The 57,500-nt window shown below is 46.8% G+C and overlaps 1 protein-coding gene across 1 annotated transcript; it reads right to left on the reverse strand.

The window, feature by feature from the left end:
* Nucleotides 1-201: 201 nt before the first annotated feature.
* Nucleotides 202-50,330, reverse strand: LOC115188678 (sushi, nidogen and EGF-like domain-containing protein 1; the record flags this gene model as incomplete). Its single annotated transcript, XM_029747389.1, is given in 14 exon segments — nt 202-321; nt 1,927-2,064; nt 2,959-3,051; nt 15,998-16,108; nt 16,468-16,524; nt 17,990-18,103; nt 20,613-20,666; nt 21,285-21,398; nt 27,177-27,290; nt 33,741-33,866; nt 36,063-36,225; nt 39,723-39,863; nt 39,978-40,265; nt 50,322-50,330. Coding segments are annotated over 14 exon segments (1,642 nt in total), but the record flags the coding sequence as incomplete, so codon positions are not given.
* Between the last annotated feature and the right edge of the window lie 7,170 nt (nt 50,331-57,500).

Consider the following 57,500-nt stretch of genomic DNA (forward strand, 5'->3'; position numbering starts at 1 on the left):
CCAGGGTAAGGGGTAAATGTTTCCAGGGTAATGGGGTAAATGTTTCCCAGGGTAATGAGGTAAATGTTTCCCAGGGTAATGGGGTAAATGTTTCCCAGGGTAATGGGGTAAATGTTTCCCAGGGTAATGGGGTAAATGTTTCCCAGGGTAATGGGGTAAATGTTTCCCAGGGTAATGAGGTAAAAGCTTTGGTCATACTACCTTTCTCACAGTGCTTCCCTCTGTATCCATGCTTGCATTCGCAGGTGTAGCCTCCATCTCTCTCATAGCAGTGACCTCCGTTCAGACACGGAGACGAATCACAGACCGATCGAGGCTGTACTGGAAAACACACGCAACGACTTGACCGCGTTCCATCACAACACACACACACACACACACACACACACACACCACGCACGCACGCACGCACACACACACACACCGACTTGACCGCATTCCATCACAACACACACACACACACACACACACACACACCACACACACACACACACACACACACACACACACACACACCCGACTTGACCGCATTCCATCACAACACACACACACACACACACACACACACACACACACACACACACACACACACACACACACACACACACACACTCACACACACACACACCCCAGAGGGAGGTTAAACCTCCTAACTTTAATGTGATTGTGTGGGTACGGTTCAGTCATTAGAAACACATTCATGATCTGCCACTTCATGGCAGGCAGGGCTGAAACATTATCTCCACAATTAGTCAACTCCAGAATAAATCCTTTTTCAATTTATCTTTCCCAAACAGTGAATGTGACTCTCACACACACACAGGAGCCACCCGCCTCGACACGATGAGACTGGCCTGGCATAGAGTTTGTTTATCACTATAGTAACAGGCTCTGGTGTACAGCAACACTATAGAACAGAGTCAGAGGGGCCTGTTCCTTGGCCCACATGGTAGGAGAGAAGAAGGAGGAGGAAGATCGGGAGGAAGAGGAGGCGGAGTAGGAAGAGGAGGAGGAGGAAGAGAAGGAGGAAGAGAAGGAGGAGGAAGAGGAGGACGAGAATGAGGAGGAAGAGGAAAAGGAGGAAGATCAGGAGGAAGAGGAGGAGGAAGAGAATGGAGAATGCCTGTTTGGCCGTGTCCGGGGGTATCATCGGATGGGGCCACAGTGTCTTCTGATCCCTCCTGTCTCAGCCTCCAGTATTTATGCTGCAGTAGTTTATGTGCCGGGGGGCTAGGGTCAGTCTGATTCATCTGGAGTATTTCTCTTGTCTTATCTGGTGTCCTGTGTGAATGTAAATATGCTCTCTCTAATTCTCTCTTTTTCTCTTTCTTTCTTTCTCTCGGAGGACCTGAGCCCTAGGACCATGCCTCGGGACTACCTGGCATGATGACTCCTTGCTGTCCCCAGTCCACCTGGCCATGCTGCTGCTCCAGTTTCAACTGTTCTGCCTGCGGCTACGGAACCCTGACCTGTTCACCGGACGTGCTTGTTGCACCCTCGACAACTACAATATTATTATTTGACCATGCTGGTCATTTATGAACATTTTAACATCTTGACCATGTTCTGTTATAATATCCACCCGGCACAGCCAGAAGAGGACTGGCCACCCCTCATAGCCTGGTTCCTCTCTAGGTTTCTTCCTAGGTTTTTGGCCTTTCTAGGGAGTTTTTTCCTAGGGAGTTTTTCCTAGCCACCGTGCCTCTTTCACATGCATTGCTTGCTGTTTGGGGTTTTAGGCTGGGTTTCTGTACAGCACTTTGAGATTTCAGCTGATATACGAAGGGCTATATAAATACATTTGATTGATTTGAGGAGGAAGAGGAGGAGGAGGAAGAGGAAGAGGAGGAAGAGGTGGAGGAGCAGAAGGAGGAAATGGAGGAGGAAGAGAAGGAGGTGAAGAAGAAGAAGACAGTAGGCTCTTACCATAGGGAGGATAGAAGTCCCTGTGATCTACGTCTGCCACACCTGTCTGACAGGTACACAGGTAGGTTCCTCCGTACTCCAGACAGGGTCCTCCGTCAGGACACGGCCTGCTGTTGCTGCATGGGGTCTGGGTCACCTCTGAGGAGGACAGGGGGGTCCGAGAGATAAACAGCATGTTAAACATGACAACACTAAGTGAAGGACAGTCACTATTCAAGCCTAATGTGACTATCTGAAAAGGCATATTTACAGCCTACCTACTCTGGTAATGGTACTGTGTGATGCTAACAAATTGTAAGTAAGGTACATTCTACAGCATGAGATTCACTAGGAGTGCCTCTGTCTGTTTCCAATTACAGTCTAGTGTTTAATATAATATGTATGATATGTACCAAACTGACAGTAGAGTCCAGTATATGATATGATATATACCAAACGGACAGTAGAGTCCAGTATATAATATGATATGTACCAAACTGACAGTAGAGTCCAGTATATGATATGATATGTACCAAACGGACAGTAGAGTCCAGTATATAATATGATACATACCGAACTGACAGTAGAGTCCGGTATATGATATGATATGTACCAAACGGACAGTAGAGTCCAGTATATAATATGATATGTACCAAACGGACAGTAGAGTCCAGTATATGATATGATATGTACCAAACGGACAGTAGAGTCCAGTATATGATATGATATGTACCAAACGGACAGTAGAGTCCAGTATATAATATGATATGTACCAAACGGACAGTAGAGTCCAGTATATGATATGATATGTACCAAACGGACAGTAGAGTCCAGTATATAATATGATATGTACCAAACGGACAGTAGAGTCCAGTATATGATATGATATGTACCAAACGGACAGTAGAGTCCAGTATATGATATGATATGTACCAAACGGACAGTAGAGTCCAGTATATAATATGATATGTACCAAACGGACAGTAGAGTCCAGTATATAATATGATATGTACCAAACTGACAGTAGAGTCCAGTATATAATATGATATGTACCGAACTGACAGTAGAGTCCGGTGAAGCCTGAGGGACAGTCACAGGTCCCATTCACTTCCACACAGACGCCACCATTCTGGCACAGACACTCCTCTGTGGATGACAGACACAGACAGAAGAGAAGAGGTCACAGACACTGACTGAAAAGACACAGAACAGCTCATAGCATGTTGGGTAATTTGCTACAGGATGACAGGGATAGCCTTTGATAAGGTACATGTACAACCTCAGAGGTCTGTAACACGTTTAGAGCGGCAGCTTCAACAGTACCCCAGTCCCAGAGAACATCTACACTACCCCAGTCCCAGAGAACATCTACACTACCCCAGTCCCAGAGAACATCTACACTACCCCAGTCCCAGAGAACATCTACACTACCCCAGTCCCAGAGAACATCAACACTACCCCAGTCCCAGAGAACATCTACACTACCCCAGTCCCAGAGAACATCTACACTACCCCAGTCCCAGAGAACACCTACACTACCCCAGTCCCAGAGAACATCTACACTACCCCAGTCCCAGAGAACATCTACACTACCCCAGTCCCAGAGAACATCTACACTACCCCAGTCCCAGAGAACATACCTACCAACTACCCCAGTCCCAGAGAACATCTACACTACCCCAGTCCCAGAGAACATCGACACTACCCCAGTCCCAGAGAACATCTACAGTATCCCAGTCCCAGAGAACATCTACACTACCCCAGTCCCAGAGAACATCAACACTACCCCAGTCCCAGAGAACATCTACACCACCCCAGTCCCAGAGAACATCTACACTACCCCAGTCCCAGAGAACATCAACACTATCCCAGTCCCAGAGAACATCTACACTACCCCCAGTCCCAGAGAACATTGACACTACCCCAGTCCCAGAGAACATCTACAGTATCCCAGTCCCAGAGAACATCTACACTACCCAGTCCCAGAGAACATCAACACTACCCCAGTCCCAGAGAACATCTACACCACCCCAGTCCCAGAGAACATCTACACTACCCCAGTCCCAGAGAACATCAACACTATCCCAGTCCCAGAGAACATCTACACTACCCCAGTCCCAGAGAACATCTACACTACCCCAGTCCCAGAGAACATCAACACTATCCCAGTCCCAGAGAACATCTACACTACCCAGTCCCAGAGAACATCTACACTACCCCAGTCCCAGAGAACATCTACACTACCCCAGTCCCAGAGAACATCTACACTACCCCAGTCCCAGAGAACATCTACACTACCCCAGTCCCAGAGAACATCAACACTATCCCAGTCCCAGAGAACATCTACACCACCCCAGTCCCAGAGAACATCAACACTACCCCAGTCCCAGAGAACATCAACACTACCCCAGTCCCAGAGAACATCTACACTACCCCAGTCCCAGAGAACATCTACACTACCCCAGTCCCAGAGAACATCTACACTACCCCAGTCCCAGAGAACATCTACACTACCCCAGTCCCAGAGAACATCAACACTACCCCAGTCCCAGAGAACATCAACAGTATCCCAGTCCCAGAGAACATCAACACTATCCCAGTCCCAGAGAACATCAACACTATCCCAGTCCCAGAGAACATCAACACTACCCCAGTCCCAGAGAACATCAACAGTATCCCAGTCCCAGAGAACATCAACACTATCCCAGTCCCAGAGAACATCAACACTATCCCAGTCCCAGAGAACATCAACACTACCCCAGTCCCAGAGAACATCTACACCACCCCAGTCCCAGAGAACATCAACACTACCCCAGTCCCAGAGAACATCAACACTACCCCAGTCCCAGAGAACATCAACACTACCCCAGTCCCAGAGAACATCAACAGTATCCCAGTCCCAGAGAACATCAACACTACCCCAGTCCCAGAGAACATCTACACTACCCCAGTCCCAGAGAACATCTACACTACCCCAGTCCCAGAGAACATCTACACTACCCCAGTCCCAGAGAACATCTACACTACCCCAGTCCCAGAGAACATCTACACTACCCCAGTCCCAGAGAACATCAACAGTATCCCAGTCCCAGAGAACATCAACACTATCCCAGTCCCAGAGAACATCAACACTATCCCAGTCCCAGAGAACATCAACACTACCCCAGTCCCAGAGAACATCAACAGTATCCCAGTCCCAGAGAACATCAACACTATCCCAGTCCCAGAGAACATCAACACTATCCCAGTCCCAGAGAACATCAACACTACCCCAGTCCCAGAGAACATCTACACCACCCCAGTCCCAGAGAACATCAACACTACCCCAGTCCCAGAGAACATCAACACTACCCCAGTCCCAGAGAACATCAACACTACCCCAGTCCCAGAGAACATCAACAGTATCCCAGTCCCAGAGAACATCAACACTATCCCAGTCCCAGAGAACATCAACACTATCCCAGTCCCAGAGAACATCAACACTACCCCAGTCCCAGAGAACATCAACACTACCCCAGTCCCAGAGAACATCAACACTACCCCAGTCCCAGAGAACATCAACACTACCCCAGTCCCAGAGAACATCTACACTACCCCAGTCCCAGAGAACATCAACACTATCCCAGTCCCAGAGAACATCAACACTATCCCAGTCCCAGAGAACATCAACACTATCCCAGTCCCAGAGAACATCAACACTATCCCAGTCCCAGAGAACATCTACACTATCCCAGTCCCAGAGAACATCTACACTACCCCAGTCCCAGAGAACATCGACACTACCCCAGTCCCAGAGAACATCTACACTACCCCAGTCCCAGAGAACATCTACACTACCCCAGTCCCAGAGAACATCGACACTACCCCAGTCCCAGAGAACATCGACACTACCCCAGTCCCAGAGAACATCTACAGTATCCCAGTCCCAGAGAACATCTACACTACCCCAGTCCCAGAGAACATCTACACTACCCCAGTCCCAGAGAACATCTACACTACCCCAGTCCCAGAGAACATCAACACTACCCCAGTCCCAGAGAACATCGACACTACCCCAGTCCCAGAGAACATCAACACTACCCCTTTACTGTAAATGTCCCATTGATTCAGGGCCATTTTCCTACCCTACATCTTTATCTCATAGCTAGCTGTAGTTCACAGGACCAGAACGTTCTCATAGCTAGCTGTAGTTCACAGGACCAGATCGCTCTCAGTCTGTTAGTCAGTCAGCAGGCTCCTTGTCTCCTTCCTTCAGTCCAAACTGGAAGAATTATTTCATTTTCCTCTCTCTGCCTACTTGCAGCAGTGTGGATCAATGGAAGTGTCTGTATCACTGCTAAATAAAGGAAGTGGCTGTATCACTGCTAAATAAAGGAAGTGGCTGTATCACTGCTAAATAAAGGAAGTGGCTGTATCACTGCTAAATAAAGGAAGTGGCTGTATCACTGCTAAATAAAGGAAGTGGCTGCTATCAATGCTAAATAAAGGAAGTGGCTGCTATCAATGCTAACTAAAGGAATATTTATTTTTTTCTCTCCTCTCTCTGCCTTCGAATTGCAGCAGTGAAGAACAAAGGAAGTGGCTATATCAACGCTAAACAACTTCCCTTTGAAGTCAGGGGGTTCGGAGGAAGGACGACGGCTGGGTATTCTTTTTCTCGTGATATGGAACATGTTTTGTGGTCTGTGTCCCGAATATCAGCCTATTCCCTATGTAGTGTACTGCATTCGACCAGAGCCCTATGGGCCCTGGTCAATAGTCGTGCACTATATAGGTAATAGGGTGCCATTTGGGACTCAAGAATTATCAAAATGGAGCTATGCCCCCTGGGGCAAATTAATGGACTGTTTAATTAGCTGGAGAGGTTTTCATTGGCCGTGTGTTTTCTCTTTGATCTACGAGGACCGATTAGGAGGCTCTCCGTCCGTCCTGTGTCCTGTTACCTTCTCTCTCTCCTGCTCTCTCTCTCTCTTTCCCTGTCCTTCTCTCTTCTGCTACTTTCCCTCTCCCGAGGATCCTACTCCTTTTTCCACAGGGCCTTCCAAGTGAGCCAGGCAGGAAAGTATTTGGAAGATTTAGGAGAGTCTATATAAGCCTTGATAGTTACTTCAGTTTAAGGGTGAGGAGTAGCATGAATTTGCAATGGCTCACATACTATTAAAGAGCTTTTTGGAGCTGAGGAATAAATCTGTGTTGACCGTGGCAACAGGACTTCAGCCTCGGTGGGGGAAACCAATGTCTCGCGGGAGAACCTACCCACCGGTTATGAAAACACATTGTCCATTTCCTAACACACACATAGACTGCATCCCAAATGATACCCAATTCCCTATTTAGTGCACTACTTTTCAACAGGGTCTATAGGGAATAGGGTGCCATTTGGGATCTATGGCACAGTATGATATTTCCCTCTAAGGAGGTGAAATAGTACTAGAGGTAGCAGTACAATAACACAGGATGTGTCATGTGGTTTATGCAGCAAGCAGCTGTTCCATAGAGTAGACAGCAGGACCCATAGAGTAGACAGCAGGACCATAGAGTAGACAGCAGGACCATAGAGTAGACAGCTGGACCATAGAGTAGACAGCAGGACCAGAGAGTAGACACCAGGACCGTAGGGTAGACAGCAGGATCGTAGAGTAGACAGCAGGACCAAAGAGTAGACAGCAGGACCATAGAGTAGACAGCAGGACCAGAGAGTAGACAGCAGGACCAGAGAGTAGACAGCAGGACCATAGAGTAGACAGCTGGACCATAGAGTAGACAGCAGGACCAGAGAGTAGACACCAGGACCGTAGGGTAGACAGCAGGATCGTAGAGTAGACAGCAGGACCAAAGAGTAGACAGCAGGACCATAGAGTAGACAGCAGGACCAGAGAGTAGACAGCAGGACCAGAGAGTAGACAGCTGGACCATAGAGTAGACAGCAGGACCATAGAGTAGACAGCAGGACCAGAGAGTAGACAGCTGGACCATAGAGTAGACAGCAGGACCAGAGAGTAGACAGCTGGACCATAGAGTAGACAACAGGACCAGAGAGTAGACAGCTGGACCATAGAGTAGACAGCAGGACCATAGAGTAGACAGCTGGACCATAGAGTAGACAACAGGACCAGAGAGTAGACAGCTGGACCATAGAGTAGACAACAGGACCATAGAGTAGACAGCTGGACCATAGAGTAGACAACAGGACCATAGAGTAGACAGCAGGACCCTAGAGTAGACAGCTGCACCATTTTATTTACATTTTATTTTATTTCACCTTTATTTAACCAGGTAGGCCAGTTGAGAACAAGTTCTCATTTACAACTGTGACCTGGCCAAGATAAAGCAAAGCAGTGCGACACAAACAACAACAACACAATACATGGCATAAACAAACATACAGTCATTAACAAAATAGAAGAAAGTATATATACAGTGTGTGCAAATGAGGTAAGATAAGGGAGGAAAGGCAATAAGTAGGCCATAGTGGCGAAATAATTACAATTTAGCAATTAAACACTGGAGTGATAGATGTGCAGAAGATGAATGTGCAAGTAGAGATGCTGGGGTGCAAAGGAGCAAAAACATAAAATACATAACAGTACGGGGATGCGGTAGTTGGATGGGCTGTTTACAGATGGGCTTTGTACAGGTGCAATGATCTGTGAGCTGCTCTGACAGCTGGTGCTTAAAGTTAATGAGGGAGATATGAGTCTCCAGCTTCAGAGATTTTTGCAGTTCGTTCCAGTCATTGGCAGCAGAGAACTGGAAGGAAAGGCGGCCAAAAGAGGAATTGGATTTGAGGGGAGACCAGTGAAATATACCTGCTGGAGCGCGTGCTACCGGTGTGTGCTGCTATGGTGACCAGTGAGCTGAGATAAGGTGGGGCTTTACCTAGCAAAGACTTATAGATGACCTGGAGCCAGTGGGTTTGGCGACGAATATGTAGCGAGGGCCAGCCGACTAGAGCATACAGGTCGCAGTGGTGGGTAGTATATGGGGCTTTGTTGACAAAACGGATGGCACTGTGATAGACTGCATCCAGTTTGCTGAGTAGAGTGTCGCCGAAGTCGAGGATTGGTAGGATAGTTGGTTTTACGAGGGTATGTTTGGCAGCATGAGTGAAGGAGGCTTTGTTGCGAAATAGGAAGCCGATTCTAGATTTAATTTTGGATTGGTGATGCTTAATTTGAATCTGGAAGGAGAGTTTACAGTCTAACCAGACACCTAGGTATTTGTAGTTGTCCACATATTCTAAGTCAGAACCGTCCAGAGAAGTGATGCTAGATGGGCGGGCAGGTGTGGGCAGCGATCGGTTGAAGAGCATGCATTTAGTTTTACTTGCATTTAAGAGCAGAAGGAGGCCACAATGTATGGCATTGAAGCTCGTAGGGAGGTTAGGTAACACAGTGTCCAAAGAAGGGCCAGAAGTATACAGAATGGCGTCGTCTGCGTAGAGGTGGATCAGAGACTCACCAGCAGCAAGAGCGACATCATTGATATATACAGAGAAAAGAGTCGCCCGAGAATTGAACCCTGTGGCACACCCATAGAGACGGCCTGAGGTCCGGACAACAGGCCCTCCGATTTGACACACTGAATTCTGTCTGAGAAGTAGTTGGTGAACCAGGCGAGGCAGTCATTTGAGAAACCAAGGCTGTTGAGTCTGCCGATAAGAATGTTGTGATTGACACGAGTCGAAAGCCTTGGCCAGGTCGATGAATACAGCTGCACAGTATTGTCTCTTATCGATGGCGGTTATGATAATGTTTAGGGCTGAGGTGCACCCATGACCAGCTCGGAAACCAGATTGCATAGCGGGAAAAGGTACGGTGGGATTCGAAATGGTCGGTGATCTGTTTGTTAACTTGGCTTTCGAAGACTTAGAAAGGCAAGGTAGGATAGATATAGGTCTGTAGCAGTTTGGGTCTAGAGGGTCTCCCATTTTGAAAAGGGGGATGACCGCGGCAGCTTTCCAATCTTTGGGGATCTCAGACGATATGAAAGAGAGGTTGAATAAGCTAGTAATAGGGGTTGCAACAATTTCGGCGGATACTTTTAGAAAGAATGGTCCAGATTGTCTAGCCCGACTGATTTGTAGGGGTCCAGATTTTGCAGCTCTTTCAGAACATCAGCTATCTGGATTTGGCTGAAGGAGAAATGTGGGAGGCTTGGGCAAGTTGCTGTGGGGGTGCAGGGCTGTTGCTTGGGGTAGGGGAAGCCAGGTGTAAAGCATGGCCAGCGGTAGAAAAATGCTTATTGAAATGATCAATTATTGTGGATTTATCGGTGATGACAGGGTTTCAGGTAATAGCCACAGTGCAGTGGGCAGCTGGGAGGAGGTGCTCTTATTCTCCATGGACTTTACAGTGTCCCAGATCTTTTTTGGAGTTTGTGCTACAGGATGCAAATTTCTATTTGAAAAAGCTAGCCTTTGCTTTCCTAACTGCCTGTGTATATTGGTTCCTAACTTCCCTGAAAAGTTGCATATCGCGGGGGCTGTTCGATGCTAATGCAGAACGCCACAGGATGGTTTTGTGTTGGTCAAGGGCAGTCAGGTCTGGAGTGATCCAAGGGCTGTATCTGTTCCTGGTTCTACATTTTTTGAATGGGGCATGCTTATTTAAGATGGTGAGGAAAGCACTTTTAAAGAATAACCAGGCATCTTCTACTGACGGAATGAGGTCAATATCCTTCCAGGATACCCAGGCCAGGTTGATTAGAAAGGCCTGCTCGCTGAAGTGTTTTAGGGAGCGTTTGACAGTGATGAGTGGTGGTCGTTTGACCGCAGACCCTTTACGGATGCAGGCAATGAGGCAGTGATCACTGAGATCCTGGTTGAAGACAGCAGATGTGTATTTGGAGGGCAGGTTGGTTAGGATGATATCTATGAGGGTGCCCGTGTTTACGGATTTCGGGTTGTACCTGGTAGGTTCATTGATAATTTGTGTGAGATTGAGGGCATCACACTTAGATTGTAGGATGGCCGGGGTGTTAAGCATGTCCCAGTTTAGGTCACCTAACAGCACGAGCTCAGAAGATAGATGGGGGGCAATCAATTCACATATGGTGTCCAGGGCACAGCTGGGGGCAGAAGGTGGTCTATAGCAAGCGGCAATGGTGAGAGACTTGTTTCTGGAAAGGTCAATTTTTAAAAGTAGTAGCTCAAATTGTTTGGGCACAGACCTGGATTGTAGGACAGAACTCTGCAGGCTATCTCTGCAGTAGATTGCAACTCCGTCCCCTTTGGCAGTTCTATCTTGTCGGAAAATGTTATAGTTAGGGATGGAAATTTCAGGGTTTTTGGTGGCCTTCCTAAGCCAGGATTCAGACACGGCTAGGCCATCTGGGTTGGCAGAGTGTACTAAAGCAGTGAATAAAACAAACTTAGGGAGGAGGCTTCTAATGTTAACATGCATGAAACCAAGGCTTTTACGGTTACAGAAGTCAACAAATGAGAGTGCCTGGGGAATGGGAGTGGAGCTAGATACTGCAGGGCCTGGGTTAACCTCTACATCACCAGAGGAACAGAGGTGGAGTAGGATAAGGGTACGGCTAAAGGCTATAAGAACTGGTCGTCTAGCGCGTTCGGAACAGAGAGTAAAAGGGAGCAGGTTTCTGGGTGCGGTAGAATAGATTCAAGGCATAATGTACAGACAAAGGTATGGTAGGATGTGAATACAGTGGAGGTAAACCTAGGCATTGAGTGACGATGAGAAAGGTATTGTCTCTAGAGACACCATTTAAACCAGGTGAGGTCACCGCATGTGTGGGAGATGGAACAATTGGGTTAGCTAAGACAATAATCACTAACCAAAACAGCAATGGACAAGGCATATTGACATTAGGGAGAGGCATGCGTAGCCGAGTGATCATAGGGTCCAGTCAGTAGCCAGGTGAGGCGCGGCGATTCAGACAGCTAGCGGGCCGGGGATAGCAGGCTACCAGAAAGGCCTTAGAGTGACGTCGCAATGGGGGAAGTCTGTTGTACCCCCCTTGTGCAGTTACGTCAGCAGACCAGTCGTGCTGGATCAGCAGGGCTCCGTTTAGTAAAAGGGTCCAGGCCAATTGGCAAAATAGGTAGCCCAAGAAATTGGCTGATGGACCTTTTCAGCTAACAGTTCGATATGCTCTAGACAGCTAGCGGCTAGCAGCTAGCAGGCTAGCAGATGGGCATTCAGGGGATGTCGTGACGGAGGAGCCTGTTGAAAAAAACCCTCGGGCGGATTACGTCGGTAGTCCAGTTGTGATGGATCGGCGGGGCTCCGTATCGGCAGTAAACGGGGTCCAGGCCAATTGACAAAATTCTGTAGGTATTGTAGCCCAAGGAGTGGCTGATGGACCTCTTCAGCTAGCCGGGAAATGGGCCTAGCATAGGCTAGCTCCAGGCTAATTGGTGCTTGCTTCGGGACAGAGACGTTAGCCAGGAGTAGCCACTAGGATAGCATCTAGCTAGCTGCGATGATCCAGGTGAAAAGGTTCAGAGCTGCGGTAGGAATCCGGGGATATGGAGAAGTCCGATATGCTCTGGGTTGAATCGCGCTGTGCAGACTGGCAGGAGTTGTCCTGGCTAAAGGTTAGCTGATGACCGCTAGCAGTGGCTAGCTGACTACTAGCTAGTTAGCTAGTTAGCTGGCTAGCTTCTGTTGGAGGTTCCGGTTCTGAAGTAAAGAAAATAGCAGATCCGCACCACATTGGGTGAGGCGGATTGCAAGAGAGTATGTTGAAGTTGAGGTTAAGAAAAATATTTAAAAAATATATGCGAAGAAAAAAATATATAAAAATATATATACACAGGACACGACAAGACGAAGACAAAGACGCCTGACTGCTACGCCATCTTGGATTTAATCATAGAGTAGACAGCAGGACCATAGAGTAGACAGCAGGATCATATAGTAGACAGCAGGACCATAGAGTAGACAGCAGGACCATAGAGTAGACAGGCTGGACCATAGAGTAGACAGCAGGACCATAGAGTAGACAGCAGGACCATAGAGTAGACAGCAGGATCATATAGTAGACAGCAGGACCATAGAGTAGACAGCAGGATCATAGAGTAGACAGCAGGACCATAGAGTAGACAGCAGGACCATAGAGTAGACAGCAGGACCATAGAGTAGACAGCTGGACTATAGAGTAGACAGCTGGACCATAGAGTAGACTGCAGGACCATAGAGTGGCACCATGGACCTCATCCAGAGGAGTAAGTGGCACAGTCAGTGGATTCGTCACAAATGGCACCCTATTCCCTATTTAGGGCACTACTTTTGACTAGCAGTAGTAGGAACTAGTGACTAGGGTGCCATTTGGGATGTAGTTAGAGTCCCCATGGTCAAAAGCAATGCACTATGTAGGGAATAGGGTGCTATTCGGGACGCAGCGTGTCAGAGTTTCCTGGTCAAAAGCAATGCACTATGTAGGGAATAGGGTGCTATTCAGGGACGCAGTAGGTCAGAGTTTCCTGGTCAAAAGTAGTGCACTGTATAGGGAGTAGTTTGCCCCTGCTCTGCGCAACTCTGCTGCCCTGCTGCAAGGCATATTACACCACCCTTGTCTGATGAAACTACCTGAATAAATACCAACCATCAGCTTCAGCCCAGACAGAGGCCCCTGTCCTTTCAAGTCTAGACAAAGCGGCACTTCCCCTTGTAAGTAAACTAATAAAAATGGGCCATAAAGCAATTGTTCCCCAGATCGCCTGTTGTTCCCCAGGATCCCGTAGTAAACTGGGCGTTACAGATGAACATCCTCCATTATCACAGCAGAACAGACTACAGCAGTCCTTTCTTTCTTCCAGGTACTGAGGCACATTCCTGTGGGATCAAGCCAAATCACATTTTGTTTGTCACGTGCTTGGTAAACAACAGGTGTAGACTAACAGTGAAATGCTTACTTGCGGGCCCTTCCTAACAATGCAGAGACAAAAATCTGAAAATATTACAGCTAGATGATAACACAAAGAATATACACGGGGTGCCAGTACCGAGCCAATGTGGAGGCTATATACAGGGTGTTACGGTACAGAGTCGATGTGGAGGCTATATACAGGGTGTACCGGTACAGAGTCAATGTGGAGGCTATATACAGGGTGTTACGGTACAGAGTCAATGTGGAGGCTATATACAGGGGGTACTGGTACAGAGTCAATGTGGAGGCTATATACAGGGGGTACCGGTACAGAGACAATGTGGAGGCTATATACAGGGGGTACCGGTACAGAGTCAATGTGGAGGCTATATACAGGGGGTACCGGTACAGAGTCAATGTGGAGGCTATATACAGGGGGTACCGGTACAGAGTCAATGTGGAGGCTATATACAAGGGGTACCGGTATAGAGTCAATGTGGAGGCTATATACAGGGGGTACTGGTACAGAGTCAATGTGGAGGCTATATACAAGGGGTACCGGTATAGAGTCAATGTGGAGGCTATATACAGGGGGTACCGGTACAGAGTCAATGTGGAGGCTATATACAGGGGGGTACCGGTACAGAGTCAATGTGGAGGCTATATACAGGGTGTTACGGTACAGAGTCAATGTGGAGGCTATATACAGGGTGTTACGGTACAGAGTCAATGTGGAGGCTATATACAGGGGGTACCGGTACAGAGTCAATGTGGAGGCTATATACACGGGGTGCCGGTACCGAGTCGATGTGGTACCATCATTTCACTGTAAGGTCTCCACTTGTTGTATTCGGTGCATGTGACAAATAGTTTGATTTGATTTGAATACCACGTGGCTGCTAAGAAAGGGGGTGTATTCATTCCACCGATTCTGTTGAAAAACTTTTCTTAAAACGGAAGCAAACGGAACAAAACGGGGATAAACATACCTGAATTTGTCCAATAGAAACTCTCGTTTGCAACTGTTGGACTAATGATTACACCCTAGATCAGCTAGATGCAGGTAATAGTGTCCAAGGCAGTATTGAATGTGTCAATGCATTGTCAGCTTGATTACTCTAAATGATCTCGACCTGTGTTCACCGACGTTGTAAACTTTCATTCGTAGGCTAGGTTGTAGTAACCTCATGATGAGTATATGGGAACATTCTAGTATCATGTAGTAGCCTGAACCTATCGATGTTACATTGAACTGGCTGAATGGAATATGAATGACAGTCATCCAATATGTTGCAATAGAAATAAGGCCGTGTTCATGAAAAATAAAACGTCCTCCCTCATCTTAAATGTCACTGACCGCCACTGACATACCTGCTGTCTAACTGTCTCCAACTAGACCCTACTAGAAAAGGCTCTGACCTGTACCTGCTGTCTAACTGTCTCCAACTAGACTCTACTAGAAAAGGCTCTGACCTGTACCTGCTGTCTAACTGTCTCCAACTAGACCCTACTAGAAAAGGCTCTGACCTGTACCTGCTGTCTAACTGTCTCCAACATGACTCTACTAGAAAAGGCTCTGACCTGTACCTGCTGTCTGTCTTCACCTAGACCCTACTAGAAAAGGCTCTGACCTGTACCTGCTGTCTGTCTCCAACTAGACCCTACTAGAAAAGGCTCTGACCTGTACCTGCTGTCTGTCTACAACTAGACTCTACTAGAAAAGGCTCTGACCTGTACCTGCTGTCTAACTGTCTCCAACTAGACTCTACTAGAAAAGGCTCTGACCTGTACCTGCTGTCTAACTGTCTCCAACTAGACTCTACTAGAAAAAGCTCTGGCCTGTACCTGCTGTCTAACTGTCTCCAACATGACTCTACTAGAAAAGGCTCTGACCTGTACCTGCTGTCTGTCTCCAACTAGACTCTACTAGAAAAGGTTCTGACCTGTACCTGCTGTCTGTCTCCAACTTGACCCTACTAGAAAAGGCTCTGACCTGTACCTGCTGTCTGTCTACAACTAGACTCTACTAGAAAAGGCTCTGACCTGTACCTGCTGTCTAACTGTCTCCAACTAGACTCTACTAGAAAAAGCTCTGGCCTGTACCTGCTGTCTAACTGTCTCCAACATGACTCTACTAGAAAAGGCTCTGACCTGGACCTGCTGTCTGTCTTCACCTAGACTCTACTAGAAAAGGCTCTGACCTGTACCTGCTGTCTGTCTTCACCTAGAGCAGGGTCTGTGCCAGTCAGTACTTTACCTTCACAGTTGTCACCATAGAATCCTTGTGTACATGTGCAGTTGTAACTCCCAGGGCCGGTGTGTTCACAGATCTGGTGTTTCTCACAGCCTTCCCCCTCACAGGACACTGCTAGACAGACAAGAGAACCAGGATAGAAGGTTTAGGATGAGGCTGGACATCTACTTTAGTTTATACCATAACTTGGCCTAAGGCAACACAGTGTATGATGCCAAAACACATAGAGAACAGGAAAGTACAGTACTTTGAAACAAGTACTTGAAAAAAAAAAAAAAAAGATTAGGAAATTATTAACTCTGAGAAAGACGTTTATCACATACAAGATATCCAATGCTCTTTTTCTATTTGACAGAGAGAGGTGGTTCTGTCCAATAGACTCCGAGCTGATTCCATGTTTCTGTCTGGCAAAACCGCGGACGGTCTGATGACCTACATTCAAATGACCTCCAAGCGTATAACCCAGAACTTACCTGTTTGATTTTCAGGCTGAGGAGTAGACGATGAATTCACACGGACCACCACCAACTCTACGAAAGAAAATAACATAGTTTGAGGCTTTCTAGCTAATTGTAAGAATTATTCAGACAGTTACAAGGATAGTGTGCCAGCCATACTACGCCACAGCAATATTACACAAAGGGAGCTCTTTCTTTCTCTCTGTTTCGTGATGTTGCTCTTGGTGGAGAAGCCCATCGCCAAGGCCACAGCTCTCAGCCATTAGCTAACCACACCGATGCTGAAGCTCTGAAAACAGGAGACGCCGCAAAACCTTTCAACAAACCACCAGGTCACTCTAACACTGAGCTCCTAGCCACTCTCAGGATGCTCCCAAACGGCACCCCGTTGCCTATACAGTACACTACGTACCATTGCCCCCTGGTTAAAAGCAGTGCACTATAAAGGGAAAAGAGTACCATTTGGGATGTGAAGTCACCCATCTCATCCTCTCCCAGAGAGAGAGGTTAGTCACGTTCCGTTTAATACCTGCTGTCCCAATTGAAAACATGTTCTATTACAGGAAGTCGAAACAGAGAGCAGGAAGTAGGGCTCGCCGGCCGTCTACGGTAACATTTTATATCATGAACCATTGTTCCAAACATGTAAATTAAACCAGAGAAATGGCCTAGCTGGCATTCAGAATCAGAGTAAGGATGCATCCCAAATGGCCCCCTATTCCCAAATGGCCCCCTATTCCCAATTGGTCCCCTATTCCCAAATGTCCCCCTATTCCCAAATGGTCCCCTATTCCCAAATGGCCCCCTATTCCCAAATGGTCCTCTATTCCCAAATGGCCTCGTACTGACCAGGACCCATGGGACCCATGTTGTGTGTCTACTCTCTAACTGCCATAAACTGGCAGAATAAAAGTAGGTGGATCCCAAATGGCACCCTATTCCCTAAAGGGGACTTAAGTAAGCCTTGTCGGAGCCAGAACGGCCCATAGGGCAGGAGTCTATCTCCTGTTTCTGTAGTGAGAGGCAGCTTGATGAGACCGGCCCATAGAGCAGGAGTCTATCTCCTGTTTCTGTAGTGAGAGGCAGCTTGATGAGACCGGCCCATAGGGCAGGAGTCTATCTCCTGTTTCTGTAGTGAGAGGCAGCTTGATGAGAACGGCCCATAGGGCAGGAGTCTATCTCCTGTTTCTGTAGCGAGAGGCAGCTTGATGAGAACGGCCCATAGAGCAGGAGTCTATCTCCTGTTTCTGTAGTGAGAGGCAGCTTGATGAGAACGGCCCATAGAGCAGGAGTCTATCTCCTGTTTCTGTAGTGAGAGGCAGCTTGATGAGACCGGCCCATAGGGCAGGAGTCTATCTCCTGTTTCTGTAGCGAGAGGCAGCTTGATGTACAAGTACACCTCTTGGACAGGATGCTAGTTTGTGGTCCCTGGTCAAAAGTAGTGCACTATATAAGGAATAGTGTGCCATTTGGGACGAAGGAATCAGTTGAATAGTACTCTTTCCAATGAATGGGAGGTTTTTTATCAGTAGCTCACCTGTCTCACAGTGTGTTCCGGTGAAGGCGGCAGGACAGGAGCAGTTATAACCGTACACCTGATCTTTACACTCCCCTCCGTTCAGACAAGGCTGGGAAAAACACTGATCCATGTCTGGTACCACAAACGACAACACAAATCTACGTTATTTAAACCTAGTCGTCATCTATGTGGGGAAACTGAGGATTTTGAAAAAAAAAATGGGGACATTTCTAAGGTACTAATGAACTAGCATAGAGCCAAACCTGAACGGTTCTCTCTCCCAAATGGAACCCTATTCCCTATGTAAGGCCCTGGTCCATGTGCTCTATGTAAGGCCCTGGTCCATGTGCTCTACATAAGGCCCTGGTCCATGTGCTCTATGTAGGGCCCTGGTCCATGTGCTCTACATAAGGCCCTGGTCCATGTGCTCTATGTAAGGCCCTGGTCCATGTGCTCTACATAAGGCCCTGGTCCATGTGCTCTACATAAGGCCCTGGTCCAAGTACTCTATGTAGGGCCCTGGTCCATGTGCTCTACATAGAGCCCTGGTCCATGTGCTCTACGTAGGGCCCTGGTCCATGTGCTCTATGTAGGTTCCTGGTCCATGTGCTCTATGTAGGGCCCTGGTCCATGTGCTCTATGTAAGGCCCTGGTCCATGTGCTCTACATAAGGCCCTGGTCCAAGTGCTCTATGTAGGGCCCTGGTCTATGTGCTCTACATAAGGCCCTGGTCCATGTGCTCTATGTAAGGCCCTGGTCCATGTGCTCTATGTGGGGCCCTGGTCCATGTGCTCTATGTAAGGCCCTGGTCCATGTGCTCTATGTAGGGCCCTGGTCCATGTGCTCTACATAAGGCCCTGGTCCATGTGCTCTACATAGGGCCCTGGTCCATGTGCTCTACATAGAGCCCTGGTCCATGTGCTTTATGTAAGGCCCTGGTCCATGTGCTCTATGTAAGGCCCTGGTCCATGTGCTCTATGTAAGGCCCTGGTCCATGTGCTCTACATAAGGCCCTGGTCCATGTGCTCTACATAGGGCCCTGGTCCATGTGCTCTACATAGAGCCCTGGTCCATGTGCTCTATGTAAGGCCCTGGTCCATGTGCTCTATGTAAGGCCCTGGTCCATGTACTCTACGTAGGGCCCTGGTCCATGTGCTCTATGTAGGTTCCTGGTCCATGTGCTCTATGTAGGGCCCTGGTCCATGTGCTCTATGTAAGGCCCTGGTCCATGTGCTCTACATAAGGCCCTGGTCCATGTGCTCTACATAGGGCCCTGGTCCATGTGCTCTACATAAGGCCCTGGTCCATGTGCTCTACATAGGGCCCTGGTCCATGTGCTCTATGTAAGGCCCTGGTCCATGTGCTCTATGTAAGGCCCTGGTCCATGTGCTCTATGTAGGGCCCTGGTCCATGTGCTCTACATAGGGCCCTGGTCCATGTGCTCTATGTAGAGAATAGGGGGCCATCAGGGATGTAACCTTTCTTACCAGTTCAGCTTGGATGCAGGCTAGTAATACAGGTCTTCTCCCATCCATCCATCTGTGTGTGTGTGTGTGTGTGTGTGTCTGTGCGTGTGTGTCTGTGTGTGTGTGTGTGTGTGTGTGTGTGTGTGTGTGTGTGTGTGTGTGTGTGTGTGTGTGTGTGCCTGTGCGTGTGTGTCTGTGTCTGTGTGTGTTTCAGCAGGTTACCAGGTGTACTGTTACACTATACCAGGTGTACTGTTACTCTATACCAGGTGTGTCTGGTATTAAGGAGTTGTCTCACGTAGGAACAACAGTACAGAGACAGGTCTGAGATCTGTGTAATAGAGACAGGTCTGAGATCTGTGTAACAGAGACAGGTCTGAGATCTGTGTAACAGAGACAGGTCTGAGATCTGTGTAACAGAGACAGGTCTGAGATCTGTGTAATAGAGACAGGTCTGAGATCTGTGTAACAGAGACAGGTCTGAGATCTGTGTAATAGAGACAGGTCTGAGATCTGTGTAATAGAGACAGGTCTGAGATCTGTGTACTAGAGACAGGTCTGAGATCTGTGTACTAGAGACAGGTCTGAGATCTGTGTAACAGAGACAGGTCTGAGATCTGTGTAATAGAGACAGGTCTGAGATCTGTGTAACAGAGACAGGTCTGAGATCTGTGTACTAGAGACAGGAATTGAAAATGGTGTGTGTTTGCAGCTGAACTGTAACCTGCTAAAAGCTATCAATCAGTCCAATACAGATTTTGTCTTCATGGGAACTCTCTCTGGATGAAGTAACATCTGTCCATTGTAATGTAGAAACCAGAGAGACTGTTTCCTCTGGGGGGAGAGATGTCTGGGTAGCCCCCTCGGCTAACTCACCTGTCTCACACGGAGACTGGGTAGCCCCCTCGGCTAACTCACCTGTCTCACACATAGCCCCAGTGTAGCCCCCTCGGCTAACTCACCTGTCTCACACAGAGCCCCAGTGTAGCCCCCTCGGCTAACTCACCTGTCTCACACAGAGCCCCAGTGTAGCCCCCTCGGCTAACTCACCTGTCTCACACAGAGCCCCAGTGTAGCCCCTCTCACACACACACACACACACACGCACACGCACACGCACACACGCACACGCACACGCACACAGAGAGAGATAGACACATGTATAGGATATTTACTCAGCTGATGAATATAGACGCTGCTCTCCTCACCCTGAAAATATGTGCTGCTGGCTGTGAAAGGCATTAGAGGAGGTTTGATACGTCTCCACAGGCTGGACTGGGAACAGGAACGGGGAGAGGAGAGGGGGGACAGGGAGAGGAGAGGGGGACAGAGAGAGGAGAGGGGGACAGGGAGAGGAGAGGGGGGACAGGGAGAGGAGAGGGGGACAGGGAGAGGCAGCAAGCAGGGAGGAGAGGGGGGACAGAGAGAGGAGAGGGGGACAGGGTAGGACTGAGAGAGGAGAGGGGGACAGAGAGAGGAGAGGGGGACAGAGTAGGACTGAGAGAGGAGAGGGGGAACAGGGAGAGGAGATGGGGACAGGGTAGGACTGAGAGGGGGGAACAGAGAGAGGAGAGGAGGACAGGGTAGGACAGAGGGGGGAGGGGGACAGGGTAGCACAGAGGGGGGAGGGGGACAGGGTAGAACAGGTCTCTGACCTAGAGAGGGGGACAGCGAGGAGAGGAGAAAGGGGGAACAGAGAGGAGATGAGAGGGGAGAAGAGAGGAGAGAGGAGTGGGACAGAGAAGACCAGAGAGGAGAGAGGAGTGGAACAAGGTTGTGGGACAGATGGTTGTGTGATTGGGGTAAAGGTAGAGTAAGGAGGGAGGGAGGAAGAGAGGGTTCTGTACCTGTTTGGCAGACTGTCCCTGTAAACCCAGGTGGACACTGGCAGGTGAACCTGTTAACCTGGTCTGAACAGGTACCTCCGTTCTGACAGGGGTAGGACGAACACTCCTCTACATCTACACACACACACACACACACACACACACACACACACACACACACACACACACACACACACACACACACACACACACACACACACACACACACACACACACACACACACACACACACACACACACACACACACACACAGAGAGAGAGACAGAGAGACATGAGGATGAATAGGGTGACTGCAGTATCAACACATACAAGACTGAAAAAACCCAAGCTGATTTAGTAGAAGGTATTGAATTGTCCAAGAGGAGTGTTGCAGAGAGACCTGGCAGGAGGAGCAGAGAGACCTGGCAGGAGGAGCAGAGAGACCTGGCAGGAGGAGCAGAGAGACCTGGCAGGAGGAGCAGAGAGACCTGGCAGGATGAGCAGAGAGACCTGGCAGGAGGAGTGTTACAGAGAGACCTGGCAGGAGGAGCAGAGAGACCTGGCAGGAGGAGCAGAGAGACCTGGCAGGAGGAGCAGAGAGACCTGGCAGGAGGAGCAGAGAGACCTGGCAGGAGGAGCAGAGAGACCTGGCAGGAGGAGCAGAGAGACCTGGCAGGAGGAATGTTCTTATTTTTTAAAATTATTTTATTTCACCTTTATTTAACCAGGTCGGCCAGTTGAGAACATGTTCTCATTTACAACTGCGACCTGGCCAAGATAAAGCAAAGCAGTTCGACACAAACAACAGCACAGAGTTACACATAAACAAACACAAAAGAAAAGAAAAATAGAAAGATCTATGTACAGTGTGTGTAAATGTAGAAGAGTAGGGAGGTAAGGCATTAAATAGGCCATAGAGGCGAAAATAATTACAATTTAGCATTAATACCAGAGTCATAGATGTGCAGATGATGATGTGCAAGTAGAGATACTGGGGTGCAAAAGAGCAAAACAATTAAATAAATGAGGGATGAGGTAGTTGGATGGGCTATTTACAGATGGGCTGTGTACAGGTACAGTGATCGGTAAGCTGCTCTGACAGCTAATGCTTAAAGTTACAGAGGGCGATATAAGACTCCAGCTTCAGTGATTTCTGCAATTCGTTCCAGTCATTGGCAGCAGAGAACTGGAAGGAAAAGCGGCCAAAGGAGGAATTGGCTTTGGGGGTGACCAGAGAGATATACCTGCTGGAGCGCGTGCTATGAGTGGGTGCTGCTATGGTGACCAGTGAACTGAGATAAGGCGGGGCTTTACCTAGCAAAGACTTATAGATGACCTGGAGCCAGTGGGTTTGGCGACGGATATGTAGTGAGGGCCAGCCAACGAGAGCATACAGGTCGCAGTGGTGGGTGGTATATGGGGCTTTGGTGACAAAACGGATGGCACTGTGATAGACTGCATCCAATTTGCTGAGTAGAGTGTTGGAGGCTATTTTGTAGATGACGCCGAAGTCAAGGATCGGTAGGATGGTCAGTTTTACGAGGGTATGTTTGGCGGCGTGAGTGAAGGAGGATTTGTTGCGAAATAGGAAGCCGATTCTAGATTTAATTTTGGATTGGAGATGCTTAATAATGTGAGTCTGAAAGGAGAGTTTACAGTCTAGCCAGACACCTAGGTATTTGTAGTTGTCCACATATTCTAGGTCAGAACCGTCCAGAGTAGTGATGCTGGACAGGCGAGCAGGTGCGGGCAATGATCGATTAAATAGCATGCATTTAGTTTAACTAGCATTTAAGAGCAGTTGGAGGTTTGGAGGTTTGTTAACTTCTCTAGGGTAGGAGGCAGGATTTTGACATCCGGATGAAAGGCATGCCCAAATTAAACTGCCTACTACTCAGATTTAGAAGGTAGGATATGCATATTATTAGTAGATTTGGATAGAAAACACTCTGAAGTTTCTAAAACTGTTTGAATGATGTCTGTGAGTATAACATAACTCATATGGCAGGCAAAAACCTGAGAAAAATCCAACCAGGAAGTGGGAAATCTGAGGTTGTAGTTTTTTCAAGTGATTGCCTTTACAGTATACAGTGACATAGGGTTCATTTTGCACTTCCTAAGGCTTCACTAGATGCCAACAGTCTTTAGAAAGTTGTTTGAGGCTTCTATGGTGAACAGAGAGCGAACAAAGGAAGTTGGAAGTTGTTGACTCAGGCAAGGACATGACTTCATCTGCGTGCATTCACGTGAGGAGGTAGCTGTGTTCCATTACATTTTTCAAGACATTGTAATCGTCCGGTTGGAATATTATTGAAGTTTTATGTTAAAAAGGCCCTAAAGATTGATGCTATACATCGTTTGACGTTGCTACGAACGTAAATAGAACTTTATTTGACTTTTCGTTGTGAAATTTTCAGCGCGCGTCCTACATTTGGAGTAGCTTACTGAACGCGCAAACAACAAGGAAGTATTTGGACATAAATTATGGACTTTATCGAATAAAACAACATTTATTGTGGACCTAGTATTCCTGGGAGTGAATTCTGATGAAGATCATCAAAGGTAAGTGAATACTTCTAATGCTATTTATGATTTTAGATTACTCCAAAATGGCAGGTATCTGTATTGCCTGCTGTTGTATTCTGAACGCTATACTCAGATTATTGCAAAGTGTGCTTTCCCCGTGAAGCTTTTTTTAAAATCTGTCACAGCGGTTGCAATAAGGAGATGTTTATCTATAATTCTTTGAATAACAGTTTAATATTTTATCAACATTTATGATGTGTATTTCTGTAAATTGATGTGCTCATTCACCGGAAGTTTTTGAAGGAGAAACATTTCTGAACATTACGGGCCAATGTAAAATGGGGTTTTTGGATATAAATATGAACTTTATCGAGCAAAACATACATGTATTGTGTAACATGAAGTCCTATGAGTGCCATCTGATGAAGATCATCAAAGGTTAGTGCTTAATTTTAGCTGTATTTCGGGTTTTTGTGACGCCTCTTCTTGCTAGGAAAATGGCTGTGTGTTTTTTCTTGTCAAGGTGATGTCCTAACATAATCTAATGTTTTGCTTTCGACGCAAAGCCTTTTTGAAATCGGACAATGTGGTTGGATTAACTTCTTTGGGATAGGTGGCAGTATTTTCACGGCCGGATAAAAACGTACCCGATTTAATCTGGTTACTACTCCTGTCCAGAAACTATAATATGCAAATAATTAGTAGATTTTGATAGAAAACACTCTAAAGTTTCTAAAACTATTTGAATGGTGTCTGTGAGTATAACAGAACTCATATGGCAGGCCAAAACCTGAGCAGATTCCAAGCAGGAAGTGCCCTGTCTGAAAATTTGTTGTCCTTCTGTTGCATCTCTATCGAAAATACAGCATCTGTGCTGTAACGTGACATTTTCTAAGGCTTCCATTGGCTCTCTAAAGCCGCCAGAAAGTGGTATGGGGTGTCTGCTGTCTCTGGGCGAAGAACAGCAGGAGAATTTGTAAGTGGTCAGCCTGGGGACAGTGACACTGGAGATGCGCGTTCACGAGACTACTCCATTTTTTTCTTTCAGCCTTTGAATGAATACAACGTCGCCCGGTTGGAATATTATCGCTATTTTACAAGAAAAAATTATTTTAAACAGCGTTTGACATGCTTATAAGTACGGTAATGGAATATTTTGAAATTTTTTGGCACGAAATGCACTCGCGCGTCACCCTTCGGATAGTGACCTGAACGCACGAACAAAACGGAGCTATTTGAATATAACTATGGATTATTTGGAACCAAAACGAGATTTGTTTTTAAAGTAGAAGTCCTGGGAGTGCATTCTGACGAAGAACAGCAAAGGTAATCCAATTTTTCTAATAGTAATTCTGAGTTTTGGTTGTCCCAAACTTGGTGGGTGTCAAAATAGCTAGCCGTGATGGCCGAGCTATGTACTCAGAATATTGCAAAATGTGCTTTCGCCGAAAAGCTATTTTAAAATCTGACACCGCAATTGCATAAAGGAGTTCTGTATCTATTATTCTTAAAATAATTGTTATGTATTTTGTGAACGTTTATCATGAGTAATTTAGTAAATTCACCGGAAGTTTTCTGTGGGTATGCTAGTTCTGAACATCACATGCTAATGTAAAAAGCTGGTTTTTGATATAAATATGAACTTGATTGAACAAAACATGCATGTATTGTAGAACATAATGTCCTAGGAGTGTCATCTGATGAAGATCATCAAAGGTTCGTGCTGCATTTAGGTGTGGTTTGGGTTTATGTGACATATATGCTTGCTTGGAAAATGGCTGTGTGATTATTTGTGTCTATGTACTCTCCTAACATAATCTAATGTTTTGCTTTCACCGTAAAGCCTTTTTGAAATCGGACAATGTGGTTAGATTAATGAGAGTCTTATCTATAAAATGGTGTATAACACTTGTATGTGTGAGAAATTTGAATTATGAGATTTTGGTGGTTTTGAATTTGCCGCCCTGCTATTTCACTGGCTGTTGAATAGTGTGTCCCGCAGGTGGGACGGTCACGTCCCACATACCCAAGAGAGGTTAAAAACAGTGTCCAAAGAAGGGCCAGATGTATACAGAATGGTGTCGTCTGCGTAGAGGTGGATCAGAGAATCACCCAGCAGCAAGAGCAACATCATTGATGTATACAGAGAAAAGTGTCGGCCCGAGATTTGAACCCTGCGGCACCCCCATAGAGACTGCCAGAGGTCCGGACAACAGGCCCTCCGATTTGGAACACTGAACTCTATCTGAGAAGTAGTTGGTGAACCAGGCGAGGCAGTCATTTGAGAAGCCAAGGCTGTTGAGTCTGCCAATAAGAATGCGGTGACTGACAGAGTTGGAAGCCTTGGCCAGGTCGATGAAGACGGCTGCTCAGTACTATCTTTTATCCATGGCAGTTATGATGTCGTTTAGGACCTCGAGCGTGACTGAGGTGCACCCATGACCAGCTCGGAAACCAGATTGCATAGTGGAGAAGGTTCGGTGGGATTCGAAATGGTCGGTAATCTGTTTGTTAACATTAATGTTACAGAGAGACCTGGCAGGAGGAGCAGAGAGACCTGGCAGGAGGAGCAGAGAGACCTGGCAGGAGGAGCAGAGAGACCTGGCAGGAGGAGCAGAGAGACCTGGCAGGAGGAGCAGAGAGACCTGGCAGAAGGAGCAGAGAGACCTGGCAGGAGGAGCAGAGAGACCTGGCAGGAGGAGCAGAGAGACTTGGCAGGAGGAGCAGAGAGACCTGGCAGTGACCTGGTATGCGTATTACAAGCAGATGACCCTAAAGGAAATATCTTATCAGGTTTTGCATTGGCAGGTCAGGTGAAATCCAGCTTTTACAAGCTGACATCCTCTTTCCTGGCCCAGCAGAGAATGGGACAGAGAAGACCAGAGAGGAGTGGGACAGAGAAGACCAGAGAGGAGAGAGGAGTGGGACAGAGAAGACCAGAGAGGAGAGAGGAGTGGGACAGAGAAGACCAGAGAGGAGAGAGGAGTGGGACAGAGAAGACCGGAGAGGAGAGAGGAGTGGGACAGAGACCAGAGAGGAGAGAGGAGTGGGACAGAGAAGACCAGAGAGGAGAGAGGAGTGGGACAGAGGAGACCAGAGAGGAGAGAGGAGTGGGACAGAGAAGACTAGAGAGGAGAGAGGAGTGGGACAGAGAAGACCAGAAAGGAGAGAGGAGTGGGACAGAGAAGACCAGAGAGGAGAGAGGAGTGGGACAGAGAAGACCAGAGAGGAGAGAGGAGTGGGACAGAGAAGACCAGAGAGGAGAGAGGAGTGGGACAGAGAAGACCAGAGAGGAAAGAGGAGTGGAACGAGGTTGTGGGACAGATGATTGTGTGATTGGGGTAAAGGTAGAGTAAGGAGGGAGGGAGGAAGAGAGGGTTCTGTACCTGTTTGGCAGACTGTCCCTGTAAACCCAGGTGGACACTGGCAGGTGAACCTGTTAACCTGGTCTGAACAGGTACCTCCGTTCTGACAGGGGTAGGACGAACACTCCTCTACATCTACACACACACACACACACACACACACACACACACACACACACACACACACACACACACACACACACACACACACACACACAGAGAGAGAGAGAGAGAGAGACACATGAGGATGAATAGGGTGACTGCAGTATCAACACATACAAGACTGAAAAAAACCCAGGCTGATTTAGTAGAAGGTATTGAATTGTCCAAGAGGAGTGTTGCAGAAAGACCTGGCAAGAGGAGAGTTACAGAGAGACCTGGCAGGAGGAGCAGAGAGACCTGGCAGGAGGAGCAGAGAGACCTGGCAGGAGGAGCAGAGAGACCTGGCAGGAGGAGTGTTACAGAGAGACCTGGCAGGAGGAGCAGAAAGACCTGGCAGGAGGAGCAGAGAGACCTGGCAGGAGGAGCAGAGAGACCTGGCAGGAGGAGTTTTACAGAGAGACCTGGCAGGAGGAGCAGAGAGACCTGGCAGGAGGAGCAGAGAGACCTGGCAGGAGGAGCAGAGAGACCTGTCAGGAGGAGCAGAGAGACCTGGCAGGGACCTGGTATGCGTATTACAAGCAGATGACCCTAAAGGAAATATCTTATCAGGTTTTGCATTGGCAGGTCAGGTGAAATCCAGCTTTTACAAGCTGACATCCTCTTTCCTGGCCCAGCAGAGAATGGGACAGAGAAGACCAGAGAGGAGTGGGACAGAGAAGACCAGAGAGGAGAGAGGAGTGGGACAGAGAAGACCAGAGAGGAGAGAGGAGTGGGACAGAGAAGACCAGAGAGGAGAGAGGAGTGGGACAGAGAAGACCAGAGAGGAGAGAGGAGTGGGACAGAGAAGACCAGAGAGGAGAGAGGAGTGGGACAGAGAAGACCAGAGAGGAGAGAGGAGTGGAACAGAGGAGACCAGAGAGGAGAGAGGAGTGGGACAGAGGAGACCAGAGAGGAGAGAGGAATGGGACAGAGAAGACCAGAGAGGAGAGAGGAGTGGGACAGAGGAGACCAGAGAGGAGAGAGGAGTGGGACAGAGAAGACCAGAGAGGAGAGAGGAGTGGGACAGAGACCAGAGAGGAGAGAGGAGTGGGACAGAGAAGACCAGAGAGGAGAGGGGAGTGGAACAGAGACCAGAGAGGAGAGAGGAGTGGGACAGAGACCAGAGAGGAGAGAGTAGTGGGACAGAGACCAGAGACGAGCAGAGAGGAGCAGGGCTGGGAGGAGGATGCCTGATTCCCAATACAACCGATAGCCCTTAACCCTTAACCTCTTGCCCCTAGCCCCCAACCCCTAGCCCCTAACCCCTAGCCCTTAACCCCTACTCCTTAACCCCTAGCCCTTAACCCCTATTCCCTAGCCCTTAAGAAGCCCCTTACCCTAGACCCTAACCCCTAACCCCTAGCCCTTAACCCCTAGCCCCTAACCCTTAGCCCTTAACCCCTAGCCCCTAATCCCTAGCCCCTAACCCCAAGCCCCTAGCCCCTAATCCCTAGCCCCTAACCCTTAATCCCTAGCCCCTAACCAGTAGCCCCTAACCCTTAACCCCTAGCCCCTAGCCCCTAATCCCTAGCCCCTAACCAGTAGCCCCTAACCCTTAATCCCTAGCCCCTAACCAGTAGCCCCTAACCCTTAAACCCTTGCCCCAAACCCCCAGCCCCTAATCCCTAGCCCTTACGCCCAGAGCAGAGAAGAGAGAGGGTGTGGGGGCCCTGTCCAGTAAACCTCCAGCCCCTACTCACTAGATCTAAAAGAGTATATACTCTGTATGTACTGTGTATATTTTTATACAGTTGAAGTCGGAAGTTTATATACACCTTAGCCAAATACATGTAAACTCAGTTTTTCACAATTCATGATATTTAATCCTAGTAAAAATTCCCTGTTTTAGGTCAGTTAGGATCACCACTTTACTTGAAGAATGTGAAATGTCAGAATAATAGTAATGAGAATTATTTATTTCAGCTTTTATTTCTTTCATCACACTCCCAGTGGGTCAGAAGTTTACATACACTCAATTAGTATTTGGTAGCCTTTAAATTGTTTAACTTGGGTCAAATGTTTCGGGTTGCCTTCCACAAGCTTCCCACAATAAGTTGGGTGAATTTTGGCCCATTCCTCCTGACAGAGCTGCTGTAACTGAGTCAGGTTTGTAAGGCCTCCTTGCTCGCACACATTTTTTCAGTTCTGCCCACAAATTTTCTATGGGATTGACGTCAGGGCTTTGTGATGGCCGCTCCAATACCTTGACTTTGTTGTCCTTAACTTCTCTAGGAAAGGGGGGCAGTATTGAGTAGCTTGGATGAAAAGCATGCCCAAAGTAAAATGCCTGCTACTCAGGCCCAAAAGCTAGAATATGAAATCTGAGGTTTGTAGTTTTTCAAGTGATTGCCTATCCAATATACCGTGTCTGTGGGGTCATATTGCACTTTCTAAGGCTTCCACTAGATGTCAACAGTCTTTAGAACGTTGTTTCAGGCTTTTACTGTGAATGGGAAGAGAATAAGAGCTGATTCAGTCAGGTGTCTGGAAAATTGGCGTGAGCTCAATGATACGCGCGGCTGTGAGAGCGAGCTGCCTTTCCTTTCAAATCTAAAGACAAAGGAATTGTCCGGTTGGAATATTATTGAATATTTATGATAAAAACATCATAATGATTGATTCTATACATCGTTTGACATGTTTCTACGAACTGTAATGTAACTATTTAGACTTTTCGTCTGGACTAAACTCGCGTGCTTAGTGAATTTGGAGTGCTGGACTAAACGCGCGAACAAAATGGAGGTATTTGTACATAAAGATGAACTTTATCGAACAAAACAAACATTTATTTTGGAACTGGGATACCTGGGAGGGCATTCCGATAAAGATCATCAAAGGTAAGTGAATATTTATAATGCTATTTCTGACTTCTGTTGACTCCACAACATGGCGGGTATCTGTACGGCTTGTTTTGATGTCTGAGCGCTGTACTCAGATTATTGCAAAGTTTGCTTTCGCCGTAAAGCTTTTTTGAAATCTGACACAGCGGTTGCATTAAGGAGAAGTTTATCTATAATTATGTGCATAACACTTGTATCTTTTATCAAATTAGTATTTCTGTAAATTGATGTGCTCAATCACCAGAAGTTTTGGAGGCAAAACATTTCTGAACATTACACGCCAATGTAAAATGGGGTTTTTGGATATAAATATGAACTTTATCGAGCAAAACATACATGTATTGTGTAACATGAAGTCCTTTGAGTGCCATCTGATGAAGATCATCAAAGGTTAGTGATTAATTATAGCTGTATTTCTGGTTTTTGTGACGCCTCTCCTTGCTTGGAAAATGGCTGTGTGGTTTTTCTTGTCTAGGTGCTGTCCTAACATAATCTAATGCTATGCTTTCGCTGTAAAGCCTTTTTGAAATCGGACACTCTGGTTGGATTAACGAGAAGTCTATCTTTAAAATGGTGTATAATACTTGTATGTGTGAGAAATTTGAATTATGAGATTTTTGCTAGCGTCCCACATTTCCCAGAGAGGTTAAGCCATTTTGCCACAACTTTGGAAGTATGCTTGGGGTCATTGTCCATTTGGAAGGCCCATTTGTGACCAAGCTTTAACTCCCTGACTGATGTCTTTAGATGTTGCTTCAATGTATCCACATAATTTTCCTTCCTTATGATGCCATCTATTTTGTGAAGTGCACCAGTCCCTCCTGCTGCAAAGCACCCCCACAACATGATGCTGCCACCCCCGTGCTTCACGGTTGGGATGGTGTTCTTTGGCTTGCAAGCCTGCCCCTTTTTCCTCCAAACATAACGATGGTCATTATGGCCAAACAGGTATATTTTTGTTTCATCAGACCAGAGGACATTTCTCCAAAAAGTAGGATCTTTGTCCCCATGTGCAGTTGCAAACCGTAGTCTGGCTTTATTATGGCGGTTTTGGAGCAGTGGCTTCTTCCTTGCTGAGTGGCCTTTCAGGTTATGTCGATATAGGACTTGTTTTACTGTGGATATAGATACTTTTGTGCCTGTTTCCTCCAGCATCTTCACAAGGTCATTTGCTGTTGTTCTGGGATTGATTTGCATTTTTCGCACCAAAGTACGTTCATCTCTAGGACACAGAACGTGCCTCCTTCCTGAGTGGTATGACGGCTGCGTGGTCCCATGGTGTTTATACTTGCGTACTATTGTTTGTACAGATGAACGTGGTACCTTCAGGCGTTTGGAAATTGCTCCCAAGGATGAACCAGACTTGTGGAGGTCTACAATTTTCTTCTAAGGTTTTGGCTGATTTATTTTGATTATCCCATGATGTCAAGGAAAGAGGCACTGAGTTTGAAGGTAGGACTTAAAATACATCCACAGGTACACCTCCAATTGACTCAAATGATGTCAATTAGCCTATCAGAAGCTTCTAAAGCCATTTTCTGGAATTTTCCAAGCTGTTAAAAGACACAGTCAACTTAGTGTATGTAAACTTCTGAGCCACTGGAATTGTGATACAGTGAATTATAAGTGAAATAATCATTCTCTCTACTATTATTCTGACATTTCACATTCTTAAAATAAAGTGGTGATCCTAACTGACCTAAGACAGGGACTTTCTACTGGGATTAATTGTCAGGAATTGTGAAAATCTGAATTTAAATGTATTTGGCCAAGGTGTATGTAAACTTCCGACTTCAACTGTATACACAAGTATGTGAACATCCCTTCAAATCAGGGGAATCAGCTATTTCAGCCACACCCGTTGCTGACAGGTTTATAAAATGTAGCATACAGCCATGCAATCTCCATAGACAAACATTGGCAGTAGAATGGCCCGTACTGAAGAGCTCAGTGACTTTCAACGTGGCACCGTCATAGGATGCCACCTTTCCAACAAGTCAGTTCATCAAATTTCTGCCCTGCTAGAGCTGCCCCGGTCAACTGTAAGTGCTGTTATTGTGAAGTGGAAATGTCTAGGAGCAACAACGGCTCTGCTGAAAAGTGGTAGGCCACACAAGCTCACAGAACAGGAATGCGGGTGCTGAATGCACATTGCGTCTAAAAATCCTCTGTCCTCTGTCACTACTGAGTTCCAAACTGCCTCTGGAAGCAACGTCAGCATAATAACTGTTCGTCGGGAGCATCATGAAATGGGTCTCCATGGCCGAGCAGCCGCACATAAGCCTAAGATAACCATGTGCAAAGCCAAACGTTGGCTGGAGTGGTGTAAAGCTCGCCGCCATTTGACTCTGGAGCAGTGGTAACGTGTACTCAGGAGTCATGAATCACGCTTCACCGTCTGGCAGTCTGACGGACGAGTCTGGGTTTGGTGTATGACAGGCAAATGCTACGTGACAGAATGCATAGGGCCAACTGTAAAGTTTGGTGGAGGAGGAATAATAGTCTGGGGATGATTTTCATGGTTCGGGCGCCTTAGTTCCAGTGAAGGGAAATCTTAAAGCCACAGCATACAATGACATTCCAGATGATTTTGTGCTTCAACTTTGTGGCAACAGTTTAGGGAAGGCCCTTCCCTGTTTCAGCATGAAAAATGCCCCAGTGCACAAAGCAAGGTCCATACAGAAATGTTTTGTTGAGATCAGTGTGGAAGAACTTAACTAGCCTGCACAGAGCACTGACCTCAACCCCATTGAACACCTTTTGGATGAAATGGAACGCCGACTGCGAGCCAGACCTAATCGCTCAACATCGGGGCCCGACCTCACTAATGCTCTTGTGGCTGAATGGAAGCAAGTCCCTGCAGCAATGTCCCTGCAGCAATTTCTAGTGGAAAGCCTTCCCAGAAGAGTGGAGGCTGTTATAGCAGCAATGTTCCAACATCTAGTGGAAAGCCTTCCCAGAAGAGTGGAGGCTGTTATAGCAGCAATGTTCCAACATCTAGTGGAAAGCCTTCCCAGAAGACTGGAGGTTGTTATAGCAGCAATGTTCCAACATCTAGTGGAAAGCCTTCCCAGAAGACTGGAGGCTATTATAGCAGCAATGTTCCAACATCTAGTGGAAAGCCTTCCCAGAAGACTGGAGGCTGTTATAGCAGCAATGTTCCAACATCTAGTGGAAAGCCTTCCCAGAAGAGTGGAGGCTGTTATAGCAGCAATGTTCCAACATCTAGTGGAAAGCCTTCCCAGAAGACTGGAGGCTGTTATAGCAGCAATGTTCCAACATCTAGTGGAAAGCCTTCCCAGAAGACTGGAGGCTGTTATAGCAGCAAAACGGGGACCAACTCCATATTAATACCCATGATTTTAGAATGAGATGTTCACATACTTTTGGTCATGTAGTGTATGTATGAAATACGCATTGATACATCCAGCCCAAAGGTTTAAAACATATTTACCAGTCAGTTCCGGAACATGTCTTTAAACCTATCAAATCCTCTCAAATCTAGGTGCTATGGGATTGTTTCTAAACAGGGTGTGTATTTATGGTTCCGCGGCAGAACGGGAGCAGAGTGACTGTGGTCAAAGGTCAAAGTTCACCGACTGACCTATCTGGCACCGTGGTCCGGTGAAGCCAGCCAGACAGGAGCAGGTGAAGGAAGGGTTTCCGGTGATGCAGTCGTCTATACAGCGACCTCCGTTCAGACAGGGTCGAAGGTGTGGGCACACAGACGCTGTGGAGGAGAGATAGAGCAGTTAGTTAGTGAGGAGGAGGGATAGAACCGCTAGTTAGTGAGGAGGAGAGATAGAACAGCTAGTTAGTGAGGAGGAGGGATAGAACAGCTAGTTAGTGAGGAGGAGGGATAGAACAGCTAGTTAGTGAGGAGGAGAGATAGAACAGCTAGTTAGTGAGGAGGAGGGATAGAACAGCTAGTTAGTGAGGAGGGATAGAACAGCTAGTTAGTGAGGAGGAGGGATAGAACAGCTAGTTAGAACAGCTAGTTAGTGAGGAGGAGGGATAGAACAGCTAGTTAGTGAAGAGGAGGGATAGAACAGCTAGTTAGTGAGGAGGAGGGATAGAACAGCTAGTTAGTGAAGAGGAGGGATAGAACAGCTAGTTAGTGAGGAGGAGGGATAGAACAGCTAGTTAGTGAGGAGGAGAGATAGAACAGCTAGTTAGTGAGGAGGAGGGATAGAACAGCTAGTTAGTGAGGAGGAGGGATAGAACAGCTAGTTAGTGAGGAGGAGGGATAGAACAGCTAGTTAGTGAAGAGGAGGGATAGAACAGCTAGTTAGTGAGGAGGAGGGATAGAACAGCTAGTTAGTGAAGAGGAGGGATAGAACAGCTAGTTAGTGAGGAGGAGGGATAGAACAGCTAGTTAGTGAGGAGGAGGGATAGAACAGCTAGTTAGTGAGGAGGAGGGATAGAACAGCTAGTTAGTGAGGAGGAGGGATAGAACAGCTAGTTAGAACAGCTAGTTAGTGAGGAGGAGGGATAGAACAGCTAGTTAGTGAGGAGGAGAGATAGAACCGCTAGTTAGTGAGGAGGAGGGATAGAACAGCTAGTTAGTGAGGAGGAGGGATAGAACAGCTAGTTAGTGAAGAGGAGGGATAGAACAGCTAGTTAGTGAGGAGGAGGGATAGAACAGCTAGTTAGTGAAGAGGAGGGATAGAACAGCTAGTTAGTGAGGAGGAGGGATAGAACAGCTAGTTAGTGAGGAGGAGAGATAGAACAGCTAGTTAGTGAGGAGGAGGGATAGAACAGCTAGTTAGTGAGGAGGAGGGATAGAACAGCTAGTTAGTGAGGAGGAGGGATAGAACAGCTAGTTAGTGAGGAGGAGGGATAGAACAGCTAGTTAGTGAGGAGGAGGGATAGAACAGCTAGTTAGAACAGCTAGTTAGTGAGGAGGAGGGATAGAACAGCTAGTTAGTGAGGAGGAGAGATAGAACCGCTAGTTAGTGAGGAGGAGGGATAGAACAGCTAGTTAGTAAGGAGGAGAGATAGAACCGCTAGTTAGTGAGGAGGAGGGATAGAACAGCTAGTTAGTGAGGAGGAGGGATAGAACAGCTAGTTAGTGAAGAGGAGGGATAGAACAGCTAGTTAGTGAGGAGGAGGGATAGAACAGCTAGTTAGTGAAGAGGAGGGATAGAACAGCTAGTTAGTGAGGAGGAGGGATAGAACAGCTAGTTAGTGAGGAGGAGAGATAGAACAGCTAGTTAGTGAGGAGGAGGGATAGAACAGCTAGTTAGTGAGGAGGAGGGATAGAACAGCTAGTTAGTGAGGAGGAGGGATAGAACAGCTAGTTAGTGAAGAGGAGGGATAGAACAGCTAGTTAGTGAGGAGGAGGGATAGAACAGCTAGTTAGTGAAGAGGAGGGATAGAACAGCTAGTTAGTGAGGAGGAGGGATAGAACAGCTAGTTAGTGAGGAGGAGGGATAGAACAGCTAGTTAGTGAGGAGGAGGGATAGAACAGCTAGTTAGTGAGGAGGAGGGATAGAACAGCTAGTTAGTGAGGAGGAGAGAAGTCATGCAGCATCAGTTCTACAAAACGCTAGTCCCCATACATCATGCAGCATCAGTCCTAGTTCCATACGTCATGCAGCATCAGTCCTAGTCCCATACGTCATGCAGCATCAGTCCTACCAAACGCTAGTCCCCATACATCATGCAGCATCAGTCCTAGTTCCATACATCATGCAGCATCAGTCCTAGTCCCATACATCATGCAGCATCAGTCCTACCAAACGCTAGTCCAGCTAAGACAATGGAGGATAGGGTACATCAGACGAATGTTGTGTCAAATCAAATCACAATTTGATCATCATCTCACATTTATATTAAAGTGCATTTAACAACGTCACAACACACTTCATTTTAATTTTTTTTATCATAATGACTAAATATCCATCCTATCCCTCCTCCATCTTACCGGAGTCGTTGCATCCGCCCACCTCCACCTGGGCGTTGTCAATACGGAACACCCATCTCCCGGGGTAACCCACATTGGTGGTTCCCTCCACATCCACGACATCATCAGTACGAGACCCGGGGATGTTGAAGTAACGTTTCCCGTCGCCGGCGTTAAAACCTGCCTAGGAACAGATACTGAGTTACAGTTTAGAGTGATGCTGAAGAGACCACCCTTAAAGACATGCTCCGGGAGATGCTGAAGAGAGACCACCCTTAAAGACATGCTCCGGGTGATGCTGAAGAGAGACCACCCTTAAAGACATGCTCCGGGTGATGGTGAAGAGAGACCACCCTTAAAGACACGCTCCGGGTGATGGTGAAGAGACCACCCTTAAAGACATGCTCCGGGTGATGCTGAAGAGACCACCCTTAAAGACATGTCCCGGGTGATGCTGAAGAGACCACCCTTAAAGACATGTCCCGGGTGATGCTGAAGAGACCACCCTTAAAGACATGCTCCGGACGGAACTTTGGCAACTACTAAGTGTTTTTAAACCTCCCGCTTTGGGCTGGATGTGTCCATGTGTAGTTTATATATGCATAATCTAGAAGCAGAATTACACTACTACCTCAATTAGCCATGAAATCCCTAGTTTGAAAGCAATTGTTTTTCTGAAAGCTGTGCGATTTTCCCAACATTTTCCCCACCTACATTTTCCCCATTTCACCTAGCAACTCCAGGTCAGCCGCCTAGCTGACCTAGAGAGAGAGAGAAAGAGAGAGAGAGAGAGAGAGAGAGAGAGAAACAGAGAGAGACAAAGAGAGAAAGAGAGAGACAGAGAGACAGAGAGAGAGAGACAGAGAGACAGAGAGAGAGAGAGAGAGAGAGAAATGACGTGGTGCACATATGTTAGCTAGTAGGCAATTTTCAGGGACCACTTTTGGCTTCTGAGCGCTACTTTCAGAACTACTGGCAAAAAAAAAATATATGAAAGTTCTGGAGAATCTCTTTAATCTGTGTCCCAAGGGCCCGTACGGCTCTGTTCAAAAGTAGTGCACTTTATAGGGAATATAGGGCGCCATTAGGGTCACGAAAAAGTGGGATACTTCATCTAAATCGCCTTATGAGCTGTCTGAATACACTTTCTAATTACAACTACTAACACACCTCAATGAAAACTCCCACCAGAGAGCAAAAAGAAAAGCCTGTATGAGAGTTCCAAAGGAAGCTTACGGTAAGATCTCAATGGCCAGCCATGTTGTCTGAGAATTTTAATTCAACCTGAAATCGCAATCTCAAATTTCCAAGTCCCTAAGAGGCTCAAATCCGGGTGAAGCATTCTATTGTTTCCTCATGGGACTGCTATACACTGACTATACTAAAAATTAGGAACACCTCCCACCCTCCGTTTGCCCTCAGAACAGCCTCAATTCGTTGTGGCATGGACTCTAGAAGGTGTCGAAAGCGTTCCACAGGGAGACTGGCCCATGTTGACTCAAATTGACTGGATGTCCTTTTGGCGGTGGACCACTCTTGATACACACGGGAAACTGTTAGAGTGTGAAAAAAACCAGCAGCGTTGTAGTTCTTGACACAAACCATTGCGCCTGGCACCTACTACCATACCACCGTTCAAAGGCACTTACATTTTTTGTCTTGTCCATTCACCCTCAAACACAATCCATGTTTCAATTGTCTCAAGGCTTAAAAATACTTCTTTAACTATGTCTCCTCCTCCTTCATCTACACTGATATGAAGTGGATTTAAAAAGTGACATCATTAAGGGATCATAGCTTTCACCTGGATTCACCTGGTCAGTTAAATAACTATTCACACCACTGAGTCAATACATGTTGGAATCGCCTTTGGCAGAGATTACAGCTGAGTCTTTCTGGGTAAGTCTCTAAGAGCTTTGCACACCTGGATTGTACAATATTTGCACATAATTTTTGTATTTATTCTTCAAGCTGTCAAATTGGTTGTTGATCATTGCTTGACAACCATTTTCAAGTCTTGCCATAGATTTTCAAGCAGATTAAAGTTTTTTTTAAATCCCACAGCATGATGCTGCCACCACTATGCTTCACCGTAGGGATGGTGCCAGGTTTCCTCCAGACGTGACGCTTGGCTTTCAGACCAAAGAGTTCAATCTTGGTTTCATCAGACCAGAGAATCTTGTTTCTCATTGTCTGAGAGTCCTTTAGGTGCCTTTTGGCAAACTCCAAGCGGGCTGTCGTGTACCTTTTACTGAAGAGTGGCTTCCGTCTGGCCACTCTACCATAAAGGCCTGATTGGTGGAGTGCTGCAGAGATGGTTGTACTTCTGGAAGGTTCTCCCGTCTCCACAGAGGAACTCTGGAGCTCTGTCAGAGTGACTATCGGGTTCTTGGCCACCTCCCTGACCAAGGTCCTTCGCCCCCGATTGCTCACTTTGGCCGGGCGGCCAGCTCTAGGAATAGTCTTGGTGGTCCCAAACCTTTTGTCGAGGCCACTGGGTTCTTGGGGACCTTCAATGCTGCAGAAATGTTTTGGTACCCTTCCCCAGATCTGTGCCTCGACACAATCCTGTCTCGGAGCTCTACAGACAATTCATTCGACTTCACGGCTTGGTTTTTGCTCTGACATGCACTGTCAACTGTGGGACCTTATATAGACAGGTGTGTGTCTTTCCAAACCATGTCCAATCAATTGAATTTATCACAGGTGGACTCCAATCAGGTTGTAGAAACATCTCAAGGATGATCAATGGAAACAGGATGCACCTGAGCTCAATTTCGAGTCTCATAGCAAAGGGTACTTATGTAAATAAGGTGTTTGTTATTCTTAATACATTTGCAAAGAATTTGAAAAAACTGTTTTCACTTTGCCATTATGGGGTAATGTGTGTAGATTGATGAGGATTTTTTTTATTTAATCCATTTTAGAATAAGGACGTAACAAACAACATTCGTAAAAAGTCAAGGGGTCTGAATACTTTCCGAATGCACTGTATAGATAGATAGATAGACATTTTCACTGAGTGTACAAAACATTAAGAACACCTGCTCTTTCTATGACATAAAATGTGATTAATCTGGTCAGTCTATTGGTCACATAGACATATTTTGCAGATGTTATTGCAGGTGTAGCGAAATGCTTGAATCCAGGTGAAAGCTATGATCCCTTATTGATGTTTCTTGTTAAATCCACTTCAATCAGTGTAGATGAAGGGGAGGAGACATGGTTAAAGAAGGATTTTTAAGCCTTGAGACATGGTTTGTGGATGTATGCCATTCAGAGGGTGAATGGGCAGGACAAAATATTTAAATGCTTTTGAACGGGGTATGGTAGTAGGTGCCAGGCGCACCGGTTTGAGTCAAGAACTGCAACGCTACTGGGTTTTTCACGCTCAACTGTTTTCCGGGTGTATCAAGAATGGTCCACCACCCAAAGGACAGCCAGGTAACTTGACACACCTGTGGGAAGCATTAGAGTCAACATGGGCCAGCATCTCTGTGGAACACTTTTGACACCATGTAGAGTCCATGTCCCGACAAATTGAGGCTGTTCTGAGGACAAAACAGGGAAGGTATGATCCTAGCTGTGGCTATGGTTTATGAAGACATTTATTATGGTTTGTGAGGACGTCTGTGATGTTACCTATAAACACGGTTTGTGAAGACATCTCTGTAATGTTACCTGTGCAGCGATGCCCCCTAGCCCTGCCAGGTCTCCTCCACTGCTGGCATGCATGCCTGTAGTCCAGGTGATGTCATGATACTGGAAGATGGTGAAGGACACTTCTCCGTTGGTGATCAGCACCACTTGGAACGTGTTCACCTGCAGAGAACAGTAGTCAACAGGTCGCATATAGTACACTATGTAAACACATTTGATTGATTGATTGATTGATTGATTGATTGATATATTTATTTAATTGGTTGAGAATCCTACCGGTGTGATGTCACTTCCTCCAAAGAAGGTGACTTTGTGCCACGTTGAGATGAGGATCCACGTCGCACTGAACTCTGGGAACTCAGAGAAGTGTCGTCTGACGTCAGCTGTGGCCCTCAGGAGGACAGACGGGTCTTTACTCTCTCTGTAAAAGACCTGCCCCGCCCGCCTGTTGTCCACATCAGCCCAGAACGGCGCCACAACCCTACGGTCTCCGGCGATGGGAAACGCCACAGGTGTGAATTGAGACACTTCTCTGAGGAACGAGACCAGGCCATTGTTGTTCACCTGTTGTGGAGGAGAGGAAGAGAGAAGGTAAGGTTAGCATTGTTTAAAAATTAGAAAAAATAACATGGCCATCTACAGGAAGTACTAGGTAATAACATGGCTATATACAGGAAGTACCAGGTAATAACATGGTTATATACAGGAAGTACCAGGTAATAACATGTCTATATACAGGAAGTACCAGGTAATAACATGGTTATATACACAGGAAGTACCAGGTAATAACATGGTTATATACACAGGAAGTACCAGGTAATAACATGGCTATATACACAGGAAGTACAGGGAATAACATGGTTATATACAGGAAGTACCAGGTAATAACATGGCTATATACAGGAAGTACCAGGTAATAACATGGTGAAATACAGGAAGTACCAGGTAATAACATGGCTATATACAGGAAGTACCAGGTAATAACATGGCTATATACAGGAAGTACCAGGTAATAACATGGTGAAATACAGGAAGTACCAGGTAATAACATGGTTATATATACAGGAAGTACCAGGTAATAACATGGTCCTATACAGGAAGTACCAGGTAATAACATGGTTATATATAGGAAGTACCAGGTAATAACAATAACATGAGTACCAGTACTGAGTGGATGTGCAGGGGTACCAGGTAATAACATGGCTATATACAGGGAGTACCAGTACTGAGTGGATGTGCAGGGGTACCAGGTAATAACATGGCCATATACAGGAAGTACCAGGTAATAACATGGCTATGTGCAGGACGTACCAGGTAATAACATGGCCATATACAGGAAGTACCAGGTAATAACATGGCTATATAGGGAAGTTTAAAGGTCAAATGAGGGAAGGGGAGGCTGGGGCAGGGTGGTAGGGGTGGGGTGAACACCACGGCAGTACTGGTTTTTTTTCCGGCACTGAGCAAATTTCAGGTCTGCTGAACGTAAACTTCAACACTTAGAGTTCTTACATTTACATTATTATATACAATTCTTGCCAACAACAGAATGCTATATATATGGGGCATACAACAATCTCAGCTCTGTAGATGTTCTTGCGAAGAGACAGAATCAATAGATAATTTATTCTGGTATTGCCCCGATGTAGCTTGTTTCTGGTCACAGGTTCAGGAATGGTTAAAAAAATCACAACATGCACTTCAAATGAACCTTACCAATAGCAGTGTTGGGCGATCTGGAAAACCATAGTCAGTCAATAAATAATATAATAATACTCATAGGAAAGGTTTTCATCTTTAGCTCACAATCTGTGGATAATATACAATTAGAAAAGATTCCAAAATGGTGTAAAACATCACAGCACAATTGAAAACTATATGGCACACGGAAACCAAACGAGGTCTATGGTGATAGGTGGGATGGGCTGAGAGTGGCTGAGGGGTGGGATGAAAGAGTTTGTTTGGTAATGTATTGTTGTTATATATAAAAGTACCATGTATGTAAAATGTATGTGTAAAATGTATATGTAAAATGTATATGTATATGTAGCAAAAAAGCTGTAAAAAAATCCCTGAAGATATTTGTCCTCCGAAGAGGAGGGATACATTTAAAAAAATATATAATAATAAATACAAATAAAATAAAATAAAGAAAACAAGCTCTTTATAAAACTAAGATATTTGTCCTCCGAACAGGAGGGGTAAAATATATATATATATATATAGAAATGGAAACATAATAAAAAAATATATAAAAAGCTCTTTACCTGACTCGCTTTTCAAAGATGTCTAGAAATGCACACATTTTGTGCTCTTGTCGGAAGCAAATCACTCTCACATTTCTGTCTACAAATTAGCTATAACTGGGCTGATAACTCACTAACTCGCAAAAAAAACAAAAGTGAACACTGCTCTCGCTTTGATCTCAAAACAAACGCATCAACCCACGACCACTCATGCTGTAAACACAGTCCAGTTCAAAGTCAATGGCACAGATCCATATAAGGCAATGATCTACTTGCATATAAACCTACTGCAGCTGTGATAGGTTATTGTGCACCGCTCTGTGTAGACAATGGGTCGTGCCTGTCAATGCAATAGAGTCCTACTCTGATGCACTCTGCCTACAACAAAATCTGTTGCATACTTCGTTTTGCATACTAAGTCTTGCATATGAAAGTGGCTAATATTGTGTTGAGTCGATCACAGTTCCCACGATAAAGGGGAAAATCTCTAGAAAGTTGAGTGTAACTTCAATCTTGTGCTTCTCTGCACAGGCTGATATTTATTCTACACAGACCGGTGCGCCATAACGAGCTTAGAGGGAACATTGGTAGACTCTTTGAGCAGATGTAATGTATCCACTTCCTCATGTTTGGAACAGACAGTGTCTTTGTTCATTCAGATGGCATGGCAGGCAGCAGCTGAGAAAACCAGGTTATGAACAACCCCCCCTTCCCCCCCCGCACACACACACCTGCCCGAAATCATGACGCACGCACACATACACACACACACACACACAGAGGTCTGGGTCTGGTCTTACAGTAGGATTTGATACAAATGTTGTGTTCGAGACCACCGAAAGTGAGAGCGGTTCAAGACCAAGACGGGGGGGGGGCGAGACCGAGTCAATACCAAGACCGAAGGGGGGGGGGCCGAGTCAATACCAAGACCGGAGGGGGGAGACCGAGTCAATACCAAGACTGGAGGGGGGGAGACCGAGTCAATACCAAGACCGGAGGGGGGGAGACCGAGTCAATACCAAGACCGGAGGGGGGGGCCGAGTCAATACCAAGACCGGGGGGAGACCGAGTCAATACCAAGACCGGAGGGGGGCGGCGAGACCGAGTCAATACCAAGACCGGAGGGGGGGGGGGGGGGGGGGGCGAGACCGAGTCAATACCAAGACCGGAGGGGGGGGGGGGGCGAGACCGAGTCAATACCAAGACCGGAGGGGGGGCGAGACCGAGTCAATACCAAGACCGGAGGGGGTCGAGACCGAGCCAATACCAAGAGCGGAGGGGGGGACCGAGTCAATACCAAGACCGGAGGGGGGGGGGGGGCGAGACCGAGTCAATACCAAGACCGGAGGGGGGGGGGACCGAGTCAATACCAAGACCGGAGGGGGGGAGACCGAGTCAATACCAAGACCGGAGGGGGGGGGGCGAGACCGAGTCAATACCAAGACCGGAGGGGGGGGGGGGGGGGGGCGAGACCGAGTCAATACCAAGACCGGGGGGGGGGGCGAGACCGAGTCAATACCAAGACCGGAGGGGGGGGAGACCGAGTCAATACCAAGACCGGAGGGGGCAGACCGAGTCAATACCAATACCAACCTCATGCTAATCACATTACATGCTGATCAGACCGGACACATCACGTGCGCGAGCGTTGCAAAATAAATGTAGAAATCTATGTTATTCAATTATTGCACCCACTGCTCGCGCGCGCCAACGAGCGTCTGCGATGCCAAGTGCTAAAATAGAAGTCATTCCTATTTCTGACGCAGATCGCGCTGAAAGTCCTGCTTCTCCCATCTCCTCATTGGTTTATAGAAGCAGGTACCCACGTGCCATCTCCTCATTGGTTATACCCATGTGGGTGATTGAAAGACGAAATGTTTTGCCGGTTGTTGTGGTAAAAGTGTAGATGCCAATCACCATATAATTTCAAAGATGAAAAAGCCTGGGATGAGAGATGACTAGAAACGATTTGGTTGGCCGTTTTATGTGTGGATTAATTGTCGGAGTAGAGAACCTTGTGAATTTCAGGTAAAATAACAACTCAACGTTTATATCCCAGGACAAATTAGCTAGCAACAGCAAGCTAGCTAAATAGGACAAATTAGCTAGCAAGTGCAAGCTAACTAGCTAAATTGCCATAGATGTTTAATGCTTTCCAACCTGTCTCCAATATATATATATATATATATATAAAACAATAAATGAATAAGGGTTAGCTTCTATAACTAATGAAGCATTACTCGTCAGTTTCATTGTACGGGTTAGCAGTTTGGAGATCGGAGGGAGAGGTCTACCACTAGTAGACTGAACACAGTCTTGTAGAGAAAGTCCACCAGTAGACTGTAGTTCTGACTGCAGCATGGACTCCCCTTTGACTATAATCGTGCTGCATTAAACTCAGGAGGACATGTTGTCAGACATGGACCTTCTCTGTTACATAGTCATTAGAACACATAGAAAGTTCTAGAACAAAAAGCATCCCCAGACCATGTCCGTGTTGTCTGTTGTGCATAAAACAAGTTCTCTCTCTGTGTACAGCGCTTCCCAAAACACAGCCTGGGTTGTCACAGATACCACTGTTGGCACTAGCAACAATGCACAAAACATGTATTTCGATGTACTAAACCAAAACTATCATGAAAGTTATGAAAGTTGCCAATCGCAATAGTCAAGAGGAGAAAAGGCCTAGGAGGAGAGATGACTAGAAATGATTCGGTTGACCGTTTTATGTATGGATTAATTGTCAGAGTAGAGGACCTTGTGCATTTCAAGTAAAATAACAACTCAACGTTTATATCCCAGGACAAATTAGCTAGCAACAGCAAGCTAGCTAAATAGGACAAATTAGCTAGCAAGTGCAAGCTAACTAGCTAAATTGCCATAGATGTTTAATGCTTTCCAACCTGTCTCCAAATTAATGTCATTGGTTCACAGTTTGTTTTGATATTTTAACCTGCGTGTCGTGATCACGTTTGGTGTGGGGGGGGACAAAATAAACGTATGCACGATGGTGCACGCGCGTAGCCGGTTTGGGTTCCGTGTTAGCCTACATTAGCTCAACCGTCCTTCAGGGGACCCCACCAATCCTGAAGAAGTTATGTGTTATATTATATTATTATTTTCAATGATGTTCTGATTTTAATCTGATTTAATCTCTTACATTTTTGTTGGAAAGGAAAGGGTTAACGACGAAGAGAAAAACCGATTCAATCACAATTTTTCTTTGCTAGCTAAGTCAGCCATTGGCTGGGCCATTAGAAGCTAGATAAAGGCATCTGCCTTCTTGAAGACCAACAGATCGCTGCACAATAGCGAGCGGTAATTTTTCCCACGGTCTAGCTAGCTAGCTTTTGTTGTCTGCTAGTTTGTACAAACACGCCATTTGCCACATGGGCCTGCCATCATTCACTTTGAACTGGACTGTGTGTTTACAGGCAGTAGGGCCTGCCATCATACAGGCAGTAGGACCTGCCATCATTCACTATGAACTGGACTGTGTGTTTACAGGCAGTAGGACCTGCCATTATTCACTATGAACTGGACTGTGTGTTTACAGGCAGTAGGACCTGTCATCATTCACTATGAACTGGACTGTGTGTTTACAGTAGGACCTGTCATCATTCACTATGAACTGGACTGTGTGTTAACAGGCAGTAGGGCCTGCCATCATACAGGCAGTAGGACCTGCCATCATTCACTATGAACTGGACTGTGTGTTAACAGGCAGTAGGGCCTGCCATCATACAGGCAGTAGGACCTGCCATCATTCACTATGAACTGGACTGTGTGTTTACAGGCAGTAGGACCTGCCATTATTCACTATGAACTGGACTGTGTGTTTACAGGCAGTAGGACCTGTCATCATTCACTATGAACTGGACTGTGTGTTTACAGGCAGTAGGACCTGTCACTATGAACTGGACTGTGTGTTTCCAGGCAGTAGGACCTGTCATCATTCACTATGAACTGGACTGTGTGTTTACAGGCAGTAGGGCCTGTCATCATTCACTATGAACTGGACTGTGTGTTTACAGTAGGACCTGTCATCATTCACTATGAACTGGACTGTGTGTTTACAGGCAGTAGGACCTGTCATCATTCACTATGAACTGGACTGTGTGTTTACACGCAGTAGGACCTGTCATCATTCACTATGAACTGGACTGTGTGTTTACAGTAGGACCTGTCATCATTCACTATGAACTGGACTGTGTGTTTACAGTAGGACCTGTCATCATTCACTTTTAACTGGACTGTGTGTTTACAGGCAGTAGGACCTGTCATCATTCACTATGAACTGGACTGTGTGTTAACAGGCAGTAGGACCTGCCATCATTCACTATGAACTGGACTGTGTGTTTACAGTAGGACCTGCCATCATTCACTATGAACTGGACTGTGTGTTTACAGGCAGTAGGACCTGTCATCATTCACTATGAACTGGACTGTGTGTTTACAGGCAGTAGGACCTGTCATCATTCACTATGAACTGGACTGTGTGTTTACAGTAGGACCTGTCATCATTCACTATGAACTGGACTGTGTGTTTACAGGCAGTAGGACCTGCCATCATTCACTATGAACTGGACTGTGTGTTTACAGGAAGTAACAACAGAGCCACTGATAAACACTGATCAGTGGCTGATAAACGATGGGGAATTATTAGCCTCATCATCCTTCTGCAACTTGCCTGCCAAACGCATGCTTGTCCCAACCAAGCTCTAAAGCTAACTGGCTAAAGATGACTAGCTTGCTAGCTAGCTACATCCAGATACAAATAAGAGAACACCTCACTCTGAACATTTTACTCGCTGTAGCAGAGCTGGTTTGGCTGTTTACATGTTATCTAAAGCGTTCTTGACTAACTATAAAAAAAATTTATCTACGTTTACAGACACCGGTCATATTCAGTAGGTGTTGCGTGTTCGGAATTTCATCAGATGTTCTGCGCTCTGGCACACTCAGACCAGAGTGCTCTGAAATCAGAGTAGATAGCCAGAGAGAATTTTGTGAACGCAAGAGATATGCTTACATTTACATTTAAGTCATTTAGCAGACGCTCTTATCCAGAGCGACTTACAAATTGGTGCATTCACCTATAATATCCAGTAGAACAAACACTTTACAATAGTGCATCTAAATCCTTTAAAGGGGGGGGGGGGGGGGTTAGAAGGATTACTTTATCCTATCCCAGGTATTCCTTAAAGAGGTGGGGTTTCAGGTGTCTCCGGAAGGTGGTGATTGACTCCGCTGTCCTGGCATCGTGAGGGAGATTGTTCCACCATTGGGGTGCCAGAGCGGCGAACAGTTTTGACTGGGCTGAGCGGGAACTGTGCTTCCTCAGAGGTAGGGAGGCGAGCAGGCCAGAGGTGGATGAACGCAGTGCCCTTGTTTGGGTGTAGGGCCTGATCAGAGCCTGAAGGTACGGAGGTGCCGTTCCCCTCACAGCTCCGTAGGCAAGCACCATGGTCTTGTAGCGGATGCGAGCTTCAACTGGAAGCCAGTGGAGAGAGCGGAGGAGCGGGGTGACGTGAGAGAACTTGGGAAGGTTGAACACCAGACGGGCTGCGGCGTTCTGGATGAGTTGTAGGGGTTTATATGCTAACTGGATAACAGTCGTTCAAGTTCTTGCTAGCTAACTAATTCTCTAGCTGTGTATAGCCACCGGAAATCGATATGAGGGGAAAAAGTCAGTCACTCACCCACTCCTCCAATGGCATGACATCCTCATAGCAGCTAGCTAGCTAACGTTAGGGTCCATGTTTTTAGCTTGCTACATAAATAGATATGCTAGCCTGTTAGCCACGTTATGACTGACTTGTGATCATTGCCCTTGCTAGTTTGATTGTATTGACATCCCCAGCCATCCGTTTTTGTCCAGAATATTAAGTCATTGAAACTGAAACAGTGCATCCCGAATGGAGGCCACAAACAATGTACCAGGCCTTCCAAGGTTTTGGCCTTTCTAGGGAGTTTTTCCTAGCCACCGTGCTTCTACACCTGCATTACTTGCTGTTTGGGGTTTTAGGCTGGGTTTCTGTACAGCACTTTGAGATATCAGCTGATGTAAGAAGGGCTATATAAATACATTTGATTGAGGGCCTTCCCTGTAGCACAGTTGGTAGAGCATGGTGTTTGCAATGCCAGGGTTTTGGGTTCAATTCCCACGGGGGGTGCCAGCACAGAAAAAAAGTATGAAATGTATGCATTCACTACTGTAAGTCGCTCTGGGTAAGAGCATCTGCTAAATGACAAAAAAACATTTTTAATTATATGAATCATGCATTGAACTGCATCCATCTGTTCTGCCAACAATGCCTTACTGTACATTATGGAACATTGAAGTAATAGTTGTTATAACAATTGTACATTTCATATTCTTATGATTGGGACCTACTGGTTTATTATGTCTGAGTTTATGGACTGCTTATCCTGGGTAATCCTGGGTTATCCTGTAACATCATGCTGCGTGTGACTGCTGTCTTTCCATCAGCCCTATCCAGTGGTGTAGTGGAGAAGTGGGTATGATCTAATGTTGAAAGATCCCAAACGGCCCAGAGAAGAAAAGACACCCTGTGTGAAATGTTTTCCAATGTTTTCCAGTGTTTTCCTGTGTTTTCCTGTGTTTTCCTATGTTTTCCAGTGTTTTCCAGTGTTTTCCAGTGTTTTCCTATGTTTTCCAGTGTTTTCCAGTGTTTTCCAGTGTTTTCCAGTGTTTTCCTATGTTTTCCTATGTTTTCCAGTGTTTTCCAGTGTTTTTCAACATTTTCCAGTGTCTTCCTGTTTTCCAGTGTTTTCCAGTGTTTTCCTGCGTTTTCCAATGTTTTCCAGTCTTCCAGTGTCTTCCAGTGTTTTCCAGTGTTTTCCTGTGTTTTTCAATGTTTTCCAGTGTCTTCCTATGTTTTCCAGTGTTTTCCAGTGTCTTCCAATGTTTTCCAGTGTCTTCCAATGTTTTCCAGTGTTTTCCAATGTTTTCCTGTGTTTTCCAATGTTTTCCTGTGTTTTCCAATGTTTTCCAGTGTTTTCCAGTGTCTTTAAATGTTTTCCAGTGTTTTCCAATGTTTTCCTGTGTTTTCCAATGTTTTCCAGTGTCTTCCTATGGTTTCCTATGTTTTCCAATGTTTTCTATGTTTTCCTATGTTTTTTTTGTTTTTTCCTGTAGATTTTTCAGATTTTCACTCTTAAATTACACTTTTTTTGGTAGATTTTTGTTGTTGTTGATGGTCTCAACGATGCTTAAACCACATCAATCTGATTAGGCGTCCCTGTCAGGGCCTGGCTTCTAGTGGATGGGCCTCTGTCCACCCAGGCCCATCTATGTCTACGCCCCTGTCTCCCCAGTGGGTGGGCCTCTGTCCACCCAGGTCCACCCATGTCTACGCCCCTGTCTCCCCAGTGGGTGGGCCTCTGTCCACCCAGGCCCATCCATGTCTACGCCCCTGTCTCCCCAGTGGGTGGGCCTCTGTCCACCCAGGTCCACCCATGTCTACGCCCCTGTCTCCCCAGTGGGTGGGCCTCTGTCCACCCAGGCCCATCCATGTCTACGCCCCTGTCTCCCCAGTGGGTGGGCCTCTGTCCACCCAGGTCCACCCATGTCTACGCCCCTGTCTCCCCAGTGGGTGGGCCTCTGTCCACCCAGGCCCATCCATGTCTACGCCCCTGTCTCCCCAGTGGGTGGGCCTTTGTCTACCCAGACCCATCCATGTCTACGCCCCTGTCTCCCCAGTGGGTGGGCCTCTGTCCACCCAGGTCCATCTATGTCTACACCCCTGTCGTAAACAGCTCATGATGACAAATGCAGCATCACAAGTAGCCTACTCACCGACAATTTGGACAAAACTTGTTCAATAGCTAGTTTGCATGCCCATTGTTGCCTTAGTTAGTATTTACTGGTAGATATCATGAGTTGAAAGGTCTTTCCTACCCTACCGGCTACCGATGTCATTATTCTGTGAGCTGCTCCATGCCAGAACCAGTTGAGAGCTGAACACTCTGGCTGCAGATGATATTCCCCTGAAACTAGACTGTGTGTGTAGCGCGCATGTAAATATAAACTCAGCAACAACAACAACAACAAAAAACATCCCTTTTTCAGGATCCTGTCTTTCAAAGATAATTCGTAATAATCCAAATAACTTCACAGATCTTCATTGTAAAGCGTTTAAACACTGTTTCCCATGCTTGTTCAATGAACCATAAACAATTAATGAACATGCACCTGTGGAACGGTCGTTAAGAGACTAACAGCTTACAGACGGTAGGCAATTAAGCTCACAGTTATGAAAACTTAGGACACTAAAGAGGCCTTTCTACTGACTCTGAAAAACACCAAAAGAAAGATGCCCAGGGTCCCTGCTCATCTGCGTGAACGTGCCTTAGCCATGCTGAAAGGAGACATGAGGACTGCAGATGTGGTCAGGGCAATAAATTGCAAGGGAGACATGACGGACAACTGATCGTCCTCGCAGTGGCAGACCACGTGTAACACCTGCACAGGATCAGTATATCTGAACATCAAACCTGCAGGACAGGTACAGATTGGCACCAACAACTGCCCGAGTTACACCAGGAACGCACAATCCCTCCATCAGTGCTCAGACTGTCCGCAATAGGCTGAGAGAGGCTGGACTGAGGGCATGTAGGCCTGTTGTAAGGCAGGTCCTCACCAGACAACACAGGAAAAAATGCCGCCTATGGGCACAAACTCATCGTCCCTGGACCAGACAGGACTGGCAAAAAGTGCTCTTCACTGACGAGTCGCGGTTTTGTCTCACCAGGTGTGATGGTCGGATTTGCGTTTATCGTTGAAGGAATGAGCGTTACACCGAGGCCTGTAATCTGGAGCGGGATCGATTTGGAGGTGGAGGGTCCGTCATGGTCGGGGGCGGTGTGTCACAGCATCATTGGACTGAGCTTGTTGTCATTGCAGGCAATCTCAACGCTGTGCGTTACAGGGAATGTGGTACCCTTCCTGCAGGCTCACCCTGACATGACCCTCCAGCATGACAATGCCACCAGCCATACTGCTCGTTCTGTGTGTGATTTCCTGCAAGACAGGAATGTCAATGTTCTGCCATGGCCAGCGAAGAGCCCGGATCTCTATCCCATTGAGCACGTCTGGGACCTGTTGAATCGGAGGGTGAGGGCTAGGGCCATTCCCCGCAGAAATGTCTGGGAACTTGCAGGTGCCTTGGTGGAAGAGTGGGGTAACATCTCACAGCAAGAACGGGCAAATCTGATGCAGTCCATGAGGAGGAGATGTACTGCAGTACATAATGCAGCTGATGGCCACACCAGATACTGACTGTTACTTTTGATTTTGACCCCCCCCTTTGTTCAGGGACACATTATTCAATTTCTGTTAGTCACATGTCTGTGGAACTTGTTCAGTTTATATCTCAGTTGTTGAATCTTTTTATGTTCATACAAATATTTGCACATATTAAGTTTGCTGAAAATAAACTCAGTTGACAGTGAGAGGAAGTTTATGTTTTTTTTATCTGAGTTTATTTCACGTGCTTTGCGATTGTTCAGGCTACTTTGTGCATGACTTCTCTATTGTACTACAAAACTGTCAAGTCGTATACCTCCGCTACACTACTTTGATACGCATCACAAGGGAACTGTCAAGTCGTATACCTCCGCTACACTACTTTGATACGCATCACAAGGGAACTGTCAAGTCGTATACCTCCGCTACACTACTTTGATACGCATCACAAGGGAACTGTCAAGTCGTATACCTCCGCTACACTACTTTGATACGCATCACAAGGGAACTGTCAAGTCGTATACCTCCGCTACACAACTTTGATACGCATCACAAGGGAACTGTCAAGTCGTATACCTCCGCTACACAACTTTGATACGCATCACAAGGGAACTGTCAAGTCGTATACCTCCGCTACACAACTTTGATACGCATCACAAGGGAACTGTCAAGTCGTATACCTCCGCTACACTACTTTGATACGCATCACAAGGGAACTGTCAAGTCGTATACCTCCGCTACACTACTTTGATACGCATCACAAGGGAACTGTCAAGTCGTATACCTCCGCTACACTACTTTGATACGCATCACAAGGGAACTGTCAAGTCGTATACCTCCGCTACACTACTTTGATACGCATCACAAGGGAACTGTCAAGTCGTATACCTCCGCTACACTACTTTGATACGCATCACAAGGGAACTGTCAAGTCGTATACCTCCGCTACACTACTTTGATACGCATCACAAGGGAACTGTCAAGTCGTATACCTCCGCTACACTACTTTGATACGCATCACAAGGGAACTGTCAAGTCGTATACCTCCGCTACACTACTTTGATACGCATCACAAGGGAACTGTCAAGTCGTATACCTCCGCTACACTACTTTGATACGCATCACAAGGGAACTGTCAAGTCGTATACCTCCGCTACACTACTTTGATACGCATCACAAGGGAACTGTCAAGTCGTATACCTCCGCTACACTACTTTGATACGCATCACAAGGGAACTGTCAAGTCGTATACCTCCGCTACACTACTTTGATACGCATCACAAGGGAACTGTCAAGTCGTATACCTCCGCTACACTACTTTGATACGCATCACAAGGGAACTGTCAAGTCGTATACCTCCCCTACACTACTTTGATACGCATCACAAGGGAACTGTCAAGTCGTATACCTCCGCTACACTACTTTGATACGCATCACAAGGGAACTGTCAAGTCGTATACCTCCGCTACACTACTTTGATACGCATCACAAGGGACGTAAAAAGTGAGTGAAGGCAATGCTCACTGGGGGGGAAAAAAAGTGTGTATGTGGTTTACACCTGCGTATAGCCTCCACTACACTCCTGGCCCTTGTGTTTTACTACATGAGTGCGCTGATATTACGGTTGCTGTCCTTTCAGTATCACGAATCTGTCACACACTGAAGGTCTATCCTGACTCTGAGCCCCGCCTGCCTGACCACTCTGCCTGCTTGTCGACTTGTACCTTTGCCCCACCTCTGGATTATTGACCTCTGCCTACCCTGACCCTGAGCCTGTTGCCGTCCGGTACCGTTGCCCCACGTCTGGTTTACTGACCCCTGCCTGCATTGACCTGTCTATTACCTACCCCTGGTGGATTATTAAACCATTGTTAATTTGACCTTGTCTGCACCAGGGTCTTAACTTCATACCTGTCACTACCAGGACCATAAGAAAACAGTCTACCAGGACCATAAGAAAACAGTCTACCAGGACCATAAGAAAACAGTCTACCAGGACCATGATAAAACAGTCTACCAGGACCATAAGAAAACAGTCTACCAGGACCATGATAAAACAGTCTACCAGGACCATAAGAAAACAGTCTATCAGGACCATAAGAAAACAGTCTATCAGGACCATAAGAAAACAGTCTACCAGGACCACAAGAAAACAGTCTACCAGGACCATAAGAAAACTGTCTACCAGGACCATAAGAAAACAGTCTACCAGGAGCATAAGAAAACAGTCTACCAGGACCATAAGAAAACAGTCTACCAGGACCATGATAAAACAGTCTACCAGGACCATAAGAAAACAGTCTACCAGGACCATAAGAAAACAGTCTACCAGGACCATAAGAAAACAGTCTACCAGGACCATGATAAAACAGTCTACCAGGACCATAAGAAAACAGTCTACCAGGACCATGATAAAACAGTCTACCAGGACCATAAGAAAACAGTCTACCAGGACCATAAGAAAACAGTCTACCAGGACCATAATAAAACAGTCTACCAGGACCATAAGAAAACAGTATACCAGGACCATGATAAAACAGTCTACCAGGACCATAATAAAACAGTCTACCAGGACCATAAGAAAACAGTCTACCAGGACCATGATAAAACAGTCCACCAGGACCATGCGTAAACCACCAGTTATGTTTTTAGACTGCTGCGAGAGAGAGAGAGAGAGAGAGAGAGAGAGAGAGAGAGAAAGGCTTTCTGGCCTGCAGGACCAAGCCAGCATCCTGTACCCTATTCCCTATATAGTGCACTACTTTCGGGCCAGAGCCCTATGGCACCCTATTCCCTATATAGTGCACTACTTTTGACCAGAGCCCTATGGCACCCTATTCCCTATATAGTGCACTACTTTTGACCAGAGCCCTATGGCACCCTATTCCCTATTTAGTGCACTACTTTCGGCATGGGCCTTTCGGGATGCAGATTCAGTAAAAAAAAAATTCCATCTGAAAGAGTTTCATTCATAACTCAGACCCGGTCCTGCTTATCTTCCGCAGGTGCAGAGTGGGCTGAGCGAACAGAGCTTCACCTTCCGCAGGTGCAGAGTGGGCTGAGCGAACAGAGCTTCACACTCTCTCTACCTCCATGCCACCTATCCTGTTCTTTGTGCTAATAGCCCGAGACTGCGTAACAAATGGCACCCTATTTCCTTTTACAGTGTACAACTTTTAACCAGGGTCCCTTAAGGTCAGTCAGAGAGTGAAGCAGCATCACAGCTCTCCAAAAAGGTGTTGTGTAGAGCAGTGTAGAGCCATAGGCCTCTGGTCAAAAGTAGTGCACTATATAGGGAATAGGGTGCCATAGGCCTCTGGTCAAAAGTAGTGCACTATATAGGGAATAGGGTGCCATTTGGGTTTCACACGTGTGTGTGATCTCTGCCTTTCCCCCAGCAGGGCCGGCTGGAAGCATGTGGCCATCGGTCACAAAGCAGCAGCGGAGACTAGCAGAGCTCTGGTTGCCTCTGATTCCCTCCCTGCTCAGCAGCAGCAGTGTATGGAAACCATCATCTGGAGCACTCTGCTGTAAAAACAGCAGAGGAAGTTTTGCTTGGCCCGGCTCACTCAGTTAATTGGCCAACCGCAGCCTTTCCCTCTCTCTGCATCAGTCTGATGTGGTGAGAACGTGGCATCCTTCCCCTCTCTCTGAATCAGCCTTCCCCTCTCTCTGCCATCAGCCTTCCCCTCTCTCTGCCATCAGCCTTCCCCTCTCTCTGCCATCAGCCTTCCCCTCTCTCTGCCATCAGCCTTCCCCTCTCTCTGAATCATCCTTCCCCTCTCTCTGAATCAGCCTCCCCCTCTCTCTGAATCAGTATTCACTTCTTTCTGAATTCCAATTTCTCCTCTCTCTGCCATCAGCCTTCCCATCTCTCTGCCACCAGCCTTCACCTCTCTGAATCAGCCTTCACCTCTCAGCCTTCCCTTCCCCTCTCTGCCATCAACCTTCCCCTCTCTCTGCCATCAACCTTCCCATCTCTCTGCCATCAACCTTCCCCTCTCTCTGCCATCAGCCTTCCCCTCTCTCTGCCATCAGCCTTCCCCTCTCTCAGCCATCAGCCTTCCCCTCTCTCTGCCATCAGCCTTCCCCTCTCTCTGCCATCAGCCTTTCCCTCTCTCTGCCATCAGCCTTCCCCTCTCTCTGCCATCAGCCTTCCCCTCTCTCTGAATCAGCCTTCCCCTCTCTCTGCCATCAGCCTTTCCCTCTCTCTGCCATCAGCCTTCCCCTCTCTCTGCCATCAGCCTTCCCCTCTCTCTGAATCATTCTTCCCCTCTCTCTGCCATCAGCCTTCCCCTCTCTCTGCCATCAGCCTTTCCCTCTCTCTGCCATCAGCCTTCCCCTCTCTCTGCCATCAGCCTTCCCCTCTCTCTGCCATCAGCCTTCCCCTCTCTCTGCCATCAGCCTTTCCCTCTCTCTGCCATCAGCCTTTCCCTCTCTCTGAATCAGCCTTTCCCTCTCTCTGAATCAGCCTTCCCCTCTCTGCCATCAGCATGATGTGGTAAGAACGTGGCCGTTCAACGATGTGGGGAAACTGAGAATACTGGATGATCTACCATGGTACTGGATGGTCTACCATGGTACTGGGTGTTCTAGCATGGTACTGGGTGTCCTACCATGGTACTGGGTGGTCTACCATGGTACCGGGTGTTCTACCATGGTACTGGGTGGTCTAGCATGGTACTGGATGGTCTACCATGGTACTGGGTGTCCTACCATGGTACTGGATGGTCTACCATGGTACTGGGTGTTCTAGCATGGTACTGGATGGTCTACCATGGTACTGGGTGGTCTACCATGGTAGTGGAGGGTCTACCATGGTACTGGGTGGTCTACCATGGTAGTGGAGGGTCTACCATGGTACTGGGTGTTCTAGCATGGTACTGGATGGTCTACCATGGTACTGGGTGGTCTACCATGGTACTGGGTGGTCTACCATGGTACTGGATGGTCTAGCATGGTACTGGGTGGTCTACCATGGTACTGGAGGGTCTACCATGGTACTGGGTGTTCTACCATGGTACTGGGTGGTCTACCATGGTACTGGAGGGTCTACCATGGTACTGGGTGGTCTACCATGGTACTGGGTGGTCTACCATGGTACTGGAGGGTCTACCATGGTACTGGGTGGTCTACCATGGTACTGGGTGGTCTACCATGGTACTGGGTGGTCTACCATGGTACTGGAGGGTCTACCATGGTACTGGGTGGTCTACCATGGTACTGGGTGGTCTACCATGGTACTGGGTGGTCTACCATGGTACTGGAGGGTCTACCATGGTACTGGGTGTCCTACCATGGTACTGGAGGAGGGTACAGGAATGGCAGAGGAAAACAGGATGTGCAGCCTGCGTTGGCCGGGTCGGGGGTCAAACACAGTCAGAGCGTTACCCATAGAGGGATGTCAGAGGACAGCACGACCTTCACCCAGAGGGCTGTGGTGTTTAGTGGTAGCAGTGGTCTGGGAGTCACCCATATCACTGCAGAATGTGAGTAGGAAACCACGCCAACACTAAACAGTCATTATACTCCAATAACCTGAATATGTTTAGGTGCCTCATCCGATCCCTGTGAGCATCTGGAAAAGGTTAAGCCTTGCAGGCCTTAAGAATTTCCTTTCAGTCTAAGTATCTTATTAAACATAGGAAAGTGTTGTTTGATGTGATCACAGCTCTAAGGAGGGTTAAATTAATCCCTGCCGAGACTCAAACAGGTGCTCTAATGTAATACCTTAGAACCATCCGTTTAGTGTTACTTTACAAGGATGGATTCCACATTGATAGAACGACAGATTTTTACTTTGTCAGCTTGGGGATTCGATCCAGCAACCTTTCGGTTACTGGCCCAACGCTCTATGGTTTCACCTCTCTGTTTCACCTCTCTGGTTTCACCTCTCTGGTTTCACCTCTCTGGTTTCACCTCTCTGTTTTCACCTCTCTGGTTTCCCCTCTCTGTTTCACCTCTCTGGTTTCACCTCTCTGGTTTCACCTCTCTGGTTTCACCTCTCTGGTTCACCTCTCTGTTTCACCTCTCTGGTTTCACCTCTCTGGTTTCACCTCTCTGGTTTCACCTCTCTGGTTTCACCTCTCCGGTTTCACCTCTCCGTTTTCACCTCTCCGGTTTCACCTCTCCGGTTTCACCTCTCCGTTTTCACCTCTCCGGTTTCACCTCTCCGGTTTCACCTCTCTGTTTCACCTCTCTGTTTCACCTCTCTGGTTTCACCTCTCTGTTTCACCTCTCTGGTTCACCTCTCTGTTTCACCTCTCTGGTTTCACCTCTCTG

Source organism: Salmo trutta, unplaced genomic scaffold (assembly GCF_901001165.1).
Source record: "Salmo trutta unplaced genomic scaffold, fSalTru1.1, whole genome shotgun sequence".
Taxonomy (NCBI): domain Eukaryota; kingdom Metazoa; phylum Chordata; class Actinopteri; order Salmoniformes; family Salmonidae; genus Salmo; species Salmo trutta.